Consider the following 72089-nt stretch of genomic DNA (forward strand, 5'->3'; position numbering starts at 1 on the left):
AGAGAAAGGGGATAAAGAAGCGCATAAAAAGTGAGTCTTGAGTGCTGTGTGAGCGTGCTCCGACTCGTATGCGTGCTCCTGCTCATGTTCATACTAGCACTCGAACTCTTGCTAGTACATGTAAATTTGTAAATAAACCCTTTTCCTCGTCTCCTGTACGTCGCCCCGAACCTCTCGATCGCCCGGCACCTGGCAGATCCCCAACCAGGGAAACTTAATGACCGCTCGGACACCCGAATCACCACAGTCCCCATCCCTGCGCTTCTGCATGGTAACCGAGACCCTTTGCATAAGCACGGTAGCCATTGCGGTTACCACTGCAGCTACCGCCCCCCCCCCTTGTTCTTGTAATATACGTATATGTTTCCGAACTACAGGTTGAATCTCACAACTGTTCTAAACAACATGCTCTTATAGAAATCCAGGGAAAACACGGGGAATCTGGGAGATGGAAATTCAAGACGATGAGCTTGTTCTCGTTTTGCTCATGCTCTTATAGAGAAATATAGAGACAGAGAGCAAAAAATGCAGTCGCCTTAATTATATTTTCTTTTCGTCCGACTACGCACCTTGTGCCGCCGATTTGTTTTTGCTTTCCTTTCGTTACACAATTCGAAGCAACGATACCTCGCTAATACACACCGACACTCGCACTGGCAAGCGCACGCAGAGCCGAAACAACCTGTCAGCGCGTGCCTTGCTCTTGCTCGCCTCCAAGCGATGCGCGTGGGAGCGAGAAGAATGGCTCCCGATTAGTCACTCGAGATGCACCCGTGTCGTCCTTGGCTGTTTTCTCGGACATCCAGGGGCGCCCACACGGCTGACGAGCGAGACGCGGCGGCGGACGAGTTGCCCCGCTGCGGCGGCGACTAGCCAAGCTCCGCGCTAGACACCCTTGCCGCCAGGTGCGGGTCTCTCGGACACTGAGTCAGGAGGGGAGCTGGCACCCTCGCGACGCAGCATAAATCAGGCGCGATCGGGTTGGCGCTCTCCGCGCGGGAAAAAGCGCCGCGCGCGCGCGCAGTCCCGGGTGCGGCCGCGAATAAAGCGCACGCCGCCTAACCTGCGCCACATTACCCGAGCTTACGTGTCCGAACGGTGCCATTTCTCTCGCAAAGCGTTCGCTTTTGCCTCAGCCGCGTCCAGCCGTTTCGTTCTTTTTTTTTTTTTTCCTCTCTCTTGTTCTTATCGCGTTATTTATACTGCCGCTCCCGGCAGGTTTCCCCTTCGTCTTCTTCCGTTATTTCCCTCTCGGTGGAGCGGCACAGCAGCGGCGGCGCCAGTCACCTCTTTGATTTACTGCGATGGCCTCATCAAGCATTACGCTCCCCCGCTGCACGGCAATCCGCGGGATCGTCATCACCATAAAACCAACGACCTTGCGCACTGCGGCCGCCTCGACCAATGGCAGCGCTGTGAGCATTACGGCGACGTCCAATCAGCCGTGACTCATGCGCGCCACCATGCGGCGTGTGCTAGAGTTATGTGACGCACCGCCGGGCGCTCGTGCGCTGCCGCTGTAATCAACACCTCCGGAGAGCCAAAATGGCTGCCTTCCGTCATCCGACGCGTTAAGCAACCTCTCCGGGACAACCACCGCGGGGGCGGCCGGGGAGAGGTGCATGAGAAAAAAAAAGAAAAACGAGAGAGAGCGAAGCAAATTCACAAATTTGTGATGGAATGGCCGACGAGTCTAGAGCCCCGAATTTATGGCCGAACTGGCACACGTCATACCGTGGGGATCCTTTATGGCCCCGGGCAGCAGTCTTTGCATGGGCCGCTTTCGCATGCGAGAAAATGTTCGGCCAGGGGCTACGCTTGCGGCAGTGAGAACGCCTGATCAGTTTAGGAGAACACGCGTCCGGCGATTCACGCTTCCGGTCTCTGAGGGACGCACAGCAGCCTCGTGACGCTTGTGGCGTGCTTCGCGGCTGCAGCCGTATATACGGGGTGTCCCAGCTAACTTGAGCCAAACTTTAAAAATATGCAAATGCCAAGTAGGTGGACGGAACTGAGGTAATGTTATGTGCCGTCGCTTGGAAAGATTCAAATTACTTTTTACATACCGCCTAATCAGATAATTATACTGAATTAATTCATCAGATTCTCATTTATTTATTTATTTGTTTATTTATTCAAGTACCCTAAAGGCCCGGCAGGCATTACATAAGGGGGGGGGGGACAACAGTAAGTACAAAGCAACGCAGTGCTACGATGTGTAAAGAGGTCGCTGACCGTTAATAGCATGTTGAAAAAAAAAACCTAAAATATAAAGACACGTAGCAACAATCATCAACATACATTTAATTGTTATAGAGAGTAGCGTTATATATACACACATGTATAAGAGCGACATGAGAAACTCCCGATACAGTTTTCTGTTGCTCAATACGTGCTACATAAAAGCTTTTCCGAGCGTGAAAGAAGCCAGCGAATGCGCGCAAAGTGCCGCGCGACCGACCGCTCGAGGCACTTTGCATGCATTTGCAGGCTTGTTTCACGCTCGGCAAAACACTTTTATGTAGCACGTACTGAGTAACAGAAGGCTGTATCTAGGTTTTTTTTTATGTCGCTCTACAATATTCTAATTGACACTTTTCATCTGATCGAGATATTCCAGTTGTTTAATTAATTGAGATTAATTATCGAATTAGGCGAAGTGCAAGAAATAATCTGAGTACCTCGAAGCGACGGCAAACAACATTACTTTCGTACGGTCCCCCTACTTGGCATTTGCATATTTTTAATGTTCCCTTCAAGTTACGTGAAACACCTTGTACTTGAACGTCGTCTTTTTTATTGGTGCCATATGGTTCCTTTATTTATCTCTTCTTTAGGACCATGCATGAATGTGCGATACGAAGCGAACAGAATTATGGGGTGCGCTCTTGAGAAGCAAGTAAACCATTAACCGCATTATTTGTTGTGGAAACAGTTTTAAGGGTCTTTTGCAGTTTTAGATTGTGTGGTATACAGCGCGAAGCAGGGACAAGGGACGCAAGAAAAACGAGGACAAGCCCTTTTCTTGCTTCCCTTGTCCCTGCTTCGCGCTGTACCACACAATCTAAAATGGAAAACCAACTAGCCCTAACCGTCACCCTTCTAAGTCTTTTGCAGGTTCTTGCTCAAGTTTATCAACGCATAAAAACGCTAAAGTTCAAGCGAAGCATCGAAGAATTTCGCGCAAGTCCAAATGCCCCAGTCTTGAGAGAAATTTGTAAATTAAGTAGAGCACGCACTGACGATTTCATTAACGCCTTGTATCACGACAGCGAGGTGGAAGCGCCGCGTCGATACTCCCCGTCGAACGGGTGTGTCTTTCGGGCGTCCTTATCTCTCTGCACAATCCTTGAGCGCTATCCGGATAGACTCCCCCACGCGGCAACGGTAAACACACATGTGCAGTCCGTGTTGCTTCCCTTCAGACGACAGCAAAGGTTCCGGGCGCCTGTAACCTTGCGCGCTGTCGAGATGCCAATTCCCGCAGTTGGGCCCCGCGCAACCGCAAACAGCAAGCGCAGACAACCAGAATGCGCCGAGACAGGCCGAGAGAGCGGCCCTTTTGCTCTTGTGCGGCGCTTTCTCGGAGGCCGGGACGTCACGCTGTCCGTCAGGAGGCGCCCTCGTCGGCCCCGTTGCCCGGTCAGAGACTTCCGCCCTCCTCGCATACCGAGCCGGAGTCCTAACACAAGGCCAATCAGGTGGCTGGCAGCGGCCGCCGCGCTCCCAAGGGGAGCCACTTTCCAAATCAGCCCGGGCGTCCGGCACCCGTGACAAGGAAACAAGCCAGAAGAAAGCCGCCCTGGTCACCAAGTCCGGCTGAGGCGCCAGTCCATCAGCTGCCAGCAGCTTAGCGGACCGGCCGCGCGTCGACGCCTCGCGCCGACCGCAGGCGCGGCCCCCGGGACGCCGCGCGCAGGCCCTGTTTTTGACAGCGAACAGAAAAAGAGAGGAAGTTCAGCGCACAAGAACGATTCGGAGCGAGGAAAACTGAATGATTGTGAGTAGTTTGGGCAGGCACATGGCGCGGCTCAGCCTCGTCTCTAAGCGTTCGATAACAGGTGTACGTTATCGAGCACAAAGCGCACGCAGAGAACGTCAAAAGAATAAAGAACAACAAAAGAACAGAAATGATCACGCTAGCGAATAGAAAAAAAAGAAAGGCATGCAAGTCTCTGTTGACTTAAATCTACTTGCTGCGATAATATTCATATACTCCACCGCTTTCACCCGCCTTTGTTAATTACAATTTCAGGCACTTTACCGTCGTCCTCTAATGCTTAGAATCTTGTAAATATATTCTTGAGTGAAATGGCGATCGTATACCGCCACCGAATCTATTTGGCTCGGCAATTCACTTCGCGCATGACACGCAAGGACAACCGTTTCGAGTGCATAAGAGTGTTAGTGCTTGCTTGGAAGATAACTGTGTTCGCATCCCAGCGACGTAAGCAGATGTTTTTATCTTTGTCGTTAGTCGTACTCTCAATGTTTTCCACACACACGTTATGTAGACATATTCTTCAACAGGTCTCAGAGCACACGGATGCTGTCGCATATACTATAAGGCCTATAAATAAGCACATGATGCCTCCCCCGCCCCCTTTGCTTTCCCCTTCCTTGGTTGTTCTCTGCCCCATTGGTTCAACTCCGGAAGAAGTTTTCGCGACGCAGCCGGACCGAAACAATGCAAGATCTTTCGCGCTGCCATTCACGTACGGAATAACGAAAAACTACATTGACGCCTCGCACAGCGCACATGCTACTCGGGTATAAGAACGCAGTCTCAAAGGAGCGGTATCTTCCGTTGTGTCTAGGTCTACAACTTCCTTTCTAGCTTCTCTTCACTCATGATCACATTGTTAAGCGACAAGCTAGTGAGTGCATGAGAGAACCGAAATCGACGTATTTCTCGCGAACCATGCCAACACTGACAGAAAAATGCTACTTTCCCTTCGCGTGTTATCAAATACACCTAATGCGCCACTTGCGTCACGTTCTGGCCGTGCGTGCGAGAAGCAATGGAAAGGGCTGCGCTGCGTTCCCTTCGCGACGTCACATTTCCCGTGCGAGCGCGGTGCGTGCAGTGAAGGAGGCGCACCCCCCTCCCCCGGTCGTCCCCGAAGGCAAGGAGGTCTCGCGCCGCGGCGCAGTTTGAGCGCTGTGGTGTGCGCGGAGAGAGCGCCTCGGTGGCGCCGTACACGCGTCGTCCAGGTAGTTCGTGTGACAGCAGCTGCTTGAACCATGTCCATTTATCTCCGCCAGCCGGTTGGACCAACGTGCGACCCACTAACATTGAGCGGCTGGGTGCCGCAGCGCTGTTACGACCTGGTTGATATCCGCGAGCATGCAGCCAGCCGCTGCTGGAACCCCAGCGTTGTTTTTTATTTCGCGCTCTGCTTCAGAGGGCGAGCCGGGAGGGGAGGTGGCGCGCACGGCGACCGAGCATTGCCGCCCGCCACCGAGCGCACTTTTGCTAATTGGAGCCGCGTCGGATATTAATCAACGCGCGACGAGGCTAATTACCGTGCCGGCCCAGCACGTATACCGGGAACGCACCTCGCCGGGCTCGCCACTTCCATCAGTCTGGCGACAATGTTTCACTCGGGACGCCTGGCATATTTTCTATTCGTACGCGCGAAGCCCCTCGTCTTTTGGAGCAGTCCCATCTGGGCGACCGTTGCCGCGCGCTTCGTCCTCAGTGCTCACTGGCCGCCCAGCGCCAAGGTCTCGGCATGTCTGGCCTCTCTTGCCACCGCCGCGGATCGGGCAGTCAGTCTGCAATGCGCATTCCCCGGGCGCATTATGCCACTGAAGACATAACAAGCGATAGAAAAAAAAAAAGTTAAGCATGCTTACGCATTCTGACAATGATGGAGCTGCTCTTGCCAGCCTCCCCCCCCCCCCCCCCCATGCTGCACAGAACTTTCCTCAAATGCGCCAATTCAACATGTTTTGCCATTTTGTCACCTTTTGGTATGAGAGCGCCCCGTCACGCATTTGAAGAGAGTCATGTATAGAATTTTTGTCCCCACCGGGCGGAAAGCAAACGCCTACTGTGTTATGTCCATAACATGGCGTGTGTGCAACCGGTGAAGCCTATCGTGGCGGCACTTAGCGCACCGTTTACGCTTTTTTAGAGCGCAGCTTTAGGCAACCGTTCCTGTAGCGAGCGTTGGCGTGTCTCGGCGTAGTACCTCGGCGTAACCGAGCGGACGAGCACTGCAAAAGATGAAAGCGAACGGAGAGCGCTGCGGGGGATGGGGGGGGGGGGAGAGATGCAAGGAGTAAAGCGGAGAGGAGGGTGCAGAGGAACCATGAGGCGGAAAGCGGGGGAGGGTATGGCGAAAGCGCGAGAAGAAAAGTGTAGTGTGTTGACAATAGCTACGAGATGGCGCCAGAGTAGCGCGAGTTGTCTGGGAGGTGTGTCAGCGGCTGCTGCTGTGAATCGGGCCCACGCGTCGCCCTAGCTCTCGCAATCTCCCGATTAGCGAGGCAGTCGCACCGCACTTCGCTCCATTTGCAACGTGCCGCACTAGACGGATCGTCCGCGCCAGCCAGTATATCGCGAAATGAAAACACGTATAAGCTGTGCTCAAATTTCGCATTAGGAAGTGTCGTAATCGTTGGTGAATTTTTGCTTGACCAAACCTCCCCACTTTTATGACGTGACGCCAAGGTGCACTGCTGCCGCGATAGCGCTAACATCGGCGTAACGTGCATTTTGGTTCTCTGCTAAGTATCCTAAACTCTGTTACTTTCTTCTTAGGAGTTACCTGGATAACTTGTGCTGCAACTTTGCTCCCGATTGGTAGGGCACAATATACTCACACCGAGGTAAACTTGAACCAGAACGTAGGATACTCACATAAGAGTGTGGCGATTTCACGTATCGTGAAACCTAGATTCATTTCCTCGAGACGCTTGGCGTGAGGACCACAGCGTACGTGTGTTTTGCTTTCCAAATTGAATCTGCAATGAAGAGTCCACGTGTCATCCTGCTTGGAAGCGAAACTCCCTGCGGACTCAAGTAGATTCGAATTACTTCATCCAAGTATTATCTCGACATCGCTCTGGTAATACGTTCATAAAAGACGCTAAACAGAAACACTAAATGAGCTTAGCTTAGAATAGTATTTCAAAAGCTTATTCCGTTAACTTCGCCGTAATTACTTACTTCCTAGGATAGAAAATCAAGATTAAACGTCAATTTGGTTTTAATATCGCGCCTAATCCCCCAGCGTCTTACGTCAATGTGACGTCACGAATTTCAAACTATTTTGTTTTAAAAAAATTAAATTATGGGGTTTTACGTGCCAAAGCCACTTTCTGATTATGAGGCACGCCGTAGTGGGGGACTCCGAAAATTTCGACCTCCTGAGGTTCTTTAACGTGCACCTAAATCTAAGCGCACTGGTGTTTTAGCATTCCGCCCCCATCGAAATGCGGCTGCCGTGACCGGGATTCGATCCGGCGACCTCGTGCTCAGCAGCCCAACAGCATAGCCACTGAGCAACCACGGCTGGTCAACTACTTTGTTACATTATGGCTGTTGTTGCGCCGTAAGAATTCTCCAAGCTTACCAGATTCCAAGCTTACCAGAGTCTTTGGAGACCCTAAAATACAATGCAGTACATCTTTACTGAAAAAAAAAAAAAACTTAGCTAGGTGAGAGCAGATGCGGTCAAGAAATGTGACGTGCGGATACTTCAACGCCCATTGTTCGTTTTTGCGTCTTCTCTGTCTTACCAAGCTCACTGCGAGATGCGTCTACGGCCTTTTCTAATACAGCTCAGCTTTTTTTTTTTTCTCTTCAGGCGTCCTTTTGAATAGTGCATTGTGCACGCGCAGGGAGCAGCTGTGCTGGATGCAGACTTGCGCTGTGAACACTGGCTCGCACTTCAGTCATAACTTCAGCTACAGGAGATACACCATCGCGATGTTTCAAATGTTAACGTTTCGAACTTCTGGCCAAACAGTGTCTTGGGTGCTAACGAAGTGGGGCTCCTGGTGACTTCAAAGTGTGCGAGTGCAGGGAGGGCTTTATATGCGCAAATTATGCAGGTGATCATCCAGCCAGCTATACAGCCGCTGCTCCACGCGACCTGCATGCAGACCTCTGCTGTGCAAATACGCGGCTAGGCAGCAATATATTGAGTGTGGAGCTTCTACGTTAGCCCTCACCAACAGGTGGTGAAAAAGACTTTATTCGAAGAGCTTGGCCAGCGACATCCCCCTCCACGGATATTTTAAGTGTAATCTGTGGGGAGACAAGCTTATCCGTGTTCGAGAGATGCAACTTGTTGAAGCTTTCAATGCTGAGGACCTCTCTGTGGCTAATGATAGAATAGGTCGGTCAGTCGGTAAGCATTGAGTGTTTTCTGCATTGCTAACTGCAACTGGGATTTACTCACTGACAGCAAGTGATTTGCAATTGACATAATTTACTTTTGGCCACTGCTTCAGTAGCTGTTAAAAAAATGTAGGGTTTTACTTGCCGAAATCATGATCTGATTATGAAGCACGCCACCGTGGAGGACTCCTGATTAATGTTGCCCACCTGGGCTTTTTTAACACGCACCTAAGAACAGGGGAGTCTTTTGCACTTCACCCCTACCGGAATGCGGCCACCATGGCTTGGATCGAACCCGCAACCTCCGGCTCAGCAGCACTGCGCCATAGCCACTAAGCTAGCGCGGCGGGTCAGTAGCTGCTTTGACAATAACGTTGCGGGCATGTGGAGGTTGCCGTCATGAACTCGAAATGTGGAACAGTATTTAAAGCCAGCAGCACTCGAAAGCGCAATAACTGTGCTCTATGCCTCCTCGCTGTTGCTGCAACAGCGTTTTCTGGATATTGTAGCGAAGTGACGCAGCCGTGAGATATCAGACGCATCAACTCACCAGGGAGACGGAAGAAGAATGGGGATGAGCTCTGGCAGGGGAAAGTCCAAATCCGCAGGTACGACGACGAGAGTAGCATTTGAATAACTAGGTTTATTCACTTGGCATCTGCCGTAAGTTTAAACTGTACAAAAATATCTACAAACAGAACGATGTCATACCCGTCGTCGTCGGCCTGCCTGACCGGCCTGGTCTCCCCTGGTGAAGATGCGCCGTCTGCTGCTCTTCACTTGCTCACTCCCAAAACTACCCCAAACTATTCCTTAAATAAGTTTCCCCAGCATCCAAGGGACCCGCGCGCGGCAGCACTGTCCGCGGCGCCGTCGAGGTCATTTGTGTACAAAGGTTTGCCCCGCGTCAAGGAGCCCACAAAATTCCCGGAAAGACAGCAAAGAGGGCCGCGGTACACTCTCTTCGCGACAATATTCTGTTCAGACGTGGTCACATTGGTAATCACATTATGTGAAAAGGACCAGCCTTCACCGCTGCGAGCTAAGTCTCTGCATTGCATTCACTTCAATACAAATTTTTCTGCGTAATAAAATTGTCTACGCAATAAAGGATGTTTTTTTTCCTTTCTTTCGGCGAACTGCCGCGGCCATTTGCCCCTTCAAGCAGAGGTAATTAGAAACATCGATGTCTCAACCCTCAACGTTGCCAGTGAAAGTGGGGCACCCGTTTCGGTGATATTATGTAGTGGGCGCACATGAAACTTTGGAGCTGACACACGTGCCATAAACAAGCAGCGTTTATTCCTGTTTTTTCCCGCCCTGCAGACAACCTTGATTCGTACTTCGTAGTGCTTTCTGCGAGCCACTAAATTTGCAGACTGGACGGGAAGGGTGTGTGTCGTGACATAAAACGCTCATTTGGACGTTGCCGATTATTTGCGGAGCAACCACCAAAAACGGCCAAAGTTAGGCCATTTCTAGCTGTCCGTTGAGCTGAATACTTTCAGTTTTTGAGCCGCAATTTCCTCATTTCCTTCCCTTCTCTTTCTCCCTGTTATCTTTGTTTTCCCCTTTCCCATTCCCCCGGTGTAGGGTAGCCAACCGGACGTTATTCTGGTTAACCTCCCTGCCTTCTACTTTTCTCTTTCCTCCTCCTCCTGAGGTGATAGTATTGCAATATCCCCTATCGTTCCTTTTTAAGTCTGTACAAGGACCCCGATATATTAATATTACAATATTTCCTATAATAATAATAATAATAATAATAATAATAATAATAATAATAATAATAATAATAATAATAATAATAATAATAATAATAATAATAATAATCTCTCAGTTGAGAGGTCATGGAGTCGCCGTTCTTATACAAGCACTGAATGAAATGTACCCGTATGGCTCGGTTACCGCAGCCATTCAGACTGCAGCACCAGCGGTTACTACGGCGTGGCACATCTACATTTCAGCCGACCTCAATACAGACGGTCTCTTTCTTTTATTTTCCTTTCTTTCTTTGTTTCTTTCTTCTTTTTTTTACTGGTGGTGGGTGGGTGAGGGGATGGGGCGCCACTCTCATTGTTTTGGTACGTATATGTCCACCAAAGGCAGAAAAAAAGCAGTACAAAAAAAAAAAAAGCCGAAGCAGGGAAAAGAGCCTGTGTCGTGTCCTTCAACAGACGCATGATATATGAGACGCTGCAACGCTTGGCACCGGATTAATTATCACCGCATATGGCTCGTACGAAGTGCAAGGTATTGCCTGTGCACCCCCTTCCATCGTTTTTGTTCAGCTTCACTTGCAGTGCACCAGTGCACCTTCATCGATGGCAAATTAGGGTCATGCATGCTCTGCTCTGGTCGAACTGCGAAGCAATTTCGTGCCAATGTATCGCAGCTCGAACTTCAATCGGGAAAGTATGAAACAACAGCAATAATGCAAATTCCAGGATAGTTACCCTAATGATGCTCTAGGATAGAAGGCGTCCACGAGTGTTCTTTCCATCTGTTTTCCTTTTTTCTATACTCGCCGAAGTGACAGTTTTTAAACGCAATCCATGTATGCAACGAATAAAAAATAAATTTTGGAGTTTTGCGTGCCGAAACTACGATATGATTACGAGGCACGCCGTAGTGGGAGGCTCCGGATTAATTTCGACCAGCCGGGGTTCTTTTAACGTGCACCCAATGCACGGTACACGGGCGTTTTCGCATTTCGTCTCCATCTAAATGCGACCGCAGCGGCCCGGATTCGATCCCGCGCTTTCGAGCTTAGCAGCGCGACGCCTTAGTTTCCCTGCGCCACCACGGCCGGTGCGCGGCGAATAAAGAAACGTGCCGCGTCATTGCACGCCACTGCAGCTGAATATTTCGCGTGCGTGTCCGCAGTACAGAGATCTCATGAGTGTTTCGATGCATGATGACTGGACTATGGAGAAGAGTGGCTCGTGTCGGCATATCGAGAGGTCCAGCTGGCTGCCCCAGTGCCAACGTCAACTTCAACAGAAGTTTACAAAAGCTCCTGCCTGGCCAAGGCATCTGTCACTCTGTGCACCGCCGTTCACAAGGCTCGGCGCTCTCTCCACTCCTTTGGCACTTCGTTATTCGTGATCTCCTTTCATGCTGCTTACCTCCAAGAACTCATATGCTATGTACCTATTGTGCTCAATCCGGCAGAAGGTCGCAAAATTTCCGCAACACGTTATATCCTTGTATGCATAATCACGTACTTGAACACGTCAGATTAGCAGATGAGACGTCCGTGTTCATTTTATCAGTGGGCACCCAATATAGTGTAATGGTTTTTGACGACGCGTAGAGCGCCTGTTCGGTACTCGATAACTGCCCTGTCAGATTTTGTTCCGGCGGCAGAATGAAGTGCCTGCGCTTTGTATTAAGTTTTCGGATTGAGTAAATATAAAAGCTAGATCATAGATAACAATTTCGAAAGTTTGTCATGACATGCGTGTTTGGCGTTTTCTTCTGAAGAAAGCGTTACATAAATTTGCGTGAAGGTTTCGTGTTTCTTTTTTTCACTTCCCAGCTATGCTTGGTTTAAGTGTATCGTTGTTAGTGAAGTCCTCAATCGCGTAAACAACAATGGCACATATTTATGCCACGCTGCCACCTCTCCGCGAGGGGTGCAGAGCTCGAAGGGCTTCATGTTGCAGTGCAGTTATCGTGGTGCAATAATCGCGCATTTTCCAGCACATGCAAAGTTAAATGGCGCAAGCCGTCCGACAAGACCAAATGGTGGGGGCGTTTCCTCTCTGTTGACGCTGTTACTTAGCTTTGCGAAGCCGACCCGACGTCCGGTCCCTTTGCTAAGTTAATCGCGTTATTCCATTCCTATAACGCTTGCAGAGAAGACGTGTGCTATCATTCGGTATTTCCTCGAGCCAGTGACACCATCTACGGACCTTCATAGCCATCCCCTCGGAGTTGTCCGCAACTACTGCCGCAAAATGTATTAATAATATCCTGCCCCTCAACCGCCAGGATGGCTTCTCTGAAGTGGATAGCGGTAGGGTGGTGGGTGCGGGGAGGTGGCTGATTGCGGGAGGCACTAGTATCTGACACGTCGCATCGCTGACGCACCACTAAAAGGTAGGACTTTATTTAATCATTTTGGTCACCGTTTCGCTGCATTGTTAACGCGTTGTAACAACCATGACAAGACGTTGTTGGAGGAGTTGGCTCAATATAGTTATGAAATTCAAGGAGCGTAATATAAAAAGGACGAGGACAAGACAGACGATGTACCTGGCACTCACTGCTATCGCCTGTCTTCTGTAATAACCATGTTTACAGTTCATTCACTTATTGGAGAAACGATCACTCTCCGTCGTGCTCGACCAGTCGGACGACCAGTCTCTGTTACAAAAATAATTCTACATTATCGACGGGAGTCACCATAACATCAGTAGGCCGTGCAAGCATTGATGAGCATTTTGCAATTCAGTGGGTTATGTGAAAGCTTACAATTGTGAACGCTTCTCCTGGACTTCTCTTTATTGTTTCGTATTTTTATTGTGCTTTTCTAATCTCCCCTCCTATCTCTCTCTCTCTCTCTCTCCTTTGTATCGCATTTCCCCCCGCCCCATTGCAGGATAGTAAACCGGAAACTCACCTTTCGAACCTCCCTGCCTTTGTCTCTGTCTCTCTTGATTGCACTCCTAAGAATGCAAATTAAAATTACTTTCTAGCTAAAGAACGCACTAGCACTATGTATAACGGGACACAATAGAAGATGCGAGAACATACATACGTCAGGCTTTAACTGTGAAATGCAGGCATTTGTCCCCTACTCCTGGGTTAGCTTTAACAGTGCTTGTAGTCATCTACGTATTATTTGCGTCAAAATGGTTGTCTGCAGCCTTACGCTCGAAATGAAACGGCATGATGTCCTCGTCTCACTTGCCATCGATCGCAGCGATTCGGAGATTGCAACGTTTCCAAATGTGGGAGGTGACATTGCATCAGCCCTACAGATGTTCTCACTGTCAGACATACTAAATTGCCATCGTCTGTCATGCATTGTCTTCGGTATTATCGGCAGTGAGGGTCAGTTCATGCTGTCCAATTTCTATCCTCAAGGCCTCTGCATTAATGCTTTTGTACACGTTAAAGTGGTGGGGATGGTGGAAAAGACTTGAAGTGAGCGAGTCGTCAACGGACGACCATACATGTTCCAACAAGATTCTGCCCCGACGTACCTTGCTTCAATCACGCATGAGTGAGTTGCTCTCCGAAAATTTTCGTGACCACGTCTCTCCGAACATCTAGCCTCTAACCCCCGTATTCAGAAATGCATCTTAATTCGAAGCACATGCTTGACTTGATATAAATGATGCCTGGTGCGAACGCGCCCAAGACGCTAATTGCGTTTCCTTTTGGTGCGTTCACGACAGGCGTGATTTAAATCAAGCCGAACATGGGCTTCCAGTTAAGATGCATTTCTGAATACGGAGGTAACTCTCTGGACCTGAAAATTGATGGACCTGATGGACTGATGTTTAAAGAAAGTCCAACAGGCATTCTCACAGTGTCAAAGACAACCTGTGGAAACGATTGCTAACATTTGTAGAGAGCACCTTATTAAGACCTGAAGACCTTCTGGAGCCAAACCGAGCCCATGATTGAAGCTAATGTCAGATTCAATGAATTAAATTGAGTAAAAGGGAGTTGTAGACGTTTGTATAAAGCTTTGTTCAAATACATTAGTTCTTCTAACAGGGAAAGGGCGTTTTGCTTCGCTCAGGTGCTTTTTCTCAAATACCTGCCGCACCCTCTATAGCACACGTGTGATACTCCCGAGGAAGCAGCGGTGCCATGCGCGCGCTAAATCACGCTCAGAATCGACAAATCGTTTTCATAAAGAACTATGGATTTCTTTCCGACGCACTTGGTACCCAAACTAGCAATTGTTGATGCTTGAATAATCGCACTTGTAAGATAGTCTTTGGTGTCTCGACACAACAGTTACGGAAGGTCGCCTCGCATTCACATGCGCTGCAAGGCCTAGTCAGCCTACCACCTATTCATTTCTTAGCATTGCTGCTATACTCTGTAAGTACGTAATTTACATAACGTCCCGTCAGGCATACATAAAACATTCGGCAGGAAATAGAAGCCTGGTAAAGCGCACATTCCCCCCTCCCCCCAAGTTTACACAGCATTTTCAATGCCGTTTGTTACAGCGTTGCATACTATTAGCGAGAACTGAACATTTTACGGAGCTTAATGAACATGCATGCGACAAAAAACCAAAAAGGAGAGATTCGTATTGCGACAAAAAGGAGAGATTCGTATTGGCGCGTTCTGCTGACTTATTTATGCTGTGCAGAGAGAGAGAGAGAGAGAGAGAGGAAAGGGGAAAGGCAGGGAGGTTAACCAGAGGGGAAGATCCGGTTTGCTACCCTACTCTGGGGAGAGAGGGGAGGGGGAGGTAAAGTGGTAACAAAGTAGAGATAAAGAAAGGAGCGTAGGCATACAATCACAGTCGGTCACTGTCGCCGCATACTGCCACCGCACAGCACAGTAGCACTTGTAGCACTATGAACATCTGTTCAGGCTACAGCCGCTTGTCCAATTCTGTCGCCCTCAAAAACCGCAACAGTGCCCTCGTCGCTCTCTGCTGCGATGGCTTGTGATGGCGGCATTTTAAAATAAGTTCCTGTGTGATAGGTGAAAGCGTGCTATCGCGATTGCGAGTGATCGTCTTTGTAAATTATAGCGAGGACAGTCACAAAGAAGGTGCTGAAGAGTCTCCTCGTTACCACAGTCCTCACACGAGGCGTCGTCGGCCCATCCAATTCGGAAAGGAAAGACTTGGTGAAAGCCACCCTTAGCCATATTCGACAAAGCAGGGTAGCTTCGCGACGGCAGAGTCCAGCTGGAATGCAAAGGCGTAGAGAGGAGTCAAGATTGTGGAGTGGGTTGTTTTGAAAACTTCCTGCGTTCCACAAGGAGAACGTGATGTCACGGCTGAGCATTCGAAGTTTTCTAGCGGCATCTGTCCTTGAAAACGGTATCGGCTCCTCTTCGTCCCCTTGAAGAGCCGACCGAGCAGCGTTATCGGCGTGTTCGTTCCCTATGACTCCGCAGTGACTTGGAAGCCACTGAAATGTCACGTGGTGTCCTTTCTCAGTCAAGGTATGGATTAGTTCTCTAATCTTAAATACCAGTTGTTCGTGTGGTCCGCGCCGCAGGGCTGATAGCAAAGATTGCAGTGCTACCTTCGAGTCACTGAATATTGACCATCTTCAAGCTTGCTCTTGGCTGACGAGACGAAGTGCAGCGCGAAGAGCTGCAAGTTCCGCAGCCATCGGTGTCGTTGGGTGACGTCTTGAAACTGATAGTCGTGGCTTTCACTGGGAAGACCACGGCTCCAGAGGAACACTGGAGAGTTGCCGATCCATCAGTATAAATATGTACGTGTTCGGCGTACCTCTCGTGCAAAAGGAGCAGAGTTGGTTGTTTCAGAGCAGGTGATGACAGCTCAGATTTTTTCCTGATTCCTGGTACGGTAAGGTACACTGCGGGTCGAACCAAGCACCATGGAGGAATCAATGGCTTAATTGTGGGGGTGAAGCCTGATGGAAGGCAGGAGTAATACTCCGATATCCTAGTACAAAATGATGCCTGCGGCCTTTCTGACGGTAGATAGATAGATAGATAGATAGTACTTTTATTCGTATCAATTGTCATACACAAAAATCAGGCCTACCAAAGCCTCACCAAGGGCTTGAGTGGCAGCGCCTGGCAGACAGCGAACATTAGCAAAACAAAGAATAGAGATATTGCAACAAACCCGACAAGCAAACAAAAAAAGAAAATTTAACAACTCAGAGAGACAGATATGGAGACAGAACTATTACAACATCAAAAGGGATGACAACAATATGGAATTAAGATAGTAACACTCGATTAAATAATTACGTGGTAGGAAGCAACGCAGAGACGTACCGCAAAATTTTTTTCAGGGTGTATTTTGTTCTCATGCGGAATACACTCGGTGGCATAATATTGAAACAGGCAGGTACATAGTATTGACGTGTGCGCTTTCCGTACCGGGTTGAGGAGCGAGGAATGCAGTAACGGTATTTTGGTCTTAAATCACGTGCAGGAACATATGGAATGGTGAACTGACTGCACCAAAAATGTTTAAGCACAATAGTTTCTGTTAATAAAGCGTTAAAATTTGGAAACTTTAATCTTCTGAAAATATCAATGTTATTACCGATGGGCAGGTCGTAGGCAATATTTTTTAAAAGTAAACGCAGAAGCGAATTCACCCTGCGCTGCCAGCGAACAGTGCAGTGACCATAAACAGTGATTCCGTATCTTAGTACACTATAGGCTAGAGCGTGTGTAACACATTTACGGACAGAAAAAGGCATAAAATATCTAATATTATACAGGACACAAGATACAGCACGAAGTCTCTGACAAACGAAAGAAAGGTGCGAGTTCCAAGAGAGATCACTGTCGAAGATCAGGCCAAGATATTTGACCGAATGCGCATATTTTATTGGAACACAGTTACAATGAGAACAGGAGGAAGTATGCAAATAAACAGGATGACTCAACTCAAATTTTTTTAAAGGGTTATGAAAACATATAAGTTGTGTTTTAGAAGTATTAACATTGATAAGGTTAGACTTAAACCAGTCCATAGCTTTAACAGCTGCCGTCTGTAACACTGTTACAGCATCAGTGTATTTCTTTGCGCGCGCAAAAATGACAGTGTCGTCAGCATATTGGAACAATGAAACAGGCACATTGTTAGCAAGATCATTAACGTATAGATTGAATAACAAAGGACTCAATATAGAACCTTGCGGGACTCCAGAATTAATTGCCGTGAAATCGCTATGGAATCTTGAAATCGACACATATTGGCGCCTATTTTGTAAAAAGTTAGTAAGTAAATGTAAAAACGAACCTCGAAATCCCAATGTAGAAAGTTTATCAAGCAGAAGAACGTGGCAGATGCTGTCAAAGGCCTTGCTTACGTCAAGAAAAAGAGAGCATACGACTTCATTCTTATCAAAAGCTGAATTTAGTATATCAGAGAATTCTTCAAGAAGATCTGTTGTTCCTTTTCCTGGTATGAAGCCATACTGACTAGGTGATAGAACATTGTGCGTATTCAAAAAATTCGTCATGGTAAGTAGTAGATGCTTTTCAAAAATTTGGCCAATGCATGGCAAAATAGAGATAGGTCGGTAATTACTCATCATGTTTCTGGAGCCACCCTTATACAAAGGTATAACTTTAGCAGTTTTCATTGATGTCGGTATTATACCCCTGGAAATGATACTATTAAGGATAACTAGTAGGACACCCTTAATCGCCTCAAAATTTCTGCACAATTCAGAAACAGTGAGGCCGTCATGACCAGGAGATTTGCTGCGTTTAAGACTGAAAAGTATACACCTTAAATCACTTTCGGTAATGTCAGGAAGGAAAGCAGATTCCATCACACTGGGAGGCATAGGACAGTCGTGAGGCGGGGTACCAGATGCACCAGAAACCAGAGAAAATAGTTTGTTAAAGTCATTCGCAATGCTCTGTCCATCTTTCTGGAAATGAGATATGAAATATGTATCATTATAAATAGTAGCGCTCGCTCCTTTCAGGTTATTTACCAATAACCATGTTTTCTTGCTGTTAAAACGTGCGTCTTTAAACTGAGACCTAAAGTGGTTGCGCTTGGCCAGACGGATCATGGCATTAACGCGGTTTCGTTCATGTTTAAACTGCAGTCGTAGTTGAGAACAGTTTGGAGCACGTCTCGTTCGAGCCCAGAGCAGATCTTTTTCTTTAATAGCTTCCAGTATTACGGGCGACATCCACTTATTGTCTAAATTTCGTTGCTTAACGATCACCATGCGTGAAGATTCGGCTTTGTGTGAACGAAAAACCTCGACGAAACTGTCATATAAGTCTGCAGGGGACACATTGTAAATAAAAGAATCCCAATCATACTTTGCTATTCTTTCATCGAAACGCTTATAATCAAGTACTGACACGCTTTGCTGGCTGCGCAAAGGTGCAGGGTGGCTGGAGCCATCCGTTAACGAGCAGCAGACGAAATAGTGGTCTGCAAGCTTGACTTCAACCACAGCAGACCGCACCAACCGGTTTTGAGAACGCACATTTATGTGGTCGATGCAAGAAGAGACCAGCTGCCCAGATAAGTATTCCTCACGTGTAGGGCTGTGGATTTTAGTCTCTAGTCCCCACTTTGATAAAGTGTCAAGATAATCTGCGACTGTTGGCACAGTTGGGCGTAGAATATCGATATTCATATCCCCGATAATGCACACGTGTTCTTCACTGGAAAATGAAGATAATGCAGAATCAAGCTCAGCTAAAAAGATTCGACCGTTACAACACGGAGGGCGATAAATTGCGAGTAGAATCAACGACAACCAAGGTGTACTTAGGCGGAGTGCGACTACTTCTGCTTGAGTAAAAGGAATACTAATTTCAGAAACGGACCAAGAATCTTTAACAAAAACTGCGATTCCTCCTCCTGTTCGTTGTTGACGAGTATGAGAATGTAACTGGCATCCTGGCAGCGAGAAATGTGATAACACGTCTGACGAAACGTTCACTTCCGTGAGAGCAACAACGTCATAAGTTGAATAAAAAGGATTAATCAGCGCACGAAAATGGTCCCAATGTTTCCGTATACTGCGAATATTAACGTGAGTAAACTGAAATGAATTGCCTATGTGATGCTGAAAGAACTTCTGGGCTTCAGAAAAATCGGAACACTTCACGAAACCAATGTCAGACATGGTTATGTTAGTTTTTCAAGATCCGAAAGCTTGTTGATACGAATGAGAGGTGCGCCTTCGGACTGTTTTGCAAGGACCTTGCCATTTTTGGTCCAGACGAACTGAAAACCCTCTTCTTTACCACGTGACCTTGCTAGACGGAACAACTCGCGATTAGCCCGAGATAGGTTATCGTTGAAAAACAGCCGAGGAGACTCATCGTCATGCACGAAATCACGAAGGCCCTTCCGGGCCCTGAGCCATTTCTGCTTAACAGAAACTGAGCGAGTTTGCACTAGAATCGGTGGAATATAGTCGCCTCTGGATGGCAGCCGATGCACTGCCGAGATATCTGCTTGTTCAAAATCGGTTATGTTTAGCTTGCCTGCCAAAGTACTTAAAAAAGAGTGTAAGTTTTCATCAGATTTGACAGGAAGGCCGTGAATCTCGAAGTTACATCTTCTGCTGTATTGTTCGAGGTCATTAATTTCCCCACTCATCCTGTCAATCACCTGTGTCTGGGAAACTGCTGTTGAAGCAAGCGATTGAACTTGTGATCGAAGGTCTGCAAGCTCATTCCGATTAGCGGCCACTGTAGCAAGCACCGAGTCGTACTTTGACGAAAGGAAATCGATAGCGGAGCGTATGTCATCGACTGCCGAAGCAACCTTTTCACTAGCTTCCCTGACCAACAACAGTTCCTCAATTTTCACCATCAATGTTGAAACAGTTGTAGTCAAAGAATCTAGTTTCATATTCAGAGCAGACAGTTGCTGTGAGAATGAACCTTCACCTGGGTTGGATACTTCGTCTGGTTGCTTAACCGAATCAACCTTGCATGAAGGACACTTCCACGTTTCGCGTGTTACTGTACTCATCTTTTTGTAGGCGTTATCAGAAACTGACGAGCAGTTTTTCCCCAGGTGGAATTCGCCCTCACAGGTAGAACAACTCATAAATCTACCATCTTTCGGTATGGCTTTTGAGCAAGAAGTACACAGTGTTGCCAGATGGTGGGAAGGGGCGCGGACAACGTGCCTAATGTGGCCAAACACTTCAACCGCAATGTGTGTTTGTATAGGTTGGTCCCGGGCAATGGCAATAGTCGCTGCAGTCGATGTGCATTTTGGCAAACCAAGACAAACCCTGAGAGCCCGAGCTTGAATAGCCTGTAGAGCACGAAGATTTGTCTGGCAGGTGTTGGTCGGTACGGGCAAACTGTATCTCAAGAAGCCCAGAAAAAAAGCCCTGTACAATTCCAACATTGCATGCACTGACATTCCCCAAGTCTTTCCTCCCAGAAGCGTGAAAAGTTGGGAGATTGCTGCCAGACGCTGTTTCAAGTAGGTCACGTGCGGGCTCCATGAGAGATCTCTATCAATGATTATGCCAAGAAATTTGTGCGTCTTCTCATAAGAAATTATCTGCACATTTATTGAGATGGCGTAGGGTGTCATTGGTTTGCGAGTGAACGCCATCAATGCACATTTGTCTGACGAGATTTCAAGACCTTGGTTGCGGAGGTATATATTAGAGTAGCAGCTTTTTGAAGTCTTGCATGTATCTGAGGACGTGTTACACCTGAGTTTCATATACATATGTCGTCGGCGTACATTGACATCTTGATCGCTGCTGGCAGATGATCAACGAGACCAATGAGCGTGAGGTTGAATAGGGTAGGGCTTAGAACACTGCCTTGAGGAACACCTCGGTACGTGTAGTGTCGTGCGGTTTTACCATCACCGGAACAGACAAAGAACGATCTCATAAAAAGGTAATGAGAGATCCATTGGAAAACTCGACCACCTAGGCCAACCATCTCAAGAGCATCGAGGATAGCCTCGTGAGATACGTTATCGTATGCCCCCTTGACATCCAAGAACAAACCTGCAGATAATCTTCTGCGTGGCTTTTGATGCTGGACGTACGTAGCGAGATCAACATATGCTGTGCAAATTCCTATGCAGGTACGGAACAATACCTATAATATTTTGCACTCACCTCGGGCCGCCGGAGTGTTGGCGTGCTCGCGCAAAAACTCCTTATTAAGCGAAAACTGAGCCACTGACGCCTCTTGGACGTAAAGGATGCACTACCCTTACGCGAGGAGCGTAGATCGACGCATGCAGGAGACTTTCCTACGTCATGAGAGCACGTTTTCTGATAGTGTTGTCAAAGCATTCAATTTGGAAAGTCCTTGGGCGTAGTCTAAGTCTAACAAGACTAAGAAAGTATGCTTTCCATCGCTAATGTGTGTATTTTGCGTCAAACGTACAAAGAAAATTTCCTGCGCTTTCCTATTGTTCTCATTACGAAAATTTTAATGGGGAATGCAGGTTAGTAACCAGTAAGTTTCCAGGCATTAAATCGTCGCGAGACGTACAGTCGTGAGTAAAAACTTGCAGATGACAGATGCTGCGAATTTTCATATTTTATTTCGAAGCCAAGGCATGCGTGGCTGAAAAACACGAGCTACACTCCTACCTGCGTCAGTTCGACAAGTACAATGGTTTGATACCATTACAGTATGCAAAACTGTGCTAGAAGAAATTTAAAATTTTCACAGGTGCCGTGCTTCCTAGACTTTTGATCGCGACTGTACGATGCACGGTCATGGCGTACTATAGCTAGAGAAACCGAGCTGATGGGACAAGACGACCGCATTATTCGCGGACCAAAGAAAAGGCGACGGCGCAACAGGCCTGCGGGGTGTTGTTGCCGTCCGCTCACGCGGCTTCGTTCCGCAGCCTTCATGGCAGCGCTTTTCACGTACAAACGAGAATGCGGGGGAAAGAAAAGTCCAGTTCTGACCAATACGGTGCTCTGTGCTCTCGCGTTAAGCTCATTTTCCAGTGTTCCCAATCGCTGACGCGCGCCAGCGAGCATGCCAATTAAATATTCCATAGTTGCCGCACACGAGCCTGCCAAACGCAAATTTTTTGCTCGAAGACCCGCAGCATCGGCAGCAGCGATATCGGGCTATATGGCGCGGTAAAAACAGAAAGTTGTAGCCTTCGTGCGCGGGCCCGCCGGAAAAAGTGTTACAAAGAACACCGCAGCACCACACGCGTGTACAGAGGCGCACTCCAACGCGTCGCATGTGGAGGTGCGCAAACAACGAAACTTGGCTCGGGGCTACCGGAGTCCCGCATTTCTCTTCATTCTATAAGGATGACGGGGACAATGGAGAGACCCAGCGCGGTGCGCAAAGAACTGCGCGTCCCACTAAATTAATTTCGAAGCGACGCGTCTGAAGATAAACAGAGCTGCGTGCACCAATTGGCCAACTGGGACGCCACGAGTACACCTATTGTTCAAAACGCTAAGCTAATTACTCAGAATGATTAGCCTGAGTGCCGATTCGTCATGTCCGCTGTGACTCGCGTGTGCTGCCCGTTTGGCCTTCTTTTGTCCTTCTCTCTTCCTTCGAATCGGGATGATTTTGCTGCTGCTGCCGCGGCCGCGTCCCTTGTTTTTCTTCGCTCGAAATGTGTGCCCATGCCACCGTGCCGAGCGCCGCTCCCCGATACGCGGCCAGCGTCTTGGAAAGTAATTAGCCCTCAGGAACGTCGCTACTGCAGAACTAACGCCTTTATTTTGTCCAATCTAGGCGATAAATGCGATGCCGTAGTTAAAGAGTAATTTTCTGCCGTACAAAGTACAGTGAATAACAAGGTAAATTCCTTTACTTGAAGCCCAAGCAGGAAAAATCTATCAGCGTTGCTGCAGGCATCTCTTCCGCCATCTCTTCACCCCCCCCCCTTTTTTTTTATTATGCCTAAAAACATGCGCTGCTTCTTAATGCGTTTACATACTGCGACGCATATCATTTCTCTGCCGCTGCTCGGCTTTAATGAATGAATATGTATACCACCACCTGACGGCCAATGTATGCGTGAAGATTCATTGGTGATTTAACGTTAAATGCGAGGGAAATGCGTTAGCATTATGTCCCATCTGCTTGCGGTTCCAGATCCCCTACATGAGCCGCGTTCACCGTACTGTAAAGGGTTGTTCAGGAGCTCACTCAACATAGGTTCTGCCTCTTCGAGGAGCGATGTGTAACTGATTTTGGTCCGGAGCAGACCACCCGCAGTTGTTATTTATTTATTTATTTATTTATTTATTTATTTATTTATTTATTTATTTATTTAAGATTTCCTTACAGGCCTCGTATGAGGCATTGGAAAGGCGGGCGTCACAGTAGGGCTCAAAGAGCATATACAAGGGGTATATAACAAAGCATAATATACATATATGAATATTAGACAGTATAAAACTTGTATACACAACATTTTCTATAAACATTAGAGAATTTCACAAACATAACAGGAGACGGTAACGTACATATTAGAGAAAAGAAAGGAGATACAGTTCTTGCATCAAACAATGTACAAAGTAACCACTACAATGCCGTATGATCAAAACACAACACTAATAAGCAAAATAACGAGCTCACAAACAAGAGAGCAGACAGAACGCGTATATAACAAGAAAAAAGAAAGGCATCATGCATTTCGTTGAAGTTACGCAGCTGAACATGAACGTATGAGTTGGCTGAATTTATGAGGATTTGTTTCGGAGACGATGAAATCAGGAAGCGCGTTCCGTAACCGCATATATATATATATATATATATATATATATATATATATATGGTTATGGAACGCCCTTCCTGATATATTGAATGACTGGAAGGGCGAATTGAAATCGTTGATATATGCATCGCTATATGCCTCGACCAAAACTTTATAACGTTTCTTTGTGACGGGAACGGGAGGGGAAGGGGGGGATTGTTGTCTTTAGTGAGGAATACGAGCGAGCGACATGCATTACAAAGCGTCAACCTATAGAGACTGTGCGCGTGTGTGCGTGCGCACACGGTATAGTGTTCTGGACACCGGGGACCGTACTTTGTAACAATTCGTTTTATATTCCGTTCTCTCTATCTTTCTTCGTACCGACTGGACCTGACGTGGTAGTCGTGATAGCACAGTAAATATAGCGTTCCGCTCCTTAGCACAATGTCGCGGGCTCGAGTATACCGGCCGCGGCGGCCTCATTCCGGCGAGGGATTGCATGCAAGAACGGACTTGCACACGACACTTTTTGTTGCACGACAAAGAACCCCGTGTGGTCTAAATTAGGCAACACTCGTCGAATACGGGTGTCTGTCCGTGCACGTAAGTTGTTTTGAGACGTTAAACCCTGTAACATAATTTCACTCTTTCCGATAGCAGAAGCCGCTCGGCCCCACTTGGCGAGTGACTCTTAGAGCGGAGTGAGTTGTACCCACACTTTCACATGGTGGTACGATACTTTTTATGAAAACTGGTAAGTCCTGAACTACGCGTGCGTGATTTTCAGATACGCTGTTTGCCATGAAATGAAAGTTTAGCCTCCAGACTGCATCCACTTCTAAATTCCACTCCCTGATGTACTTTATTGCGAATCATTCTTTTCAGCGCAATATTCCATGAATGCTCTGGATTCCAATACTTGAACCTTCTCAAGAGACTGTGTTCAAGATACCGCCGCTAAAGATGGTGCGGCTGCATGCGTCATGGTGGCCCAGGCAAGTTGAATCTATTTCCTCACCTAAGTCGTCGACCACGCCGTACTACTACTACTACTACTACTACTAGTACTACTACTACTACTACTACTACTACTACTACTACTACTACTACTACTACTACTAATAATAATAATAATAATAATAATAATAATATATCATCGCTTACAAACATACCTGTGTGCCATGGAAAGCTGATTAGGCAATATTCTCCTCTCCCTTAATTTTAGAAAGTGCCAAATATTCCGACAAGTATATCGCTTTGCTATCGTCTCGAAAATATACCTCTGGCGAACTCAGTCAAGTATCTGCGTGTAATTTCTGACCGCTCCCGTAGCCGGCGCAAGTACATTGGTTATACAAATAAATAAAAGATTACAAGCTGTTGGCATGCTACGTAAGCGCTGCAACAGCTGGGGATATATATATATATATATATATATATATATATATATATATATATCGGCTGTTCTTTTTTAAGAGATAAACTGGAGAGAAATCGGGGCCGTCCTTGTCTAGTAGCCCGAAGTCCGGGAGTTTTCTGGAAGCTTTTAGAGACGGTTACCACAAGCAGTGGTCTCGTTTTGCACACAACAGTTCTATCACACCTATTTAAACAAACGAAATCACTTACGGGAACAAGTAATGACAAAGACCGCTGCTCGCGAATCATGTGACCAACTTGTCTCTACAAGTTCTCATTGTCAGGCGTAAAATAAACCACATTGACAATAACAACAAGTAGAGAGGGGTTATAGAACACCTGAGAAACTACTCAGGTATTCATCCTACAGACTGGTTTGTTACTCGAAAACGCTTCTTCGGAAGTGGGAGGGGGGGGGAGGTGTGGCGGGCGATTGCCATCTATTTACGGTGTGCAAGGGCACCTAGACATCATCTAGGAGATGATATTTACCCGTGCACAGCGAAATATATTTCCTATGATATATGAAATTAGATATTACTGGATCACTTAATGGGTCTAGCGATAAGCGCTGTCATTACGACTGATGTCTCACTATGCGAAGAAAATTCTGGTATTGGTAGTTCCTCTCCTGCTCATGGCTGGTCATTCTCCCGTAGGATTCTTGACTTCATATTGCCCCGTTGTAGTGCCGGTCAAGAACACAGTAGGAAAACTGTGAATGAGGAAACTAACTTGAAGAAACTAAGTTGCACTCGAAGGAGCACAGTCGGCGGTAGGCGATCATCGAAAATCTGATCAGCGGGCCAAGCGCGTTGGCTTTTATACATGAGCCGTCGAAAATTCCAGTGTAATTACTGGTGCCCGTGTGTCTTACAGAAAGTACTACACAATTCGCATCGCGCGCATACTATCAGTTTAGACAAGGTTCGGTGACAACAGACAACGGACAGAAGCATCGATAACACTCGAGAAGCTTCCGATACAAGCAGGCGCGCTCTGCGCCGAGCGATAACGTTTAACATTTACTAGCCGGCGTAGAGCAGTCATCGGAGAAGGATAAACGAGCACACGTGTCAATACTCGTATTTATGACTAAATTTCTATTGGCCTTAGGCAAATCAATGTCGTCAGTCTCAGTAGTTATCATAGTAACGTGTTCATTCGTTATGCATACAATAATTGCTCACTGCAAATCGTGGTTCTTACCTTTTACGCACATTTTATTCTCTAGTTCTGCTAGTCCTGCTTTGGGTGCCATTAAGACTTACTCATGAATTAAAAGGCAGATATTCTGGCGACAGTAGCCCTCCGGGATCCTGTATTTCAATACTTCACGCGTTAGCTTACATATCAGCTGTTATAGGTTCAGGAGGCGTGAAATTATGCTATAGACTTTTCAAACGCCACTATAATATCTCATATTACCTTGTCGCCTAAATGTCTTTCATGCTCAAAGAAGTACTGTTTGCACGCAATTACGGTGCCGTAGACTTTCTTTGAACTTTTCTCGCCATAGGGCTGCTGTATTGCACTTTCCCCTGAGCCCAATCAGTGGAGACGTTGAGACAATTGAACTTTTTTTTTCTTACTCTGTCGTCTTTTCTCACATTTAAGGAAAAACGTTTTAAAAGTACCATTTCGACGACTTCGATTGATTTTTTTCATTCCTGACATTCATTCTGTGGCAGCCTCTTCTGTCGGGACGCTTTCATAAAGATGTTTGCTCTGCCATTGAGGAATTTCTAATCGTTGCACGGCATTTCCTTGCTAAGTTGTACATTGCGTTATATACATTTCCTTGATTGTTTTCCAAATATTTCCGTAGTTTTTTAGCCAGGACTAAATGTTTTTCTCTTCTATTTTTATCCAAATCTTGTCCAATCCCACGCAGTCAGTATACGCCATCAGTAAAGGGAAACTAAACCAAACCAAGCAAGCGCGACTCGGCCCATTGACTGCGCGAAGCATGAAAAGTGCGTAGAAACCATCGTCGATAATTCTTAATGCAAGCGAATAGCTGAAAGCTTTTAGAAAGCTGTTCGCTTTATGAAAGGAACGATGCGCTTAAAGGCGTATATTTATCGCAATGAGGATATTTAGGTTGCGTTTGTTGTTTCATGGCGAAATCCCGTAGAGAACAGAGCTGTTAATCAGAACATTTGTAGGGGTAGTGTAGGTGGCTATACATATAAGCCGATTTGTCATATGTGTGCTGTCGCCATCTACGGGAGTACTTGCGTGGAAGGCGGCTATTCACCCTCGTTTCTGGCTGCCCGACCCTTCTCCCGTAGCTGCCACAGGGGGGAGCCAGATGGGGGAGAAGAGCTACGCTGTCTTTCCCCGGCGCACCAACATAACCACTAAAGCTTCAGACGCCTCGAAGCTCGCGCGGCAACACGAGCGTTTAAAAGAGCTATAATGCAGTCGAACAACGAACTCGCACCTCTACAGCGCATTGACCAGTATAATGAAGACTTGGTTACGTACCGGCCGAATTTCTTTCATATTTACTGTGTACGCCTCTACAGCGAAGACCACTACAACGAAGAAGTTTTAAACATCCTCGACGGCAGATTTCTGGCATTACAATGAACACCATGTCACGGTGTCGCCACTGACTTTGGCAGTTGCGGCACCGCGACTGCGAATTCGATCAGGCGAAGTGCACCCCCCCCCCCCCTGTCAAAAAAAAAAAAAAAAAAATAAAGAAAAAGAAACAGAACAGTGACTTCACAGTTCTTACTTGCATTCATGTTAAATTGAGGTTTTTCTTTCGTTGAACTTCTTTAGCCTGCACGAGCTCCACAGCAAAGTGACCGGTATGACGAAGAATTTTGGAGCTCCCGAGCGAGTCGTCGTAGAAGCGTTCGAATTCGCTCGCGTTCGAGGCTGAACGCGCTACCTTTGCATGTGCGCCTCTGTACCGACAGTAAAAGTCCAACCACCATCACTGAGCGCCGCCAAAAAGAGGGTAAAGAGCGAAAGAAAGCTGTTCGCTCTAAAAGGCACATACATGTTACGTAGCGAATACTAACTAAATTGAGCGTGCGAGCTCGCGTTGCCCGAATTAGTCGGTAACTCTGCCGAACCACTCTGCGCTTATACATCATTTCGCGCATCCGAGCTTTAACGACTGCCTCGGAACTGCACTTTACATGCGAGTCTTTTTCGCCCCTGTACCGAAACGCCGCTGCTCGGCGAGAGTGCTGGACATCTTCAGTGCCACCACTGCGGAAACGCGCAGCGCGCTTGTTGTCGTTGCCACAGCGCGAGCCACGAAATGCGCTTCGAAAGCGCTGAAGCGCGAGAGTCACTTATCTGCTGCCGCCGAGAAAATAAACTGACAATTAAGCTCCTTCTTTTAATGCGCCGAGGCCTAATTTGATTCGCATACGTTCTCTCCTACGACGATGAGCCTAGCCTTTTGGCCAATCATACGCAGCTGGTCAGTCTCACCGGCTTTTCGTTGCAATACACGCGAACGTTTCACGTGCTGCCCATTAGGCCTTTTATTTTACCTTTTCTTTATGAACATATATATCATTACTTCAGTCGTCTGGCTTACCGCTTTGATTACGACCCGGTTCTGCGATACAGCCGAATGAGAACACAGCACTGTCCAACGATGCCTCCGCTCTGCACTTTTGAGGTCTGGATACTGTCCGTCCGTTTACCAGTTCGGACAGTTATCGCTTTGCAAAGCGCTGATAAGCCTGTAAATGATCTCTGACGAGGGGCATTCGCGAGCATGTCTAGCACTGCTATAATATAGTTGCTTCGCAGGTGGGCTATGCAGCACCCGCGCAGTTCCGGGCTGTTATATATATATATATATATATATATATATATATATATATATATATATATATATATATATATATATATATATATCATAAAATCACACGAAGGACAGCATAGAGAAATTAGTAAAGTATGTGTAGTTCTTAATAGTAGTAAAGAAATCATAAATGGATGAACAGAGAAGAGAGAGAAACAAGCTTTAATGGTATGCTGGAGATGTTAGCCTGGCTGTTCGCCTGACATGCTCCTCCAGGTGCTGGATGACAATCAGGATATATACAGTGATAAGCACTTTACGGCACACACACACGCGGATCTGTGAGTTGAATCTTACACCTGAAGTAGTTTGTGTAGGCCACGTTGAGCCTTACGCGGTGAAAGCATACTTGGTCTTGTGTATTGAAGCCTCGCGGCATGTAATAGACGCACGATGGATCTATTTTGTATAGGGGTCCGTACTGGTAGCTAGCATCTGTCTAGAGGGATCGTTGGAGACGCCAAGCGTGCGCAGATGTGTGTGTCGCCGCGTCTTTTCTCGAGAAAGGTATCTGGGCAATTTCTCTCGGAATGTCGTGTCCAGCTATGGCAGCATGGTCAGCCTGGACATTGCGTTGTAGTCCGCAGTGGGCTGGTAACCACTGCAGCACAATGCTGTGAGGCAATTCGCAGGCTTTATTGCATAGGCGTCTGATGTCCATTGCGAGTTGTTCCTGCATGCGTGGGGACTTCAGGTGCTGCAGGACCGCTCTTGAGTCGGTGTAGATGGCCCAAGACTCAGCTGTCTGGTCGATGATGTAAATAAAAGCTGCCCGCAGTGCAGCTAGTTCAGTGGCTGTAATTGAAGTGCGGTGGCTGAGAGTGGCAGAGATGGTAACAGTCGCAGACGGAATCTACGCACCAATGGCAGATGATGTGGACGTAACGGAGCCATTCAGCGTAAATATGACGGTGAGCCCTGTAGCTGGTGTTAACATGCTGTAGAGCTAAATATGTCAGCGCTGGACTATGAGTCCAGCGCTGGCACGCAATTGACAATGGACTACGAAGAAATTTTCCACGGTGGTTCCATCGGCATAAAGGCTTTGATAATTCAGCGAGACCGAGCTCCACCCCGCAGGACCGCTGTCTGGAGCAAGCGGATGACCCGGCACTCAGGCGGCAAAACGCATCTGTACTCGAAGATACTCCTGCTGCAGAAGCACTGGAACCAATAGGTGTCTGCTTTTTGCAAGGGTTCGCATCCTTGATGAGTTTTTCTGTAGGCCGAGACACACCCTCAGGACTTTTGCTTACGTAGATGTGAGTTTTATGTTGGTTTGGGAAATGCCCTGCAGCACAGGAAGGCTGTATCGCACGAGACCTCCACAAGGAGCCGTATACATGCGTAGCAGAGAATTTACGGAGCAGCCCCCAGTGTTGCTTGATAGCATACGGAAGATTCTCGCGTATGACCCAGTTTTTTCTTTAAGTATTCGAATATGGGGCGTCCACGTCATTACTCTGTCGGTTATCACATCGAGAAACTTGCCACTTGACACGTACCGAATGGGAGAGTGTGCAACCTTTGACGTGTGGCGCGGGACATCACGCCTAGTGAAAGCAATGGCGGCACATTTTTTCACGTGACATCGTTAGACCTCGTGCAAATAGAAAATGTTAAACAGAATTGATAGCTTTCTGCAATATTGCTCGTAGCACACATTTGTGGTGACCACAGTTCCAGATGCATATGTCATCTGCATATAAAGAGATTTCAACCGACCTGGGAATGCACTTCTCCAATCCAATAAGAGACATGCTAAATAAGCTCGACCTTAAAATACCGCCCTGGGGAACTCTTCGATATACTGTGTGCGGAGCTGTGTCACCTTCTTTTGTGGACATGTAGACTGACCGATCTGTGAGGTAGTCTGAGATCCAGTGGTACATACGACCACCAACTCCAACGTACTTCAGAGCGTACAAAATAGCCTCCTGAGTCACGTTATCGAACGCTCCATTGATGCCGAGGAATACGCCAATAGTGATGTTGCGTGCAGCTTTGTTGGGCTTTACGCAGTTGACAAGAGAGAGAGAGAGAGAGACAACCCCTTAATTGAAGGCAGAGATTTTAGCCAGCGTATAGACATCGGCTGATCACGTTGTCTATGATGCTGCGGCCTTTTCTGAACCTTTGCATTTGCGAAGGGTAGACATTCATGTCCATTAGCAACCAGTCCAGGCTCGTCAATACCACCTTCTCCATAAGCTTTCCCACGCAACTAAGAAGAGCAATCGGATGATAGGAGCTTACCTCTGTTGGAGACTTGCCAGACTTGAGGACAGGGAGAACACGAGCTCGTTTCGAGCAAGGTTCAAGACGGTCACTTTCACAGGTGACATTGAATATGGTAAGTAGGAACTTCTTTGTCTTGTCGCCTAAGTGTGTCAACTCGGCGTAGCTGACGCACTCAGGACCAAGAGATGATGTCTTGTTCGCCAATGTCAACGCGCCAAGTAGCTCCGTGATTGAAAAAGGTTCGTCTGCTTCAATAGCGGCCGCTGTCACTGAAACCTCCTGTGCCGCTCGGGGCAAAGTTTCAAGCGTCGCTGCAGCAGTGATCTTGGAGCAGAAAGTCGCCGCCACGTCCAGCTTGTTGTTGTTACGGGATAGTGCAATAGAACTGAAAGGATGCAGTTGAGTCAGCTTTCAGGCTGCACACAGTGCTCCATATTCTTGACAGTGGTTTTCTGGGGTCAAGTTTGGAACCGAAGGTCCGCCATTGGCCTCTTGTCTAGCTTGTCCAGGTGACGTTGGATATGCCTTTGCATTCGCCTAGCGTCGCGAATGTCAGTCACCTACAGATAGTGCCCTACGAGCACGCCTCTCAGCTTTACGGCGCATTGCCCGGAGTCTCTGATACTTCACGTCAGCCGTTGAATGAGTTCGGGGTGGTTTCAGATGTTTAGTGCTGCTTTGTTCTGCTCAATTTAGCGCACCAGCAAACTCCTTGTACGCCAATTCAGATAGGTCTGACTCCTCGATTGTAGCGTTGTATATATCCTAGTTAGTGCAATTAACCGCCCTTCATTATGTGTGCCTTGTAGGACAGCCCAAAGAGATGTAGGTTGGTACGAGGTCACTGCCATGACTTTCGATGTTTGCGGACCAGGTCGCCATAGGCATGAGGTGCGCGGAGATCATGGTGACGTCGAGTGGCCTAGATTGGTAATTCTTGAAAAAGATTACATGCCCGTCAGTAAGAATTGCCAGGTTATTTCGATGTGCTATGTCAAAAAGCCGTCGACCGCGAACTGAGGACCTCCTACCACTCCAGGCGGAGTGATGCGCGTATAAGTCCCCGGTTAGTATGTGCGGTCCAGGTGTTCCATCTATTATGTCCTGCAGCCTATCCACATCAGATGTAGCCCGAGGTGGCATGTACGCCGCAATCACCGTAAAGGTCAAATTGTCCATTTCACTTTCATTGCAGCATACTAGTTGGATGCATCGGCTGGTATGGTATGAGCGATGAAAGTTAAATCATTGCGAACAGCCAAGAGAACCCTGCTGATATCCGTTCCTTTCGTTGAGAGTATGATGGTATATTCAGAAAGGCTAATGCCGGTGCGCACACGGGACCCGGATAGCGATCACCGGAAGGGGCTGCTTGAGTACAAATTGTTTGAAGTCGGAGTGACGACGGCGGAGGCTGCAGGCGTTCCTTTGAAATATAGTGGCCTTGTCCATCTGTGGCCCATCTGCGGCCACTTTTTTTTTCATGCACTTTCATTGTCATTCGTTTATGATTTCTTGACTTCAATTAAGAACTACCGATAATTTACCCTATGCTTTCTTTAGGTTCATTGTTTCATTGTTTGTTGGCTTCTAATAATTTCACCATTAAATAGCGGGCCCCTCAGTTCTCTCTCTCCCCCTCCCTCCTCTCTCTCTCTCCGTGTATATATATATATATATATATATATATATATATATATATATATATAAAGAAGAAATCTCTTTAATGACTCATGAATGTGATGCCCAGTCGACTACTTGTTTTCGATAACGTCAACTGCACACTTCCAAGGGTTTCATTTCACTACTTCCTTTTCTGAGACCACAACGCACGGTAAGAAACATCACGTAAACGGACGCACAACTTCCTAAGTGTTTTAACGTGAAGCTTTCTTTGCGAACCTTCGTGATCTTCCCTGCTCATGGCTGCTGAGTGCTGCTGCAGTCGTGCTGAAAAACTCATACTTAAAAAAAAAAATAAGTTAATTACGTTCCCGATGGTAGGATGGAGCATAGGTCCTCCAGCACCGCAGCCCGATAACCGAACCATTAGGCCACACTCGCACCTGCACTGCTGTCGTGCCAACCCCAGCTAGCTCGTCGAGACGGTCCCCGCAGCCCACGTCGCAGACCAAGGGCGCGCAAGAGCACATGCACGTGCTCCCGAGCAGATGCAAATAGACTGCGTTTGAACGGGGTGAGGGTCTTGAACGGGGTGAGGGTCTTCGGTATGGCCTTGAACTGAAATTGCAATTACACAGAGACTAACGCAGGTTTCGGCACCCTGTATGTATTGATAGAACGCTTGGCTACATGTAAACTCACACAATGGGCGCTGGACCTGCTGGTATTTTTTTCTCAACGTAGCAAAGCAGGAGACAAGCAGGTACACCTGAGCTTCCTCTTTGAACACGGCACTGACCCAGTAAGGAGTGAGGCAAAGTGATACTTATCTATGCGCCTTTCAGTAGTAGGTCACCCTCAAGTATGCACTTCAAATGGGGGACGCTAGAGAAGGACGCACGAGTGTATAGGCCACCAGACAAGCCAGCTCGTTTGCCAACAGCGCACCCACTGCCGTAGTCGACCCGCACGGCCGACACTGCCGGCTTCCATCCTGCTCGGAGTCGTCTGCCAGGCCAGATCACAGTCCCGCGATTGACACTCAGCACGCGGAGGAGCATAACCCTAAACCCTTTTTTTTTTTTTCGAAGACAGCCGACCCCTCCTCGACTGAAGGCAGCCTACCAGCGCCCCGGTATACCAGACAGCCCCGAGAGAAGAAACGGGGTGAAATAGAAGAAGCACAAATTCCAAGGAACGACTCCTGGAAGAGTATTTTTAATTAAGAAAAGCTCCCTTGGCCTTTCAAACTTCAAAAGGAGCCCGTCAAACACTTTACGCGAATTACGCTCCGGCCCTCGCAGTTACGCCTTCATCTTGATGTCCTTTTCACATCCTGCCGTCTTCCACGTCCCCCACGTACTCGCAAATCGCAAAAAAAAACAAATAATATAAATAAGAACAAAAGAAAAAATATAGAATTAGCAGAAAGCAATAATCAGGGTGAAAAAAAATAAAGCGAGACCGGAAAATGCGAGACGAAAGGGGGCGGTGGGGTGGAGGAGCGTGGGCCGCGCCAAATCGAAATGAAGACGACAGAAGTCGGCACCACAAACGAACCGGTAACGGCATGGCGCGCCGCACAAACAAAAGCGACGGCCAGGACATCCGGACGCGCGTCAGAAAAATCTTTATACGTCGCTTCGTTCACGTCTTTTGGCACGTGGCTCTCTCCGACTCTTCTCCGCTTCTGGCGAGTTTCCTTTCTGTGCGTGCGTGTGCCGCCGCCGCCCGCCTGTTTCTCTTTTTAAATGCACTCCTCGGATCACGACGTTTCCCTGTAATGTTCGTAATTATAATAACGAACGACCGGAGGACGACTGCCGCGAAACTATCATACTTTTTTTTTTTTTGCCTCACTCGTTTTGACGCTCGTCGACGTCACCGTCGCCCCCCTCACTACTCGCCCTTTTGCTTGTGCGAGGGTTCACAACGACGACAGCAAAGGCTAAAAGGAAGAAGGATTTAAAAAAAGACGAAGAAGGAGAAAACAATCAGACGAGAAATATAAAGACAGCAACAGCGGCCTGTCTGTTTTAGTGACGCAGAAATGGAGACACTGTCAAAAATGTCGGCTGCCAAGATCTTCTTGTGCCCTCTTTTCTTCCATTTCTTAAACAATTTGAGCAATGTCATTTTTGGGCATTTCTTTTCCACATATGGGTGATACCTTTCTGATTTTATTTCCTCGCCTTTGATCCTCTGATGTTTACATACCATCTTTTTTTTTTATGTTCAGGCCGGCTCGGCACGCTTATCCAACGTTAGCTTTATTGACGTGCCTCGGCTCTTGATTACAAGACCTCGGTTTCTTTGCACCGAATCGGAAACGGTCACTGAGAAACAGCGGCGGGAGTGAAAGACGATTCCAGACGGCGTGCCCTCGCGTTAACAAGAAAGTTAAGCTGAATTTGTCGCTGCCTGTCAACGTTTTTTGCATTTTTGAATAGGAGCTGTCACGAGAGAACCAAACGGTAATTCAGCAACTGGTATGCCGCGTGTTTGAGCGAAAACTTTCAAATTTTTCTTTAGGACTGTCTGTGGAAGATAGCACAGTTCTGGTCCTTGAGCTGGTCTACTCAATGAGGCGGACAAAAAGAAAATTGAAACGCATGATCGACAAATTACCAAAAATTCGCTCATTAGGTTTTTAACTACCTACGTTATGACACATATTGGAATTTACAAATTCTAGCCGAGGAGTTCGCAAGGCGGATCCACTTGAAACGAATTCCCACGATGACACCAGTTTCGAGATATTAATTCCCAAACTTTGCGGAAAAGTGCATTCACATTCCAGTTATTTTTGTGGTTCAATGCATACAACGACGTTTTGTTAAGAAAACAATGGAACGACAGTGAATTATCATCGCAAGTTTGACGGCGCGTGTCTCGTAAATGGTGTCATCCACGCAATTCTTGTCTTCAAGTGCATGTGCCTTGCAGTCGCACCTTCTAGAATTTGTAAATTTCAAAATGTGCCTTAAGGTCCTTACTTAAGAACTTAATTAGTGAATTAATGTAAATTGGTCGATTATGCATTTCTTTTTTTTTTTGCCAGGAATGTCTTCCTCATCTAGTGGACCAGTTCATGGACTAGAATTGGGCTACCTGCCACAGGTAATTCTCAAAAAAATTTGAAAGTTCGCTGGAACACCCTGTGTACTGCTGCTGCTGCTGGTGTTCGGAGTGCTAACTGCTCTGAGTTGCACCACCTGCTAATATTGGTATAGGGGTTGTGTGGTCGCCCTAATGCGTTACAGTTCATAAATTACATTGTACTTGCTTAAAAAAGACTATAAAGGCCACAGGAAAATGAACACTTGAACTGATCAAAGTGGGCAATAAAGGAAAACGTGGAGACAACCTTTCGACAAGAAGACAACACCTGGCCATCGTTTTGCAGTAGCTTGCCTTGCTATGTAATTTCTGCAAAAAGGAAACGCAAAGGAGAAAAATTAGGAAACATGTAAGTTAAGAATATTAGGACAACCATAGTGCCTTATTTTCACAACAGCACTCTTGTGATGTGGAGTCAAATGCAGGCAGCATAGGTTTTCTGAAAATTCCTAATCTGCTGTACTTTCGGATCTAAGTACCTGTCTAGGCACTTCTGTTTGTTCTCATCGATAATTCCTGACGACACTTGAGCTTAAAGGCCATTAGCAGTGTACAGCTACATTGACACGGTAATGTATGACTGACTTCTGGTTGATTATTACGTGTGCTTACTGCAGAATATGCGCTTTCTGCTCTGACCGGAGCACGTAGCGACACGGGTTGTCGGCAGCCTCAATGGGCTCAGCAGTGCGCCGTGCCGGGCCGCATAGCAGCCGCGCCCGTAGTCACTGCCCATACAGCTCGGTCCTGGGGAGGCGCGCGTTGATGGATCGGAGGGACGTTTCATGCGGGGCCCTGAAGGAATGCCGCGCAAAGACGCCGGCGTGATCGAGGCATGCATGCAGGTTTCCTGGACACGCAGCTTCCATAAATAAGGGTCCCGTTCGAGGCCGTTATCTGATACGCGGTGAACGACTGGCAGCGATAGGACGACCCTTGCCGATGGCAGCTCAGAGAGCGGCGGCGCGGCCGTCGCGGTGCGCAGCGTGAATAACTGCATAATAAATCACGGTCCAAGATACAATGGCTCTCCGCCCTGGTTGGTTGCGTTCTCCGCCGAGCGCTGCGTTAAGGGCAATAAATCAAGCGCACGTCACGCCGTGCACCTGTTATTTAAAGACAGCTCGGCCGGGAGGGGGCCTGATTGAAAGCGAACCTCGGCAGCGCGGTTGACCTTCGCAGCCCACCGTGCCCCGCAGGGAGAGAGCTCCATTACGCGCTCTGCGCGACTTGTCGGCCGCGGTGCCGCATGACGTGACGCGCCGCAACTGCGACACATCAGAGACGCGCCTGCGAGCTGCCACTCAGGCGTCCGCTTAATTACCGCCAGCAACAACGCGCTGTCGGCCGACTCAGCCGCACGACTTCTGGCTGCTGCTGCTGCTGCTGCTGCTGCCGCCGGGCTTTGCTGGGCGCCGCAGCTGCGCCGACGCCTTCCTCGCCCATTTTTTGCCACCTTTAGCCCTCGGCTCGCGTTTCGCCTCGACGTGACGAGCGCTCTCCGTCGACGCGAGCGCCCGCCGCCGAGAGATGGGACCGACCTCGTCTCGCTCAGGGCCCCTCTTCGAAATTCGCCATTCGCTCGGCCCCTGTACGTGAGGCTTTTCGAAGACGCGGGGTCGCAAAGGCAGTGTATATGGCACAAGTCTAGGTGGACGCGCGCCATCAGCCCGTGCAAACGGGCATGTGCGGAGGAGCCTTCGCAATCATTACGTTTCAACCTTGACACTGCGTATGCTAGAAGGCTTCCTCGTTTTGCTGTGATAAGCACCTTTGGCGATGTCGCCCTGCTCCTGCTTGCATCTTGATTATGACATGCCGTGTCGGGACTGCTCTTGATTTACTAACCAGTGCTGCCTAACTCCGGACTTGCCCCGCCAACTTCCAGCTCAATAAGCTTGTATCCTGCTTCTTCTATCCGCATGCCGGCCGGAGAATTCGTGCTGCATCGGTCCGGCTGGCGGCTGATGCGTTCACTGCGGTCATCGGAGCGCGCCAGTCTCCCGAGCCGTGGCGGAATCGCCCAGCACCGTCCGGGGGACTCGGGTTGCGCCCGGCGTTAGGCGACTTGGGTGCACACCGACAGCCCAGCTCAAAAGAGATGACTTATGTGGGAAGACTGCCGCGACGGACGTCATCCCGCGTAGGCCTCTTTGTCACTTCCGCTGGTTGTTGTTGTTGTGTCGTCGCGACGACCCTCCGGGCCAGAAGCGGCGGCAGCCCGGAGGGATGGGGGAGAAAGCGGCTGTGTTTATTTTGAGTTGTACACGGCTCGTCTTTGTGCCACACGAGTGTCGAGGTTTCCTCCGAGACTCCGGGAAGAGGAGGGCAAGCCGCGGGGAACGCCTCCCCCCGCCGCAGTAGCGGGCGCCCCCTTCGGCGTGTCAATCGCGCATAAAGGGGCACCCACGTGGATGGATTGCACGTGCTTTGTCGCGCTCCACGCGCGCATCGCCAGGACCCGTGTACGTCTGCAGGCGGTCCTTTGTTCCTGCTCCGTCGCCGAGTCGTGCTAGCACCGGAGCTAGAGAGAGAGAGAGAGAGAGAACATCCAGCCTGGACGAGTTGTCGGCACGGAGTGAACTTGCGAGATCGCGGACATGTGTAGCCGAACAGCGCAATAAGCGGAGGAGCGCCGCGAGCCCAGGTTGCTGCCCGTGGCGCGTGGAAAGCGAGAGCACCGGCGGCCAGTAGGCGGCGTCGCTTTAGGCGGCCGCTGCCAGAAGGACGCTCCCTCGGCTGAAGAAAAGCTCGCCCGCTCCTCCTCGGCGATGTTTGCGCATTGTGCGAACATGAGCTGACGTACCCCTCCCGAAGAGGAACATCATTGTGCAACCACGTTGATTTATTCCTGTCCTGCCTTCTGTTTCCTGGGAAATGACATTAGAGCGGCGGGCCACAATGAGCGGCGGCCGCAAAGAAAAGCTGCACCGTGGTGGCTCCGGGGCCCAGGCGCCTGTCGGGGCCTGGCGCATTGTGTCAGTCGTCGCGATGGATGCGTCCACGAGACATTCGACATTCGTTGTGGACGGATGCCGTTTTATTTAGGCAACCCGCAGATGGAAAGCGCGGCCGTTTTCTCAACCTCAAGGGCGGCGACGGTGTCCCTTTTTTGATTTCTTGGAAAGGATACTGTGTCCTTTGTGCGCGAATGACACTAAGTTTCTGCGAACTTTTAGACGAAATGGCTGCCAGTTTCTGAATGAACAGAAAAGAATAACTGCACGCGGAGATATATATCCCGTTCGGGAACGCAACTCTGCAGTTTTTTGTGCAGTACCATGCTGTCTCACAGGGCTGTCCTTTGCTTTGCGTCTTTGGGAGCGATACGTTGGGTCCCCTGTGTTCGTAGTATCTGGGTAGTAAATGCGCCGAGGTTCCGACCACCGACTCCGCGTGGCCCTATGTTGCTACACCGGCCATCCTATGCTGGGCATGAGCACGATGAGAATGAAACTGCACTGCACAAATTTCCTTCTATATGACAGACAGTTCTAACGTAATCAGTCTTCTAATAACAATAAAACATGAGAAAATCAAGAACAATTGTGCAAGATAAGCCAGAATAAACGTCGTCAGCAACTTTTTTTTCCTCTCTCTCTTTTGTGTGCGTGTGTGTGCTGTGCAAATAGGCAGTACGTTACGACCTTTAAGAATACGGGTTCTAATCGTTAATATTCTGGCTACTTGTAGTGATCTATTGTACTAAGGAAAGGGAAAGACAACGGGCAGTGTAACTGTCTCACCTCAAAAAAAAAAAAAAAAGGGCATTTGATGGTGTTTTTAGCGAAATTGCATCAGCATATCTATTCCACTACATGAATCATTTAACTTGCGTAATATTTTTAGACAGCCATAGGTTTCAAGGCCTGTGCGTTAAGGAAATATTTTACAAGCATTGCGCCTGACAATTTCACTCCTTTAAATTCAGAGGAAGCATGGAGAGACCTCTGAGATTTCTTTCACCTTGTAAAACATGCGTGGCAACATGATTATGGACATTAGTCATTTTTATCATGCTCTAGGCATAGCTTAATGAGATTTATAATCAGAATGACGGTGCATGCTTCAGGACTACTAATGCTGGCTATAGATGGATTCATTTCATTGCGGTAGGGGTAATGAGATGGCAAGCAGGTTTCCTTATATATATATATATATATATATATACGGTACATATAAAGTAGCTCGCTCAGGATACTATCTCAGTAGTTGATCCATGCAGGTTAACTACACATTAGTAAGCAATTTCGTAAATAAATTCCGTAGCAGGGCGCGATTTGATCTTTGCTGCAGAGAACAGCGAAATATAAGCTCTGCCTCAAGCGCAGCCATACAGATTTTCTGCTTTGATTTTATTTCTCTTGTATCATTGTCCCCAACTGTACTATACATGTCCCTACAGATACTATATTGTCAGGATGTAGTGATACCCGCCGTGGTTGCTCAGTGGCTATGGTGTTAGGCTGCTGAGCACGAGGTCGCGGGATCGAATCCCGGCTACGGCGGCCGCATTTCGATGGGGGCGAAATGCGAAAACACCCATGTACTTAGATTTAGGTGCACGTTAAAGAACCCCAGGTGGTCTAAATTTCCGGAGTCCTCCACTACGGCGTGCCTCATAATCAGAAAGTGGTTTTGGCACGTAAAACCCCATATATTAATTAATTAATTAAGGATGTAGTGACGGCAAAAAACCAGTTAGTGCCAAAACTGTGAGTCTCTAACTCTCTATTCGGTGAACTTGTGCCCACAAAAACAAGTAACACTCAAAGCGCAGCGACAGCGACGAGCAGAGTCGTCGGTTGGCGAAATCTGATCTGTGGGTCGAGGAGGTCGAGTGCGTCGGCCATTTGTGCGTACCCATCACACATTGCAGCGTCATAGCTGGTGCTCGCGTGTATACGTTCCAGACCGTACACCATTATTCGCGTCGCACGCGTAGTCCGCTTAGAAAAAGACTCTTTCGCCAAATTTGGGATGCATGTAGGTGCGTCATGCGCCGAGCGATAACTTTGCAACCATGTTTTAGCGGCTAAAAGCGGTCGCCGAACAACGCGAAACAATGTACGCGCGTAAACATGCCACTAACTGTATACATCAAACTAGCTTGAAGTTTTGCTGCGGCAGTAACACATTGGAGAGACGGGTCTGCATGTGTGACTTGTGTAACGTAGCCTCGGCGACTGGGTCAGGTGCACGTGAGCCATGGCGCAAGGAAGCTCGCGAGACTCGGGCAATCGCCCCGTCTCCTCAGCTGTGAGACGCTGCGATAATGTATCGATATAGCGCCGCGACCCGCTGTTCACCAAGTTTACCGCCGCGATATATATGACGGTGGCGGGACGCTTTCGCCTCCCAGATACGCTGTTCGATATGGGACGGCATCGCGCCTTGCGCCACCTTGCGCTGTCTTGAAACAAGTGCCACCTCTAGTGACATATGCTTGGATATCCCCGTCTGCGTCTACCTCAGGGCTTTGATGTATCAAATACTGCGACAACGGCAGCAGCACCCGACGTAATCCGCTAGCAGCTATTTTCGTACATATGCGTTTGCTTAGATATGCATTTGGTTCTTCTTTCACGCTTATTATGTTTTTTCTTGTTTTCTTTTTGTAAACGCCTTTTGTGAAGGTAAATTTAGAAAGAGGAGGCTGTGTTGGCTACAGGTGGACCCAAGCCTTGCGAAAGCATACTTGTACTTGCGCGGTCAGAGCGCCGCCTTTTAACGTGACTAGGACTAAACGTGCTATATAAAAAGAAAGCACGCGATGAAAAAGAAGAAAAGGAAAACCTTCAGTAAAGATTCTTTTCGTCCGGTTTCATTTATTTCCTGCCATTCGTCTCTCCCAGCGCATGGTCCCTGCGATAATGGTAGTGCGCGACGCAATGGCGGAAGCGCGAGAGGAAAAAGAAAAGAAAATAGGTATATTTCAGTGACCTTTTGATTCCCTTAACTCAATTACTACGAACGGCAGTTGTGCAGAATTTTCTCGCGACCTGCTTTCCTTACCCGGTACACTTCTTTTCAAGCTGCTGCTGCATCCTTTGCCATGTCGTCTTCAAATAGCCCGCATCAGCTCCCAGGCTGCTTCTTTTCGGGCTTCCGCCTTTTAGGCCACGGTCATTCGATGGCCCGGCTGCCGCTCTCCATCCTCCGATCCTATGGCGAACGTCTTCTTATTCCGTTGCAGCATACTGCATTGATCGCGAGCATATATATATATGTGTGTGTGTGTGACATGTGACATGTGTGTGGGTGCATGACACTAGCCATATGATCATCGTTGCAGACTTCAATGTGGACCTTTCAAAACCAGACAAGAAATGGTTCACCGAGTTTGTGCTAGAAGAGTTTAGTTAGAAGTGCCACACCAGCCCAAGTCACTCAACTACTCGGCAACTATCGTGTATATATAGATTTAACTTTGACCGAGAATCTGTCTAAGGTTGTAACAGAACCAATCAGTGTATATCACGATAATCACAAAGCTATCGTCACTACGATTACCAAATGATGAAAGTAAACACATGTACCCTTGTCTAACCCCCTGTGATTTCAGATATCAGACTATCAGACATCTTCCTTTCACATTCGTGCCATCGAGGAAGTTTTGATTGCACATGCTATTGAAACAGTAGCGGTTGGTACGGGATAACTCCCAAGATTAACGGGAACATGCTACATCGCGTGCATGCTTCTTACACGCGTATTCGTCTTGCATCAATTCGCGTGCTTCCCATCGCCTTTCGGCAGGTTTCTTGTGCACTTGGAGCCAGCGTGAACATCGCGCAAAGTCGTTCACGCATTAATTGTGTGCACCGAAGTAAAAGGTCGATCTACCGCAAAAACTGTCCTACACGGGTAGCAAAAATGAATGACGTATATGGTGCCGTTAGCAGAAGACGTATTAATCCGTGTAATATCGTTATTCGTGGCTCTCATCAGATGTGTACGTTACATCACTGTCGACCTTCCATTGGCGATGTTCGGCCTCTTGTGCTTCGGCTTGCTCTTCCTTCATCCTCAAGGCCTCGGCCCGTTGCGCTCTGGCTACTTTCCTCACTGCGAAATTTCGTCGCGCGTGTTGCAAGCTTGCTAAAGCTTTATTCAGCCACTTCAAATATATATATATATATATATATATATATATATATATATATATATATATATATATATATATATATATATATATATATATATATATTTGTACGGCGCATTTCGTTACGTTGTAGAGGCGGTTCAGAAACGAGCGATCCAAATTTTTGTGGCAACGTACATACTGCGTGGTGATTTTTTCAGCGTTTAGAGAAAGCCCTCGAAATGTGAAATAAAACCGCATGACCGCGCTCACGCACCATCGTGTTACGGCACCCAAAAAGTTCACATACTATATATATATATATATATATATATATATATATATATATATATATATATATATATATATATATATATATATATATATGGCACTTTACGAGTAAAAGCAAGCCGAAGGCGCGAGATTTCTCTTCGAAGGATCTTCTGGACGTCTGCACATAAATGTTTGGAAGGGAATCTACGTCTCCTCGGGGCACCGAGTAGCCCGTTTCATCCGTAGTGCAACGCTGACCGCACTATATATAGTGCTCCGCATCGCTCAACCCGCCGCACTCTCCAGAGAACGCACCCCTTCCTGAAAGCACAGGCTTGCCTGGCACACCAATCTCGTTCTCCCTGGGTCGCCCGAAGTCATGCTCTGATTTGAACCACCCGCAAGAATTTTGGGCTTAATATACCGTATCAGTTAAAATATAGTGATGGTCGAGAAGAGAGAATGAGAGGGAGGGCTCAGCAGAAGAGGGAAATGACGATGATTAAGTACACGCCTCGTCGCAGTCACAAAAGTGATCGTAATGGCGATGAGCCATTACGATGTAGTACATACGCTTAAAGTGTCACAGCGTAGCATTCCTTATTTCCACATGGATGCCTACGAGTACAGCAGGGACGGAGAGACACATTTCTTGTAGCTTATTGTTAGCACTAAAAACCATACTAAATTTGAGATGTTGCGTTGATTCCTTGCGCCGAGGTTATGTCAACCTCTCCAGAGATAAAGAAGAAGAAGAACAGCAAATAAGAACTTCCGTTTTTATTGTTGCTTGAGTAACAAATTTGGGATTTTGGCACAGCCGGTTCTGACGTAGCCTACCTTCCCGTGCTGCTCCATCTAAAAAATAAAAAGTGACTTCCAGCGTTAAGGAAAGAGGCCTGCCACAAAGCGTAATCAAACATGTTGTGCTATTTTGTTGTTTCCAGTCGGCATACTACTTCGAACGTTTCTCGAGAACATTGTCAGTGTCGGCGAGTAGTAAAGTACCTGGCATACCAGAACGTGTACAAAAATTATGGAACTTCTTGGTTGCAGAACAAGGCAGCAAATCCTCCGTCATTTCCAAGGAGCCACTGAGGCGCCATCGGTCACCTAAAGGTGGAATAAATTCATAAATGTTTATTTGTCAGAGAGGATTGGCCTGCGGCCTAAGTGTGGAGCGGCATTATTTAGGAGTTGGCGAAGGGCTGTATCAGGGCCCTGTAGAACTCCCTTTGTCACGCCCGATAAATATGCAGCAATATATGAGTGGCAGCTGGAGGCGGCCGGTTACACCTACTTTAAACAAACCTCGTTCCGTTTTTTTTTTCTTTTGCGTTTCGCGTTTTGGGGCATACGCGCATGAGATCGATAAATTAAGAAACCATTACCGCTAAAGGCTGGGCAGGCGCATGCGCGTATTGAAACTCTCCTAAACTAGCATTATTGCAGCTACATACTATCACAAGATTTCTGCGCTCGCACGGTGAGGTGCGATAACTAAAACGGCGTCGACGATCCTACACACTTCTAAACGCGAAGCATCGAAAGAAAGACGCACTGCTGCAGAGCACGGCGAAGCGGCAGCCACCGCGCCGTGCAATGCTGGGTTATTTCTGAGCGCGAGGCCCCAGCCCCGCGGCGGCTCCTCGCCGAGCGCAGTACAGCACACCGTCGAGCGACGGTCCGTCTGTTACCAGCCTTGTCGGACTCGAGCCATCCCCCGGCTCGGAGGTGTGCTGCGGTTGAAGCGCTCAAGGGTTCAATAGACGACAGTGACCGATCGCCTTCAAATGAGCCACTTTACAAATGGTCTGTCCCGGCGGTTCCTGCGCCGCTCGCCGGTCGCTCTTTCTGCCGGCTGGGAAGTCTCGTGCGCAAGCAGGCGCGAAACGCGAACGGGCAAGACGTCGCGGGATGGCTCCGAACAACCTGCAGCATCGCTCAGGCCGAGGAGGAGCGACGGTCTCTTCGTGCGGGCACAGCACGACCACCGCGCACGCGGATCCTCCTTCGATCATTGCTTTCTTTTGCGCACGATGTGTTGGCCGTCTGCCCTCTGGTGGAAATCTTTGGCCAAATGGTTCTTCCAGAAGGAGGTCACGCAGCGGCGCGTGCAAGAAGGACGCCACGAGAAAGAAAGATAGCAGTAACAAAGCGTAGTCGAAGCTGCCATCGCAGCGGCACCGGTGGTGCTGGTGTACGCAAAAGACCGCGCGCGGCCTCAGCGCAGCAGTGGCCACGCTGCAGTACGCTTTTCTGGCTTGAGACGCGAGCAGCGGTTGCCGCCTTCCGGCATTCGCTTTGAATACTCACGCGCACTAAGCAGCAGGCGATTCGCCTCGCCCCCTCATCGACGTGGCTTGCGCGCAAACGCGCAGGAGCGTTCGAAACACGTGGTTTTCGCAACTCGCAAGTTCGTAGGACCATATGTGCCCAGTTTGGGCACGCAATCAAAAATAGCAAGAGAGAAGGTCAGGAATCTTGCAATACCTCCGAGATACATTGTGATGAAATCGCCGCGAGCTAGAGGTAAAGGGTCTTGAAAAAAAAAAAAAAAGTGCTTACTAGTCTTTACGGAAGCAGGATGAAGTGCTAGTGTGGGGCGCAATTAGTTTGAGGGAGCAAAAGAGAAAATATGGCGCGTGGGTGGTAGGAATTCTTTCATTTGACCAGGCTGCTTGTAAGGAAGTGATGAAGGGACTCAATGAAGGCAAGAGAGGAGTAATGTTCTAGTGAGGAAAGGAATGGCGAGGGGAGCGAGGGGCGAGGAGGGAAGGGGCGCATACAAACGAGCAAGTCGAGAAATTAGGGTGCGTAAATGGATATTACGAGCATTCCCTTTCACATGGTCAGGTGCCACCAAGCTCGTCATGTTCGCATCTTTTGCGTTTATTCCCGTTCCCTAAAACACGTGGCTCATGTTAACGAATCATCGAATCTTAAAATATTTTTTATCACCGACACGTTACGTAGTCCGTGGTCGAGCAATTTCGATGAACGGAGTTGAATTTTCTCGCAATTTTCTCGCAGTGCGAGTTCGGTTGTTCGATTCTGACATTTCTAATTCAATTTCAAGCCGCTTGTACACGCCTTTCCCAAAGCTAATAATGGTCATCAATCTTGTGGGCATTTCCTTTCCTTGCCGCTGGGCGCCCGCTATATACTCTCCTGCCAGGAACGACATGAATGAGATCTCAGCGCCCCATGGTGTTCCTGAAAGGAATGTAGCAGTCTTCACAACGTTAAAAAAAAGAGAGAGAGGCGAAATGTATGCAAGACTGATTACAAATATTGTGTGACATTACACCCTATGTGATATACAAATATTTGTGAGTGCACAGTGATATGGAAACACCAATGTATAAGATATGTTTACTGTATGCAAAAACTGCTGAACACCATTTGTGCATTTGTCCGTGAATCGCTCCGGACAGCATTAAACCGGCTAGCTAGACTGAAGACCGTGTTCGGAAAACAAGATCCTTGGACCACGGCCATGCACGTCACTGGCGCAAACACAACGAGAGCATTACTGCAGTATACTTCTCTCCCCTTATTTCCCTCTTTTCTTCCCTCCATTCCCTTCTCCCAGTGGAGGGTAGCAAACCCAACCTGCGTCTGTTTAAGCTCCCTGCCTTTGCTCTCCCCCTCCCTTTCTCTCTCCCTCTATCTCCCCCTTAAGCCATTTAAAATTAATGACTGCAGAGACAATCTCGGTAATAGTGAAGAAAATATTAAAGGTTAGGTTCTGCGGCTTTCCGTGCCAAAACCGAGATCTGATTATGAGACACGGCGTAGTGGGGGACTCCGGATTAATTTTGACCACCTGGGATCCTTGAACGTGCACCCTATGCACGGTACACGGGCGTTTTTGCATTTCGCACCCATCAAAATGCGGCTATTGCAGCCGGGATTTGATCCCCCGACTTTTGGCGTTGCACTGCTAAGTGCAACGCCAATGCCACTAAGCAACCAATAGCGGGTCGAAGAAAAGATAAGAAGATTCTTAAGCAGTCACGGCATCCTTAAGCAGTCACGGCAGTTATCCGAACGGATTAGAACCTTCCTCGTCTGAGCAACCCCACAGGCACAGTATACCCGTAGCCCGTACGTTACCCCACATAGCCTTTCATATGTTTCACCTGCGTACAGCTGACTGAGCGTCCTGGGCTGGCAAATGCTCAGCCTTAGGTCACATAGAAAAAAAAATGAACGGAGGTCACGGAATCACTGTACACATTATCATAAATCATCTGAGGAACGTTAGCTGCTGCAGACAATATAAGGTACCCCCGCTCCCCTTCCCACAAGCAATCTCTTCCTTAACACTGAAGCTCCAGCACAACCATGTAAAATGTTCCGCGTCCCCAACTTCGTTGACGCTTGTCCCAAACAAATGTTAACGAACATTCTGCAGCACTTTAGCCCTGAATGATGTTAATTGAGATCGTTTGCTGTGTACGTGTGTACGAACAGCTGCAGCATCGTGCGCGCGAGGCCTCGGTGTCCCTCTATTTCATTTTTATCTTTATACCTCTCTATCCCCGATCCCACTGGTGTATAGGGTGTTCCAGACCGAATTTTTTCTTGTGGTTGATCTTCTTGCTTTTCCATTTCTTTCCTATCTCTCTCTAACTCCAGCGCAAGTCAAGCCTGCTACAATGAGTAAACCAAGGTGTCTGATTTCATCGCAGTTAAGCCCCTTCATACCACAAGGCTCGTACGACGGTGACCAAAGCGATAGAGAGTGGTAGTGAATTTCACCCCCTATTAAGGTGGGGACTGGTATTGATGTGCATTCACTGATGACACTCTTCCGGCCCTTTGTTTATTCTAGCATGTGTTCCTTCATTACCAGAAATTCCATCGTAAATAAGTATTCATTAAAACGTGATCTTGTGACATATAAAGGGTGTCCCAGCTGACTTTGGCCAGAGTTTGAGGATGTGCGGGTGCCACGTAGCTGGACGGAACGGAGGTACTGTTGTTTGCCGTCGCTTGGAGGTATTCGGACTATCTTTTTCATTCCGCCTAGTTGAATAATTGATCTTAGTTAACGAATCAAATATAAAAGTGTAGAGCGACATGAAAAGCTCCCGGTGCAGCTTTCTGTTGCTCAGTACGTGGTACATAGGGGCGTTTTTCCGGGCGTGGGGGACGCCCGCGAATACACGCAAAATTGCCGAGCGACTTGCCGCTTGAGGCACTTTGCGTGTATTCGCGGGCTTCTTTCGCGCCCGGGGACGGGGAGGCACCTTTATGTTGCGCGTATTGAGGGAAAGGGTGCTGTGCCGGGGGGTTTTTCATGACACTCTACAATTTTCTCATTGACACTTCTCATCTAATTATAATATTTTTGTTGATTAATTAATTAAGGTTAGTTGTCTAGTTGGGCGGAATGAAGGTGGTAGTCCGACTTGCTCCAAGTGACGGCAGGCAGCGTTGCCGTTGTTCTGTCCAGCTGCGGGGCATTTTCATAGTTTTGGGCTCTTCCTAGGGTTAGCTGGGACACCCTGTATATGTTTCCAAGATGCTTAAGCGTAGCCAGCCGCTATCGACAAAATCTACTAGGGGCCAAGTAATTGAAGTGCATTGCAGGCATTATTATGACTGCCTTCCGAGTGAGACGCGTCTTCATTTCGTAGTAATTGCAACAGAATACAGACTACACCAGGCGATTAGAGGAGCCAGCATACTTTTCACCGAGGAGCAGTATCGATGCAGATGCACAACCACCTGAGACTATACGGTCCGATCCGTCCACCTCGTCTGCTGGCTGGTTCAAATAACGTGCATCCAAGAGCTCCAGCTCGAATAAGTGGTTCTATGACCACGGTACCGAGTGTTCGGAGCGCATTGCAGGAATGCTGAAGTCAGTAAGGACGTCCTTAAATTAGATAGGGTGCGTCAACCAACCACTTGTCTTCGTTTAGGAGAGTTGCCGCTGAGCACATGTAGCGCGTTTATTTTCAGAGAAAAATATGATTGATGCGGATCCTTCGGGGAAAAAAAAAGAAAGACATGAAAAGAAGAATTGCCAAGAACGGATTCGCCATCCCGAAGAAGCCGACTTGGCAGCGCTTGGGACTCCAAAATCCAGAATTTAGAAAGCGAAAGTCTGGGCTTCGCGCATGGATTGCTTATTTGGAGCTGGCTGAGGAACGACCAAGGACGAGCGCAGACCCTTCCTGCGAACGACAAGAGCCCACATGTTAATATACGTACTATAAGCTTCGTGGAGGCATCAGTGGTAGCTGCTAAAGCAGTAGACTAACCGCCGCCACTACCGATACTGTGCAAATTTTTTTCTTTGCCGTTGATTTTGAAGTTCATCTCATTAAGAGAGACAAATGGCTAGGCAACATGCAGTTTGTTGCTAGTTTGTTGTTGCTTGTTTGTTCCAATGTGCGGGTAGCACATTGGAACACCCCAATGTGCTACCCGTCCGCTGAAGCGCGTGACGTACTTCTGGGGCGATGGCCTTGTAATGCAATCCATAACTGAGGTTTTTTAGCGCGCGAAAAGGGACGAAAGACAGTGGCAAGACGTGGACACGGCGCTATGTGTCCGCGTCTAGTTTGCCGTATAGTTTGCCGTGAAAGAGCGTGCAGTTCGCGATGACGCCTTGAAAGCGAACGGATGGCGACCCGTTGCCCTAACGGGATCTCCCATGTTCGGCTGCAACCAAGCAACTTCTCGTCAAATCGGAGGAAATGGATTCTCGTATGGTGCCTTCTGAGTTCCAAAGTTCACAAGTTGGCTTGTATTGAGGCGATAATGGAAATCCTGACACCAATATGTAGATTATATTCGCATACGTATAGACATATTGTCAGTCGCCAGCAATATATCTAGGTATCGTAGCGAAATGAGCACATGTGGGTTAGCTCGTGACTTAATTCATCGAAGAAACCAGCTCGAAGAGGAGGAAGAATACTCATTTGTTCAGGAAAATTGAAAAGAAGATGCAGAGCAGCTTCTTTCTTGTACAGGCAGACTTCGCGTCAGTTGCGCCTGCACTTGCTTCAAGGAAACGGATCATGGCAGATGATCGCGAAACAAAACGCCGTGACCGCAGCGAATACCGAGTGGCTGCGAGTATAGGAGACACGCCAATAGGCTCTGATGCCACAAGGGTGCGACGAGCACGTCGGGGGACGAACGCAGGGCGACAGGGCGCGTCTCGGACGACGCGGCGGCGCCCCACTGCGGCGCAGAAGACGCGGCCTTAAATTCCGCCTCCGCGAACCGTCCTCCGGCGCGCAAATAGGATCGGCGTTTTTCTCGGGCGAGGCGGGACGGCCCGAATTATCGGCGCCCTGGGCCCCTGGCGAAATGCAGGCGCGTGCGCGACACGCCGATTGGCGGGGGACGATCCGTGCCGTACGTGCCGAATGCGTCTGCGTCCCGAATTACAGCGGCGGAGCCTTTGCCTAAATAAGATAAGAGCACGCCGGAGAACGAACGACACAACTGGCGCTTCTTTCTCTTCGGCGCCCATTTGCATTCGCCGGCCAAGGGAAAACTCATATTAGCGCTTCCTTTACTCCGCGGCCGCGCAGGGCCGAGATTCCCGATCCGTTTTAAACGTAATATAGGTAGCCATAATCCGGGCCCTTTGTATGTGGGCGCACGGATCCACCGAGCGCGGCCATAAAATATTCCCCGCCAGTTGCCGGCGGTGCACGCGCGTGGCCGCCGAAGACGGCTGCGCGTTTTTAAGAGCGTATTAGGTGCCGTGTTTGACTTGCATGAGATATGCGCCCGCAGTGCGCCAGCGCCTGTGTTTATGGCCCGCTGTAATGGGATAGGCGACATCTGCGGCCCCGCGTCTCCGCGCCCAAGACGACCGTACAAGTGTTCTCGGTCGCCGCCTTGACTTGTGCTGGAATGCTCCACCGGCCTGAATAGTAATCGCCCGACTACGCCGCGTCCACATTTCACCAGCACTTCTCTTTACTTCCGAACGTACGGCGGGCGGGCCTTGGGTTGGGCTACTCGGACCCGGTCCATAAGCTTATCGTGCTTCTCGATCAGAACTTGTACTCGAGCTCGTAAGTCGCCACGGCCACTGCAGAGTCCGACGCGCGGCGCTCGTAACCGCAAGTAACCAACCGTCTTCCAGCCATTACAACGCAGGCTGGTAGACGTGAGTTGCAAACCTTCCGTTTGCTCACAAGCGCCGACCGCCGTGGTAATGTTACCGGCTATGAGCGTCTGCAAAGCATGTCCTGGTCTTTGCCTCGATTGTGGCCTGTTTGAGCAGCTATGTAAGTCAGCCGCAAAACGCATGCCTTGCCGTGGCTGATCGTAGGAGTTCCTGGCGGGCCTTGGGTTGGGCTGTTTACCGGGCTTTCTCCAGGCTTATCCCACCATCACGCGAAGCGACGAGCTAGGCCGCCGATACAGTTTTCATGGGCACACTGGGTGAGAGCGTCCTCCTGATAGAAGACTGGCCCGATCACCATGCAAAATGCGATGCGGGTTCGTCTCTGGGTTCGCTGTGCTGTGGAAACGCATTACCCCTGCATAATACTTTTGTGCGCGGGGTGGTTTGAGACGTTATGTTAGGGAGTGCTGCCCTGGCATAAAGAGCATGGGCTTGTTTCCTCTTCTCTCTCGTGTTTACGTGCCTCTAAGTGCACGTCTTCCTTACAGCGTTCGTCTGCTTCCGTCCGCCCTCTAAGATTATCCTAGAATAAAGAACAGGATACCTTCGTTTACACGGCATCATTGCGATCTATATGAAGCATTTGTAGGCGACGTTTTGGTGTTATATGAATCTGTCAGACGTTTGCACATATCTAATCGACGGCAAATACTAAGAATAGTAACAAGTTGGAACTAGCAATATCGAGTTGGAACTGTCAGCTTAAGCTTAAATCTCTTTACTCACTAAAATTTTCATCACGTATACCAGGACTGGCCATGAGAACTTCCCACAGTCATTAACAGCTTAAAACTAAACAACCACTGGCTTAAGTAGAAGTTCTCAAATATAGCAAACACACAAATGACGTTTTGTAGCCGCTACGGCCCGCTAGTAGCAATAAAAGGCTACACACGAGGACTAGGCTACTTATGTTTACGTAGTGTACAGTGCAACTGTATATCTCGTGATCCTGCGCCAGGTTTATCGCATGTGTGGTCTGTATCAAGAATTCATTTTATGCGCTGTACAATAAGGGAAATACATTTGTCATTGGAAACATATTGATGTTAAGAGCACACGTGAACATAGACGCTTCCATGTCGGGATCATGCACAAGCGGAATGCCAGTCAATGTTAAGGTATGATGTTTATGCGACGCTCCGCCAAGGCGTTTCTGCTTGCTTTGTCTTCCTTGGCGTCGTTTTGATGCGGCTGAATACTTCTTTTCCAATCGCACCAATCTAGCATGTCTCACAATCCTTACACTGTATTTTGTAGATTGTCTCATGCATATCTCGATACTTCCAAAGCTTTTTTCACTCGAATGAGCTATTGTTTCGACTTTCCTGTTGACGCGTGAGATATTCTAACACCGGAGTTGTCAAACGTTCTCCCACATGCCTCGCTGATTCCACAGAACTATTACGTCAAACTGTTGCCTTTGCTTTCGAGTTGTTGATAAGCAAGACTTCACCCTGCCGTCAGCTCACCGTCTCGTTAGCTCAGATGGTAAAGCGGCTGCCTCGGAAAGGCAGTGCATAGTTCGAGTCTGAGACCAGGACGAATTTTTCTTCAATTTCGAGGCTTTTCTTCGGAGGAACCCGTATGGGTTTCCTTTGTAGAAATTGCTACGATTTGATGGATATCTTATTTTCGCTTTATTAAGGACATCAGTGTGTGCTTGTTTTATTCATTTTTTTCCCTGTACCGTGTCACGGTTAGCAACACAAGAGCGGAGTTCTTGAATCTTCAGTCGCTGCGAAGGCTGGCCGTTGTTGAAGCTATTTCGTTTGTCTGTTTGTTTATTTGTTTGTTTGTCTGTCTGTCTGTCTGTCTGTCTGTTTATTTGTTTGTTTGTTTGTCTGTCTGTTTATTTGTTTGTTTGTTTGTTCCACAATGGTTGCTCTTGCCGACGCTGTTAAGCACGCCGGAGACACCTTAATCTTTCGTCAAGCATTCGTCTCAGTAGTCATAAAACCAAGTAAATGAGGTAGCCCTTCAGCACACAAAATTGTTTATTTTGTCGAAGACCAGTTCTGCCGAGAATGTCAAGAAATGCGATCAGAAGCACTACTATATATGTGCGTAATCTAATGAGCGGAAATGCGCCCCCTTCTTGAGCTCATCGAGTCTCTCTTATTCTTTTTTTTTCCTGAAATGAGTACTAAGCTCAAATAACATAGGTATTAGGTGCTTGAAACAGGCGGATTTCTTTAGGGCAAAAGAAATGTAGGGACGCCGGGAATGTGCCGCCGCGTGGACAGATGCAATGGCATGCAATTTTATCTCGAAAGCGGTGCTCCCATCCCTTTATAGTCGACAGACTCGATGTTCTAGCCGCAATGCGTTGGTCTTGCGATAATTCAGCTGCTTATCCCAGTGAATAGCTCGTGGAGACAGCAGCACCACAAGCACGGCACGATGATCGCGGCCCTTCTCAATGCCTTTCTTCCCGCAGCCCGAGGCACCTGATCGTCATTTTCAACGACCATCGATTCGCTATTGCTCGAGACCAAAGAACGGGAATACCGACCGGTCGTCCAGCCTTTGGACGTTAGCCGCCCTTTGGGCACCGTTTTCTGCGCCGGCTTGTTTACGCAGCTTTCTGCATTTTCGATCTCTCCCCATCCTGCCGACCGCTGTTTTATGGGCGCAGAGCGCGTATCTATTTTTACTGCGTGAGACGGCGCCTTTGTATCTTCCTAAGCTGTAGCCTGGCATGCGTCCAAGTGCTAGCATCACATTCCACATTCCAGTGCACTGCGAATACAGTGCGCTTATATATATATATATATACATATATATATAAACATGTGTGTGTTTGTGTGTGTGTGTGACGTCTGGCGGAAGGTAATACGGGAGAAATTACCACAGACTGCACAATAGTACGTCCCGCCAGACGTTACACACACACACACACACACACACACACACACACACACACACACACACACACACACACACACACACACATATATATATATATATATAAACATGTGTGTGTGTGTGTGTGTGTGTGTGTAGAGAGAGAGCGTATTTATGTGCTGGCTGTTCTTTTTCTCAGTAGACAACTTGCTGCCGGCTTCTGCCTCGCCTAGACTACTCGGGTATACTAGGTATGTGGGACTGGGTATGCGCCTATTATTTGCAAATACACCAGAGGCATGAATCCTTCAATGTATATAGACACGTGTCATATTTCTCTGTGCCTTGTAGCACTCATCAGCATTTTTCCCTTGACAAGCGTCACATTACATCGCCCACGTCCTCGTGACGCGCAGGCAGCTAATATCTGTACAGGCACCGAGGCTGTCTATATTCGTGTCATCCGCTACTGCAGCTGCGTGGCTAACTCAAGCAAGCTACGCGTCATTTAGACTCCAACTTTGCGTTGGATCAGCGTGTCTTTCTTTTTTCGTTGCTGTTGTTGAAGTAGTTGTTTTTACTTCGCCACACGTCTTTTAACTTATAATGGTTCCTCAGCTATGCCCGCAAGAATGATTCTTATATATATATATATATATATATATATATATATATATATATATATATATATATATATATATATATATATATATATATATATATATATATATATATATATATAGAGAGAGAGAGAGAGAGAGAGAGAGAGAGAGAGAGAGACTGCCTTCTTTTGCTTCGCAGCTGAAATCCCATGATCTTTAAAAAAACACAAACGCCAATACGACTCTATAGCATCAATTAATTACTTACAACAAAAGTTCCTCGAGGAAGTATGGAGGGTCAGACGGGTGTCCAGCTGCAGGCGTTGGAAGTAATAAGCCTTGGGCTACTCCATTTCACTCATAGGGAAAATATATATGTGCTTAAAGAAGAAAATCAGAAATACATGCAATATAGACACATGATGGAACACTAAGCTGTGACATAGCTATTTATCCTCATTTAGTCTTGCCAGTAAATCATCACGTCGCGTTGGTCTGAAATACTGCACCGCCTAACTATAACACACTATTGCCGTAGTCGTAGAACTACTGTATTACATAGCCGTAGAATTGACACAAAATATAGGTATATCGGCGTACCATCGCGATATCCCCAGCTCAGTGTGGAGTCGAGCTATAGTAATTCGACTTGCGACATCGGCTGCATTCGCTTCGACCAGCCGCGGTAGCCCAGAGGCTACGGCGTCGCGCTGCTGGGTGCCTGTATGGTGAAGCCAAAACATTATGTACAACTAGATGCCTATAGCGTTCAGGAAATGTAAAATAGGTCAAGATAGCATAATCGCGAGTGTAACGCCAGTTCGAACAAGCCGACAGAGCGCTGTGAGCGCGATAAGCTTGAGTGCATAACCTTATCACATGATATCGATGAATCCCGGTGCGTGCTTTCCTTGTTTAGTCTATAAGTTCCCCAGTTTGCTCGGGGCACGAAGTAATAGCTTAAAGCATGAAATTCAAACCTCTATATATGACTTCTGCACCTCTGATCAACCTGTTTTTCCAAGCGCTGAGCTGCTGAAAGGAACAATCGCATTGGGCTCACAAGACGCAAACCCAGGCGCCTGCTACAAAGGGAAACATCGGTAGCTGAATCAAACCACATTACTCGGTGAGGTAGACAATGAGAAACATACATAGTGCCTTAGGCACTAGCAGTATCGGAAACGCCTCAAACCAAAAGCGCAAACGCACTAGAAAATCAATCCGCTCGGAAAGGGAGTGCATGGTCTAGATATCACACCCACTAACCCCCAAAAGAAAAGAAAAGAAAAGAAAAGAAAAAAAGAAAGAAAGAAACAAAGAAAGACAAAGAAAGAAAGAAAGAAAGAAGTCGGTAGAGTTGAGACAGAAAAGGCTTGATCCACCGGGAGGTCGAATAAAAGAAAAGACAAAGAAATGGTAGTCTTGATAAAAGAGGAGGAGGAGAAAGAAACACGGTGCAGCCGGCACGACTTGTAAGCCACTGCGGCCACTATAGAAAGACGAACACAAGCGCGCTTAGGTATAGGAGCAATAAAACAGAACGAAAATACACGTACTGCAAGCGGCACTGGCGCGCACAGAAGGCAGCGTCCAATAAAGCAAGAAAAAGGCACAAACCATCTCGCGAGAGGCGGGAGAATCGAAAAGCACCAACTCAGCTCGGGGACGCGCGCGAGGTGGGAGAGTACGCGCGCAGCGCCTGCGAAGAGCCACTGCCGCTCCAAAGTCGGCGGCGGCGTCTACGCGGAGTGCGAGTCTATCTAATCAGCATAGGCAGTCGCGCGTAGGAGAAAAGCAGGGTGCGGTGGCCCTACACAATGCGTAAACAGCGCGATCATCGCGGTGTCGCCGACACAAAAGGACGGAGGACTTCGGAGCCCGGGAGAACGCCGCCGCCAGAGAAACGGGGTGACAGACCCGGAGACCCGAGGTCCTCCCGTCTTCCGCTCGGCTCCGTTGCGAAGAAATGAACGTAGAAACACGCCAAGGGGAAAATGGAAAACGGCGCTGGGAGCGCAGAACAAAGGAACCCGAGTGGGCGGACCGGTTGAAGACGTGCCGCCGATAATATGCCGAAGCAGCCCGCGATGTCGTCGACAGGTCGTTCAAGAGCGGAGATCCATTTCAAGCACTGGCCGACCCGCGGACGGAAATGAGGGTGGTTTGCTTTTTTTTTATTTTTATTTTTTATATTTATATATATACGCCCGGTGTCCGTTACGACGTCACGCACTCCGAACGGATGACTCCACTGCCGGTGGAAAAGCGAAGCGTTGCCGGGTGAACCGAATTCGTTAGGATTTATAACGATCGGCATTGTGCTTTGCTTAGCCGAAAGCGAGACCGACTGATGAGACTGCCGCGGCCATCGCATGCCGTCGTGCTAACAATGAAACGTGCGTCGCGAGGACGTACGCGCTGTCATTTCGTGATTTTCTATCCGTCTATACAGCAACGGCTTTCGCGCCATTGCGAAACAAGTGGCCACCGATTCTTGAAAGGTACACATATTCAATTATAGTTATCGAAAAAAATCGCTGGCTGGATGTAAAAAAAATGTTTGTAATATTTTTTGCAGTAATTTAGCTTCTGTGGTTTAACGTCCCTAAACTAACTACACAGTTAGTTTCGGGCGTGAAGAATATCACGTGAGACAGTACACCCGCAGATAACCTCCATCGGGCATTTGCGAACACGCTCTACAACTTTACACATTCAAAATTTTAAACGTTTTCCATGTCACTGAACAGACACTTCGAGTGTATACGGTAATAAAGCCGCATTACGTGCTCTTCGAAGACGGCAGGCAGAAGATGGTTCAGCAGCTCGAAAGGAAGATCGTGGTGGTGTAGAAAGTTCGCATAGAAATATGCTGGTTAAGTTTGAGCAGATGCATCCTAGTAGTTCTATAGCGGCGCGACTATCGCGCGCCTCCAAATCAGGCGAAGAAGTTGCGCTCACGTGCAGGTAGCGCGAGATGTTGCGACGCTGGTTTCTCGAACCTCGACCGGCGTTACTATTGGGTATTGGGTAGCCTGGCGTTGTGGGCAAGCTGCAGCATCCGGTAGACCATGGCGACCAGGCAGGGACGAGACGATTTCTAGTGCGAAACTTGCACGGTTTGTTCAAAGGTTGGTGAAGGATATGGAAGAAGAGAATGAGTGAATTGAAAAAGTACATTACGGGGCCGCTTAAATAGGCCCGCTGAAATCGTAGGCGGGGTCTTGCTCACGTCAACGCATTGAGTCTGGTCGGGGATGGGCGGCTGATCCTTTCTCCTAGGCGACGTCGCACGTGCTTGCCTCCTCTGGCAGCAACCAGCGGCTCCTGTTTGGTTCGCGGAAAGGGTCTCCCCTAGAGTCGGACAGTTCGCGGAAAGGGTTCTCTCCTAGAGTCGCACAGTTTGTGAAAAGGGTTCTCCCATACAGTCGCACAATTTGTGAAGAGGGTTTTCCCCTAGAGTCGCACACACACACAAAGGGGCCTGTCATCACTGCGGGGCGCCTACCATACCGGCAACAACTCGAGACAATGATAGCAAATTAGGGATTCTTCCTCCGTTTCGATTAGGCATGGTCTTTGAGCATCCTTTTTGCCCGGGGTGTTACACGCCAATCGTAACCGAGAATAGAACAGGCTAGCACGCTCGACCTGAGCGGCCGCGGTATCGGCCTCTCCCGAGATCCGGCTGCACCATGGTTGGCCAGCCTAGATAAACCGTGGCGACGGCGGCTACCTCTACGCGCTGCCTCCCACAAAATCGCACCCGGGTGGCCGAGCCCAGCCATGTCAGCGCCAACTCAAAAATTGGTGACCCGGACGAGTGAGCCCAGCCATGCCAGCTGGCGTCAGCGCACCTACTCTAGCAAGGCGAGTGACGTGGCCTCACGCGGTCAGCAGCGTCCCACGGTTGTAGGGTGTCCGGAAATTCTTCATCGACATGTTGGACATCGGGTTCATGCAGCTGGACCGTCATTTCCTTCTCAACAAGGTTCCAGGCTCCGGCTGCGTTTCAGGCTCCGGCTGTCGACCATCCTTCGGCCCCGACGTCTACGCGGACTTCCGGCAGTCGTCCTTGCTGACTACATCACCTCGAGCGCTCTCTCACAATAGCTCTCGACATTTCAACCGTTGCGTCATTCAGCGTCTCGTCCAGCATCACCTGCGCCCACCTGTACCGATCGTCAGCACGCGCCGGCCCCCAGCATCAGACCTCTACTCGGTTCGTGAGCCTCCTCCCCAACTCAAGGGCAGCTGCGCGACGACTCTTTCCAAGGAATTCACGGGGTCAAACGTAAGCGCTTTCGGCTATGCTACGGCCCACCACTCTCCTTCCTTGGACGTTCCCGCTAGCTGTCCGCTTTCCGTTCGGGGGCACCTCACTCGTCACCGATACAAAGGCTCCTCCATTGGCTCCACTAGGCGCACATTTGACTTTCCCAGGCACGGCGACGCCACAAGTGCAACCTTCCCCATGCATTCAGCGACTATCGCAACCCTGATGCTATGGTCGTTCGAGATTTCATCGCAAGCAGCAGCAGGCGAGCCTTCCGAGGGTCTGTGCTCACACCTCCCGCAGATGCATGGCCTACCGAAGTTTTGCCGGAACAGCTCTGCCGTCTGGTTTCTTGAGCTTGAGAATCACTTCTACGTCTACAAAATGAGTGACCAACAGTTGCGCTATCTCCACGCAAGTTCCGAGTGGCCAGAGGGTCTGCTTTTCGAGCTCCGACTTCTACAGGCCCGGATATCTACGAGAACCTGCGACAGGTCGCGATTTCGCACTATGCCTCCCTCACGACCTACGCTGCCGGTGCTGCCTGGTACATCTCTCTCGGATTGCGTGAACTTGACACTGCCAACGACGACACTATCTGCACACGGTACCTGGACTTTACCACTGGGCTTTATTTAAATCGTGCTTCGCACTATAGGAGGGGTGCCCTGTAGCAGCGCTACTATCGCCTCCAAAGCAGGCGAAGAAGGGCTCACATGCAGGTAGCGCGATGTGGTGAAAGTTGGGTAAAGTGCAGCGCAGTAACTGTCTTTCAGCAGAGGACACCTGCGCGGTTAAGGTGTCCTCTGCTGAGAGACACTTACTGCGCTTCACTTCACCCAACTTTCACCTCCTTCCATTAAGAATCTCCTTGCGAGAACAGAACAGGCTAGCGCGCTCGACCTGAGCGGCGGCGGTGTCGGCCGCTCCCGAGATCCTGCTGCACCATATGGCTGGCCGGCCTAAATAAACCGCTGCCAGCGGTGTGCCTCTTCGTGCCGTCTCCCACAAATTGGTGACCCAGACAAGCGAACCCAGCCTTCCCACAATATTATTGCTGTAGCAATTATATCGACACTCCAAGCGTATTTTTGCCATCGCCGTCGCCGCAATGTTCCGTATAAAATCCAAGGGCGATAACACCGTCGCCGTGCGTCGTATGATGCATTTGCGAGCGAAAGCACGCGATGGAAGCCGGCGATCGCGGCTCAATCTGGCGCGCGCGAAGGAGAAAGCGGAGAGCAAACGCGCCGTTTTCCGTCGCACGAAAGGTCGTGGGGTTATATGGGAGGGAGGGCGGCGTTGTGCTCCGACAGCAACTGCGCATTTCGCGACCGCGTGCAAGAGGCACTGACGATCGTGGCTCAATCTCGCGCGCCATTTGTGGAGGACAGCGGGGAGGCAGCGCGGGAGGTAGGGGGGCGGCTTCGACTCCGCCAACAAGTGCGTACTTTGTACGGCCGCGCGCGATCGTACGCGGCTTATTTTGAAACGGATCTGCAGGCGGCTCATACTTTTGTGCGCGCTGTGTTCTCCCCGCTCTTGCGTTGAAGCGATAGACCGTACGAAGGTCACTTCGCTCGCTGCTGCTGCCGCGCTTGCTCACAGCAGCGTCCAGCGTTTTGACAGCGAGTGTCCGCGCTCATCGAATGTGATGTGCTCATGTCTGCTTGTGCGCACTCACACCATGGTTGTTAATTCAGTTAGTAAGCGAATGTTTCCAAGTTTATGCGGCCCATAAAGCTACTATCGTTACATAGCATAGCTGTCTACTAATTTGCTATCGCAATCGATGCTTCGCCTTTCAGGCGAAACTGCGACTTGTTTTGCAGGATCGTGGGTGTAGGCAGTGGCGGGCGCGTATTTTTTTTTCTTATTCAGATACCCTAAAGGCCCGGGCCTTACGGGCATTACATAGGGGGGGAGGAGGGGTTAACAACAGGATATTTCAAACACAATTAGGGAGAAAAAGCAATATAGAACACGTGGTAAAGATTACCGAATACAACAACAAGAAAACATAAAGAAGAAAGAAAGGAAAGAAAGAAATGCATACATGATAAAAAAAAACACGGTACAAAGCATGTAGATGCACTCACAATGCGTCAAAGGCACAACATTCTGTTTTTACTCAACATGCGCAAAACTACGCTTCAAACGACTTACAAATGAGTCATGATCATATATAGAAGCAATTTCTTTTGGCAACTTGTTCAAGGGATAAATAGCAAGAAAGAGCAGTGATGTCGAAGGAGATTCGTACGCGCGAACATTGGACGCACTTTGAAGGGATGGTCGAGGCGGGGGAAATTTTGTTGCGGGGGTTTTATATGGGATGCTGTAAAGGATGACGGGGTGTGATACAATCTGTGGAAGTGGGAAAGCAGTGCTAACACTCGTCGTGTTTCTAGAGAAGGTAATTGAAGGAACTCTTGGATAGCCGTGATGCTGGATGTTCTAGAGTAGGTTTTATAATGATGAAACGTGCTGCTTTATTTTGTAAAGATTCAAGCTTATTTATTAGGTAAGTATGATCTGCATTCCATATTATGAAAGCGTATTCAATCTTTGAGTGAACTAGAGCTGTGTAAGCTAATAATTTAGTTGACTGATTTGCGAAATACAAGTTTCACCTGATGAATCCAAGTGTTTTATTTGCTTTCGAAATTATTTCATCAATGTGATCATTCCATATAAGGTTTGAAGTTAAATGGACTCCCAAGTATTTTAATTTATACACATCCTCTATGCATATGTTGTTCATACAATATGAACTTAAGTGAACGTTACTGGCTCTGGTAAATGTCATTGTTTTTGTTTTAGAATCATTAATTTCCATTTGCCATTGCTCGCACCAAAGTGAAATTTTGTTTAGGTCGGCCTGTAAAATATTAGTATCTTCATAGGTGATAATTTCTCTGTAAAGAACGCAGTCATCTGCAAACAACCGAACTGTTGAGGTCAGGTTGTTACTGACGTCATTAACGACAATTAAGGATAAGATGGGTCCAAGTACGGAGCCCTGAGGAACGCCAGATTCAACTTGTGCTAAAGTGGAAAACTGATTATTTACGGAAACAAATTGGTAGTGATTTGTTACAAAACTAGAGATCCAATTAACAATTTTACCATGTAAAATTGCATGTAGTATTTCACCAATAACAATTTTGGACCCATGTGAGACGTTTGTGATCGCTTGAGCTTCCAGAAGAGCCTGCAGTGTGCCTTTCCCGGGATCAAGGGGTGTCTAAACATACGGAAGGGTCGGAGACTCGAAATAATTGAGTTGAGTTCATAAGAGAGTCACTCGAATCTCCGACTTCTTTTTTTTCTTGAAGTTGACAGTCCGAAAAAAAGAAAAAAGCGTTAGTCTTGCGGCACACCTAACTATACTATATGTGCATTTCTGCCATAATAACTTCAGTCTGAAGTCACAACATCCAACATCGTTTATATACATTAAGCACGAGGTCGCGGGATCGAATCCCGGCCACGGCGGCCGCATTTCGATGGGGGCGACATGCGAAAACACCCGTGTACTTAGATTTAGGTGCACATTCAAGAACCCTAGGTAGTCAAAATTTCCGGAGTCCCCCACTACGGCATGCCTCATAATCAGATCATTGTTTTGGCACGTAAAACCCCACAATTTAATTATTTTATATACATTATTTCTGATGCACATAAAGATCTGATAGCACCAAAGCATACTCATTCTTTAGGTTTAATTATGCAAATATAATTAGTTCCTACATAAGTCATATTTAATTCGTAGGCACTCACTCACACGCGCACACACACGCGCACATGGGTAGGAAGAGAGCGATGGAAGTGCGGCCCTGCCCGGTGATATCTGTTAAAATCCTACCATTGCAGATAAACTTTTTTTTTATACATGCTGCTCTTGCCGCTGTTAACAAGCATGATCGCCTTAATAGCCGAAAGAAGGCAACACAAGAGGAAACGATCACGACAAGGGCTGCAGTGAGCTGTCGTTTTCTCTTCTATTGTCGTTTCCCTTGCGCTATTAAGGCGATCATGCGTTCGTAAAAGCTCGCCCAAATTTCAGTTCTTCTATGCTACTAACAAATTTATCAGCCGGATGCTTGACGTCATTGTTGCCAGTACAAAGCTCGCTGCTAGTATTTTGGCAAGGCAGAAGAAATATAGACAAAAGTGGGCCATCCAGGCACGAGATCATTGCTTGTTTTTCTTGTATTGTTGATACTAGAGCTTCACAAGTTCAACTTTAAGCCGGCAAAATTGCAGGCTAGTTCACAGATATCTTGCTGTTTGGATGGATGCCTTGACAAGCAAAACATAGCAATATGATACGCTCCATACCTAATTCACCTTTCTACTGAGTCTCTTCCAGAAAGGCTCTTTCGAACTTTCTAAGAGCTGCCTCACATGGAAACAAAGCAAGACGTCTGGTGTTCCACAACTTGCTTGGCCGTGGTGGCCTCGGTAGCGTCGGGGATTACTCTCGAGCCTGGAACTGAGTGTGAGCCAGAGACACCGCCATACGAGGGCATAGTCACGTTCTCAAGTGACAGAGATCCTGGCGATGTATCCGCCATAACTACGGCGGCGTGCCAGAATTCTTGTGTAACTTAGCGGCCGATTGCTACGTGCAGCCGTTGGACGAGCACCCGCTCCCGCCTAGGCGAAGCTTCCGACGACTGAAGAAAAGCTTGTTGGAACGGCTGCAGGCGGCCGCAATGCACAGACGTGCCGGCGTGAACGGTGTCTCAATGACCAACTCCAGACGAGCGGCTGCCTGTGCTGGCAGCGGGGGAGTACGGACGCGGTGAACGTGACATCAACAAAAACCTCCTCTTTCAGCTCGTAAAGAGGAGTCTTGCTTGATAAAACACCTTTGCGTCAGGAACCCTCAACGTCGGTCTTCGGTGCGCTGCTTCTAACCCTGGCGTGCGCACAGAATACGGATTGCATTGCGCAGTTGTTAGTGGGGTATGGAGACAATTGATAGAGAAACGGTCGAAGACCTCCACAGACACCTGGAGGCACGTGTTGTTGCGGCCTTGGAATTTTTCTTGACGCCATGAGATCCTGCTAAATAGTCGGTACACCTAAGAGCGGAGCACAACCCTCGTTTGCAGTCAGCCGCCGGATACTCAAGAGTGAACACAACACAGTCGCTTAATTTCTTGTGTCTCTTTCCCTTCTTCGGCTCCTTGTTTTTTTCTTTGCTTTTGTATTTGTGAACGAGGCTACTGTTGTATTGCAGCAAGGAATCTTGGAGATTTCTGTCTTGGTGCATGCTGTGTCTCGCGATAGACTGTGCTTCCAGTTCCACTGCAGAAGAGAGAGAGAACCGGAGGCATATTCAGGTCAATAAGCTTGCTGATCACTCTACACTGAGGGTAGGGAAATAGCAACGTAAATGCAGAAACGATTATGTCAGATAGTTACGCTCGCACGACACTGGATTTAGGCTTTACAGGATTTGATTTCAGCTCCAATCGCTTAGATCCATGTTATATGTGCATCCAGCGGAGAAATACCTACATTGCCTTGCACCTCGGATTGCACAGTACAGCAGCGCTCATAGTAGACTGGTAGGGTTAGCTAAGGCATCGGGGGAAAAGGTTACGAGTTCAACCGGTACGTACAGTTGACCAAGCTGCCATTAAAAACCTCATGATGAAATAAACGAAAGCCATCGTGCGCCTGTGGCGCGGCAAACACTAACATGCGGTCAAGCATGTCAACAGCTAATCCAAGTATCACTGCGCACTAACGCTTGCTCGACGTTCCGTAGTACTCGGTTCGGCATTGAGAACGCGCTCATCACCGCTACAGTGGAAACGAGGCAACACCGTTGCACTTTTTTTCTAGCTGGATCGTAAAAGTACCATCTGCGTGTCTCTGATAAGCCGAATATGACAGACTTCTGCCAAAGCATCACGCGCACTGGAAACTTGGAAGCGGCACGCAGGGCAACATAAAAGCAAGGCACGAAGAGAGGAGCAAAACAACACAAATAGAAGTGCCGGGCGAAACAGGCATCCAACACCTGTGCCACCGGCGTGTCGCCCTCAACAACCAACCGACCAGGAAAGGTTCCGCACATCCATCAACAGCAATGAGTTAAACGAACGCGCTGTGTATGCCTGTGCAAAGTAAATACGGTCGTACAATAAGGAAAAGGCAAGTTCACGCAGCAGGGCGCGGCATTTACACTAGTCTACGTGTGTATAGGGCCGGGCGAGCGGCTGATCTATTTATGCGCTCCGAGAACTGCACGGAGGCTTTACACCAGCGCGCAAACAAGCGAAAAGAGAGAAGCCGTGTTCAAAATGGACGGGCTTCTCGACACAGTCGCGCGGGGGGGAACATGAACTCACAAGAATGCAATCTGGCCGCCGGCGAAAGCGCACGCACGCACACATCGTCCCGTGAACAAAATGAGCGAGCTCAAAATGGCCGGCCCATGGACGTGCCACGGCGGAGTTTCCAGATTTGTGGCCATCGTCACTTCTTCCCCTAATTTATGAGCCCGGTTTCCTTTCTTATACGCTTCTAAATATATAAGGCGCGGGATAGGCGTACGTGCCGATGGCATTGGGACGCCTTTGTCGTCACTCGTCCGATTCGAGAAACGGCCCAAAACAAATCCGGAAGCGGAGCCAGAAGAGTCCGAACGGCCCCCCCGGAAAAGCAGAAGAAAATATAGATTCTTTACGTTTACGATCCGGCGAGCGCGAAAAAGCGCCGGAAGTTGGCCGTGCCGAGCTCAGTTTCTTAGCCCGAGTGGCGGGAAACGGCCTCCCTGGCCGACCGTGTTTCTCGCTTCTTTATTTTCGCGCTCCTCTCCTCACCGAGGGCGGCTCTGAATGACGAAGCAGAATCTATCTCTCGCCCCTGAGCCCGATGGGTCGAGCGTTGCGCCGAAAGCACCGCGAGAGCGGCGCCGCCGCGCGTGTCAATCACCGCCGCCCGGGCGGGCTGCGATGATGGGCAATGGGCGCCTGATGTTCTTATGGGCTTCATACGTTCTTTGCTAAGGGAACTGGAATGGTGCTGCGGCGTAACCGTTGCTCTCACGCCCTTGTCATGTGGGCTGCCGAACAATTCGCTGCCAGTTTTAGGCATGCTTAAGTTTCTCTCGAACGTTGAAGCCTCAGCGTGGGGCACCATAATTGGGGCCACATAACGTAAAACTATTCCAGCACGTTTTTATTTCAATCTCCTGACGTCAAATTTGCGTAACCGCCGGCGCAAGCATCGGGCGATCACCCGCAGGGTTGTCTGAAGAGACCAATCAAACGCTTTCCTCATTCATAGGAGGTCACTTTTGTTTGCTTTAAAAACGAATAACGTTGCCTACAGCGAGTGGCTTGTCTTATCTAATTGGTTGACAGAAAGAGAGGAGCACGTTCAAGTGGAGAAGGATTCGATAGGGCCGAGCCAGTGCACTGAAAATCGATAACCGGATGAAGAGGGTGGTGCCGGCGTCTGCGATTGGTCCGCTTTCCCTTACTTAGCTTGAGGTGGCTAGTCGAAAATCGCGGCGGAATGCAACGGAAGGTTAAGAATGCTGTTAAAACGAATCCTCAGCAAAGACGAGTTGTCAGAGCGAGGTGTTAAACGTGCCGAAAGTGCTCGAAAACGTTACACGGCCACGCAATATGTTTTATTGTACGGAAATAAACCCATGCTCTACGGCATGTGCGAGTACCCAGTGCCTGAGCCATCCGCGGCAGTCATCTTCTATTCCTATCGGAATCGGGCAGCCAGCCTATGGCTAATCAGAGAAAAATTCAGTTTTGTTCGGCATATTAATGCAACTTTAATGCGTACACGTCCCTTTGACGCGGTGAGTTTTCGCGATTTTGTGACGTCGCGTAATAGGCAGGTGAAGTGGGTGCAGCCCAAAAACTTTTGACCAATAGCCGAGGGCTAATGGCGAAATGATGTCGAATCAGACGTAACTATTTTCCTTTTGTTCGGTCCAATGATGCATAATCAGTGTGTAGGCGCCGTATCAGCTATGAAGCCATCTCGGTTTTCGTGACGTCGCGTGACAGACAGGTGAAGTGGGGGTGCTTCTAAAAGGTTTATGACCGATCGCGGAGGGCTGATTGCAGAATTGGAAGAGAAAAGTTCGGAATAGCTTTAAGTTATAGCGCCCTTGCTCTTACGTCCTTTTAAGTACTGCCAGTTTGCTGCCTTGGTTCCCTTGAATCCCGAAATTTTTATGCGCCGTATTACGCTGCCAAATCTTTCGCAATGCTCTTTCGATGACGGAACATAATGAGAACGTTTTTGTTTTCGTTTTAAATAACAAATAGCATAAAGAAAGATAATATCGCTGTTCGCGAAACGTAAAAGGCGCATTCAAGTTCGAATTTTGAGGAAGGGTGAGGGAATCGGCATGAATGCGAAAAAGGAGAAGAAATTGGAGATTCGTCGTACAAATAGAAATACATGTCTTGCAAACCTCAAGATAGAACATGCAAAAAATAGAGTTTCGGAGCAAAGGTCAATCTTGTCTTCATGGCAAATATCTGCAAGAGACCAACATTAGCTGTGATATGATTTTTTTTTTTAGACAGCGAAGTTGTATATGGGGGGGGGGGGGACTAGTTTCCAGCGGCGGAGGTAAAGCAGGCTTCAAGCACTCTGCAAACTTGCAAAAATAAGTTTAATAGCTGATAAGAACAGACAAGAACAGATACTAACTACACTTTGAGCCGCGTCGGCCATATCTACGTTAGCATCGCCCTCTCTTTGTCGGCATTCCAAGCGCTTGCGTATCTCCTTTTCTTTCCTGCCGCCCTCCGGTGGTGGCGGTTCCGTCGGAACGTCACGCCTGTCTAGTTTCGTCCGGCTCCTCGGGGCGGCGGTCCCGTCGTCCACGCGAATGTATATAAAAAGCACGGTGACCGAGTCCGTATCTATGTTCAAAATTATGTCTCACCTCTGTGTCGTATGCTAAGCAGTTTGGTCATCCACCTTCACAGAGTGGAATGGCTCATGATTCTTTTTTTCATTTGTGTGCTTGTGTGTTGTATTCACATCATTAAAAATGTGTCATTCAGAGTGTGCGCAGAGTAGTAATGCCTCTGATGGAGTCTGCTTTCCATCAGGCCTTTTGGCATTTGGGACCACCTGTCTTCTTGCTGTATGGCGGAGCCATTTCTTATTTATTTAGGCGCTCCCGCAGTGCCACTAAAGCATTATTACGATGGGCAAGCGCTTATAAAACAAGCCAACATTTTATTGCGATAGCAATTATATGGACACTCCAGGCGCATTTCTGCCGTCGCCGTGATGTTCCGTATAAAGCACAAGGGTGATAACATTGTCGCTGCGCGACGTCTGCTGTATTTGCGAGTAAAAGCGTGGGAGGATGAGCCCACAATGGCGGCTCAATCTCGCTCGCGCCAGCGAAGAAAGCGGGGAGGAAGCGCGCCGTCCTCCGTCGCGCGCCAGGCACGGGGTGGGGGCAGAGGCGGATGTTCTACTTCGGCGGCTGCTACGTATGGCGTGGCCGCGCGCGGCCACGCGGTCCTTATTTTGAAAGCAATCTGTGAATCTACACTTGCGAAACCGCAAGCGGGCGGAAAATATTTTCCGCGCATGTACAAGATGTTCACGTTTGTTTCGAAACTGCAGCAACCACTGCCGCTTTCGCCCACATCCATCTAGTTCGCGCACGTTAGTCCGCGTGGTGGCGCTGTTCAGCACACTATTTCCAGACATATGTTCATTCATTGACCCATCAGTTATTAAAAGCCATCATTTCGCGCAACTGTGCGTGTCGTCGTTAACTTTCGTCTACCAGGGAAGATCAAGAAGACATAGTTTCGATAGTTTTAGCTAGTTGCTTTTCCTAAAAATAAACAATGAAAAAACACAAAATGTTAAATTTTACGACCGGATGTTTACAAGCTAGTGCAGCTTCCGATGAATCGCTTTCCGCTTCACCATCGCGAAAAAATCGGTCCGAGACCGATCGGGCTCGCCGCCTGGTTTTCCGCCCGTTTCTCCGCCTAGGCCGGCGGATTTTGTCAAGTTTCTTCCGCTTCCGTCTGCTTCGAGACCAAGTGTGAACGTAGCCGTAGTGCGCGGCGTGTTTTCGCCGCTTAGTTCGCGTGGAAGCGAGAGGCAGCACGAAGGCCAATTCGCTCGCTGCTGCTGCCGCGCTTCCTCACTCCAATGTTTTGACAGCGCGTTTCCGCGGTCATCGAGTGAGATTTGTTCACAATTGCTTGTGTGCTAGTGACACCATACTTGTTAATTTGGTTAGAAAGCGAATGTTTACAAGTATGTAAGGCCGATAAAATTACTATCCTTACTTCGTTTAGCTGTTTACAAATTTGCTATCGCAATAGATGCCTCGTCTTTAGGGCGAAATTGAGGCTTTTTTTTCGTTTCACCAAGTACGCAGATAAATTCTTCCTACCTTTTCAACTGTCCAGAGATAGCCACGTTACCGATGGCTGCAACTGTCTAAGGGAATTATGAATACTTCAATATCCTGAAGTAATATGGCCTAACCATACATGAATGATATTTGCGTTACGAAACATAAATAGTAGGTTGGAGATAGGTCGATTGACATATTTTCGTTTTCATTGTTGTAAATCGAATAAAAGAGCATAAGGCGTTTTCACCACTGCCACTAGGTGAACCCAACTAAGTTCTTGCTTACTTTCTGTAACGCTTACCGCTCGTATACCGCAAAAAATAAACGCAATACCTATAATATTATGTATTCATACCTTTTTATCGTGAGGGACTTTGTCAAATGCCTTACAGAATTTTGCGGAAAAAATCTACCTGACAATTCATTTGCAAGAGAATGAAGCTTTGTGAGAAGGTGCGTCCCCGTGAAATATCATTTTTCTAAATCCACGTTGTTTCCTTTAACCGTGCCCCCAAGGCAAGTTTATAAGATTGCCTTGAATAAAAAAAGGAAAACCTATACTCGCAGACAATTTTTATGACAGCGAAAAGAAAGTTACGGACGAAAAGCGCGCATAAGCGAGAGCACTCCGGAATCCGTTTTCTCATCCGCGTTAGCTTAAGCTGGGGAAGAGAAAAAATAAACACCTTTTTTAAAACAGCTATATATGACAAAGCGCCCCACTGAGAGTTGAAGTTGACTGATTTTGCGGCTTGTCCCTTCCGCGCCTGGGCAAACGCGAAACCGTCGCACGTGGAAGCTGCGTCGATTACCCCACCGTCTGTTGCGAGAAACCAAAAGCGCTGCCAAGCACTGCTGGTCTACTTGGCGCGGTGACACATGTGCAGACGCTCCGCCACCCGTAGCATTCCCTTCATTGCAGCAGAAAGTTGTCCGCGAGTACAGTTAGGACAGAGTGTTCTTCTAAAGACTTATTTACCCTAGTAACTAGAGACCCGATTTGCTCTCGCACCCGCGTTTAGAGCAATCGCGCGTAGTCTCGAGCCCAGGCAGCATTTGTCGGTGAGGCCCGCGCAGGGACTGCGGGTTTGATTGGCTTGATAGTTCACTTTTTTTTGTTGAAATGAATATTAGGAGAGGTTGGCACCTTTATGGCGGCACCGGCTACTCCTTGTCACTTAGCAAAGGTAAACAAATATGCGCAAAAAGGGAGAATAATGTCACAAAATATGGCACTCACTAGAACGGGAGATGAATAAAAACTATAGTCTAACAGTAACGCATGTAATTCTCTCACATGTAACTAAATCTAACACATGTAATTACTCTGCAAGCACAGAACACAATTACACATTGCGTAAAAATTACAATCCCCACATAAATCAATTTTTAACCCACAACCACATTTATATCACTCATTTAGCTTAATAGGATCAACCGAAATTTAATATTTCCACAAAATGTTGGTGTCCTCGAAAAACTTCTTCAAAGCAAGAAGTGCTCTTTTATGAAGGCCCGCAGTTGACCATGGACAAAGTATTTTTTTTTTTAGAATGAATGATCTTCTGCCTAAAAGCAACAAATTTGCTTGCAATACCCTTCGTTGTGGATGGTATTTATTGCACTCGAAGAGGAGATGATACACATTTTCGTCTGGATGGCCACAAGAACACTGCGGACTGGAGGCACTTTTTATCCTGCATGAGAAGTGTCTCGTAAATGCAGTACCAAGCCGCAGGCAGTGCACCGATGTTTCAAATATTCTGTTTTCTCTTAGATTTTCCGGAATTGATAGGTTTATACATGGGTCTATAAAGTATAACGCCGAGTTTTTAGATTGCTGATCAAACCAGGTAGATCAAACCAGGTAGATCAAACCAGGTAGACAGGAAATCTGTCTCAGTAGCAGACGGACTTCACTACGCAAAAGGGTAAGATTGATTGTCTCTGTGTTATTGTGCGCCCGATTCGCAGCTGCGTCCGCTGTAGTATTACCAGGAATATTGCAGTGCCCGGGTACCTACTGAAATGTAATTACTTGATTCATTGCGCTTGCGTTTGTATGTTCTTTGAGCGTCTTATAAAATAGTAAAGTGTTCAAAGAATTTTTCTTATTGCTTTCTAGTAATGTGAGAGCGGCTTGGCGAATCGCTAAAGATAACCCATTTTTGCGAATTCTTTTCTGATGTTATGAAACGCAAAGCACAAGGGATTGCAAACAGTTCTGTCACGGTGGAAAATGTCTCTCGGGATAATTTGAATGTTTGCTCTAGCGCTAAATGTGGAATGACGAATGCTTAAGTCGGGGGATTTTTATGACACGAACCGTCTGTATACACGTGGATGTACTGGGGATATAATGAGTTAATTTAGAAGAGTGCCATTTTCTGTGTAGCTACCATGAATATGTCTCTCTTAGATATAATCTCGTCGACCGATAATTCCATTTTAGGACTTGTCAACATCCA

The 72089-nt window shown here is 48.0% G+C and overlaps 1 long non-coding RNA gene across 1 annotated transcript; it reads right to left on the bottom strand.

The window, feature by feature from the left end:
* Positions 1-6923: 6923 nt before the first annotated feature.
* LOC142573270 (uncharacterized) lies at positions 6924-36611 on the bottom strand. The gene is made up of 3 exons (XR_012826277.1): positions 36577-36611; positions 36212-36273; positions 6924-6972 (listed from the first exon to the last, which is right to left on the bottom strand). It is a non-coding gene; the product is annotated as an uncharacterized LOC142573270 (long non-coding RNA).
* Positions 36612-72089: the final 35478 nt, after the last annotated feature.

This window comes from Dermacentor variabilis, chromosome 1 (assembly GCF_050947875.1).
Source record: "Dermacentor variabilis isolate Ectoservices chromosome 1, ASM5094787v1, whole genome shotgun sequence".
NCBI classification, from domain to species: Eukaryota; Metazoa; Arthropoda; class Arachnida; order Ixodida; family Ixodidae; genus Dermacentor; species Dermacentor variabilis.